The following is a 70089-nucleotide window of genomic DNA, read 5'->3' on the forward strand; positions in this document are numbered from 1 at the left end:
TGGGTTCCGGCTTGGGAGAGTGGGGTCTCCGGGGAGGCGGGGGCGTCTGGGGCAGCAGGAGCCAGGCAGGGGGTGCGTCTGAGGCGGGAGGGAGGATACAGGGTGGGGGTGTCTGGGGCAGCAGGACCGGGCAGGGGGTGTCTCTGAGATGGGGGTCGTGGGGGGTGAATACCGATTTTATACTCACTGATGCCAGGTTTCCCTGTTCCCAGGGCAGATCCCCGGGGGTGGTGCAGAGAGGGTCCCAGGCCGGCCGTTGGGATCCCTGCCCAGGGGGGAAGGGCAGGGGCAGGGGCAGGCAGATGCTCTGAGACCATTGGGTTGCCTCTCAGTGGGTGCCTGTATGCTGGTCCCAGGGACAGATCTCTGCCTGTGCCTGGCACAGTTTCCTAGGGCCAGTTTCTAACCATTGGGAGCCTATTAATGAGACTCAACGGGGGTGCTCAGGACAGAGTGCCACCTGGCATGGGAGAACCACCCGGGCATCTGATCTGATAGGGAGTGGGGCGCAGGGCCCATCACCTGCAGCACTAGGCATGAGGCACAGCAGGACCTGCCACCACCAGGTCACTGCTTCAAATCTGCCCTTGTCAGTCATAACCGTTCCTGTCCTGTGGTTTTTGTGGCATGCGGAGGGCATCTCCACCTACCATGCTTCCTGTCTTGGTGGAAACCCCACTGTTCTCCTGGCTTCTAGGTGTCTTTCCCCACTTTCATCTCCTCCCCCCCCCCCAGCATGCCCAGCTGGTGGGTGGGTGTGGGGTAGAGGGTGTGGCTGGCTCTCCTTATCCATATTCTCCCCCCCTCTGCCTTCTTCTGGCATGTTGTGTTGGAGCAGAGGAGGTGTGAGACAGTGCGGGCAAGTTTTCGGAATCACTGCAGTGATCAGGGTGTGTGTGTCTGCAGCTAGCAGCCCTAGACAGAATGAGAGGAGGAAGTTCCCCACTCCAAAGCCACCTTGTTTAAAAGGCAAAATTTCCTTATTTGTAAGCTGAAGTGTGTAATTAAACTAATCGAGAGGTGCTGCCATGCTCCGTGGGGATACTCGCCAGGAGAAAGGTGGCTTGTTTGGTTTAGCGGATGTTGCTTGGGAAGAAGTTTAAACTAACCCAGAAAAATGGTGGAATAAAGCTTGTGCAATAAATATATAGTGGAATAAATATAGTGGAATAAAGCTTGTGCATGGCAGAGGGTGGATGTGGGGGGAGGGGGGATTATACTGATATAACTATAGTGGTTTAACTGGTAAAACTTTCCCATGTAGATAAGGCCTAAGTGCCCACTCAACAGTGGCAGTTTAGCAACATAACCAGCCAGTTGTGGATGCACTTCCTGCGCTTGAGGGCACCTCCACATGCACTTATGAAGGTTAGGAAAATGTACCCCTGAGGCGTTAGCCGTGTATAATAATAAACCAAACAGAAACCAAACCTTGTCAACTTCGCTTACTCCAGGGACCCAGCGTCTGAAATCCAGTGGAACTCATTTCCAGAGATGGGCAGATCCAGCGAGGCAGGTGTTCTATAAAGCTGGAACAGACTTGGGCTCGCTATGCATGGAGATGATTTGGGGCCAGGAGTTTTGCCTCTTGATCCGTTGCAATTTTTGCTCTGTAGGGAAGTGAGTGCAGTCCCAAGGCCTCCCTTGTTAGCAGACAGCCTGACTGGGGCCCTGTTCTGAGCTTCAGTGCTCCTTTCAACCTTCCTGACAAAGGCTCCTACCCAGATGGTTTTGGGAACAGTGGAGGCGGGCTGTCAATAAGGCCCTTCATTCCCATCCAGGGGTGGCAGGTTTGTAGCAATTTTGGTGGTGCCCAGAACCTGCCCCCCCCAACTCTGCCCCCCACCTGCCTAAGGCTCTGGGAGGGAGTTTGGGTGGGGGGAGGAGGTCTGGGGTGCAGGCCCTGGACTGAGGCAGGGGATTGGGGTGCAGGACGGGTGAGAGGTTGGGCTCTGGAAGGGAGTTTGGGTGGGGGAGGGGGTCTGGGGTGCAGGCTCTGGGATGGAGTTTGGGTGCTGGGTGCAGGAGGGGGTGAGGGGTGCAGGCTCTGGGAAGGAGTTTGGTTGCAGGCTCTGGGAGGGAGTGTGGAGGGCTGGGGTGCAGGCTCTGGGAGGGAGTTTGGTGGCAGGAGAGGGTGTGTGGGAAGGGGGAGGGGTGCAGGCTCTGGGACGGACTTTGGGTGGTGGGTGCAGGCTCCAGGCTAGGGCAGGGGGTGGGTGTGCAGGAGGAGGTGAGGGGTGCAGGCTCTGGGACAGAGTTTGAATGCTGGCTCTGAGCTGGGGGTGGGGATACAGGCTCTGGGAGGGAGTTTGAGGGCTAAAGGAGGGGGTGCAGGCTCTGGGAGGGGTGTGTGTGCAGTGCTTATCTGGGACTCCTAGGCAGGGCAGGTGGGCGTCTCCATGTGCTGCTACCCCCAGGCACCGCCCCCGCAGGAGCACTAGGGGCAGGACACAGACCCACCCCACCCAGGGGCTGCAGGAAGGTGTCGGCAGCCACGTGGAGCGAGCAGGCAGGAAACTGCTCAGCTCCACTGTGCTGCTGGTGGTGAGTGGAGGCCCCGGGCTGTTTTAAACGGCCCAGGGGACACATGGCACAGGGGTGCCCGGGGCGGAAGGTGGGGCCGAGGGAGAGACCCAGCCTCAGACATTGCTGGAGCCGGGCCCTGGGCCAGGAATATTCCTGGTGCCCAGGCACCACAGGCCCATAGGACTCGCCGCCCATGTTCCCATCCTAGCTAGATGTAGGCTGAGATGGTAACCAGGCTCACCTTTGATGCTCGGTCCCTGGCTCTGCGGTCCCTGGCTCTGCAGCAGGTGCCTGAGTGAGGGAGAGGGATCTCCCCCCTCCCCAGCCCTTCCTGTCTCCATCTCATGGCAGTGCGGAGGCCGGATGGAGGAGGGGCTGCCCGGTGCTACCTCTTCCAAACAGCTTGGGCTGCCCATGAGAGGTGAGGGGATTCTGGGGAAAGAAGTGTTGTCTACTTGCAGATCCCAACTGGAGTGGGCCCCAGAGCCATGCAGCCTCCAGTCTTTAGGGATCCAAATGTCATAGCTGGTTAAAACCAAGCCAGGCTTCTTCGTTCTGTTCAACATCCAATGTGCCTCAGCCCCCGTGTGTATCCAGGGCAGTGCATGCAGGGTGTATTGGCTTGCCTGGTTTGGGTGAGCCCTCACTGAGGTTACCAGATGCTTGACTGTGCAAGCGACTGGCTGACACGGCAGTGCAGCATCAGGGCAGTATGCTTCAAGACCCATCAATACAAATCCACTTCTTTCCTCCAGTGAATGAGATGGACCAGCGCTTTTCTGGGTCTGTCCAGCTGGGAGGTGCTGTGGACATGCTGGAGAGATCCAGCCATGGGGGGCCTGATCCCCTCTGCACTCTGGGGGAAGACCCAGTGCCTGCCCTGGGGGATGGGGAGGTGGTGTGCTCCCGGTGAGTACTCGAGTGGGATGTGGCATCTCTTCAATGCTGAGACTAACATGCTCTTTCCTGCTGGTATTTCAGCTGTAGTAGGATGGTAGCTCACACTCGATGGATCCCAGACCTGCTCAGAGCTGAGGAGCTCAGGTGACCTTTGGAGTCAAGGATCCTGGAGCGGCGTTTCCTCCCCTAGCATGGGGCTTTCATTCCTGGTTTGCCTCTCCCTGGGGTTCATGCTCACTGGAGTTTCTTTCAGCACTTGGCAGTGCCCACGGATTCCCTATAATGCTACCAGGGACTTCACCGTCAAGTATGAGCTGCCCAGCTTCACCGCGGATGGCCCCATCCAGAACATTGTCACCTACAAGGATCCGAGCGGAGCAGCCGCTCTCTTTGTGGCGGTGCGGAACAAGATCTATGTGGTGACCCAAGCACTAGCAAACTCATCCATCATTGTGACCGGCCCCGTGGGCAGTGCTCAGTGCGAGATCTGTGCCCAGTGCCAGGAGCTGGGAGCCGTCCAGAAGCCTGAAGACACAGATAACGTGGTTCTGGTGCTGGACCCATCTGAGCCGTGGCTATACAGCTGTGGCACTTCCCAGCATGGCCGGTGTTTCCTGCACGAATTGGAAATCCAAGACAGCCTGGTGGTGGTTAGTGCCACCTACTGTTTGTATTCAGCGGACAACAGTCCTGCTGAGTGCCCAGACTGCGTGGCCAGCCCCCTGGGGACGAGGGTCCTGGTGACTGAAACCAGCCATGTTTCTTACTTCTACATTGCCTCTACCATCAATAGCAGTATAGCTGCGAGGTACAGCCCAGAATCTGTGTCTATCCGGAGACCGAAGGCTACCTTGGATGGGTTCTTCCATGTTTCCCGTTCCCTCAACGTGCTGTCAGAGTTCCAGGACTCCTACCCCATTGACTACGTGTATTCCTTCAGTGCCCAGGACTTTGTGTACTTCCTGACTGTCCAAAAGGAGAGCCCCATGTCCGGATCGTACCACACGCGGCTGGCGCGGCTGAGTGCCGAGGAGCATGACATGCATCAGTACCGCGAGCTGGTCCTGGATTGCCGCTTCGAGTCCAAGCGCAGGCGGAGGCAGAGCTTGGACGGGGAGCACAAGCGCGATGTGGCTTTCAATGTGCTTCAGGCAGCCTATGTGGCCAGGCCGGGCCCAAAGCTGGCCCAGGAAATCAGCGTCAACAACACCGACCTGGTCCTGTTCGGTGCGTTCGCTGAGAGTGAGGCGGAGAGTTCCGTGCCGCGCTGGTACTCGGCGGTGTGCGCCTTCCCTGTGCACCAGATCAACCAGGCCATTGAGGATGGGATGTCCAAGTGCTGTGGTGTTGCCCAGCGTGAGCTGCTGCGAGGGCTTAGCTTCTTCCAGGCCGTTGAGTACTGCCCCCACAACGTGAGTCCCCTGCACACGCCAGCTTCCCCCTTGCCAGGGGAGCAGGGGACATGCAGCGCTTTCTGTCCATAGCAGTTTCTCTGGGGTGGGCCAGTTAGGTTGGGATAAAAGGAAAGCGTGGCCCAGCTGCCCCCAGTCCTCTCATTCCACATTGAACCTCAGCTATTGAGGCTCAAAGTTTGTTTAACGTCATCTTGTTCCTCACCCTTACCTGTGCTAGCCGGGCCTTTGTGCTTCCTGGTTTGGGGGGTGTTGAGATGACCTTTAGCAGCTGCACTAGCTGAGATCCATCTGAGGGGAGCCCCATCCTTGCGGAGTGCCCTGGTGGGTGAGGATCTGTGCTTGTATGGTTAGGGCCGGGGGTCGCTGCCCGAGCTGCAGCTCCAGGCTCTTTGCAGTTTGCATATTGCTGACCTTGCTCCGAGCAGAGCTAGTTGTGTCGCATGTCACCTTGAGGGTGGGACTAGTGGGGCTGTAGTTCACGATCAGTTATAGCGGCCTTGTTTTCTGTCCCCCAAACTCTAAAAGCTTCTCTTCCCGCTGCCCCTCCCCCCAGCCAGTGCGGTTTGGTTTAATTGCTTTTCTACCCCATGAATTATATATAAGCCCCGATGACACACATTTATCAGCAGCCTCATTACTTCTTAGCAGCACATGAGTTGATGCAAGTGCCCTGCTCTGTCTTCTGCTTCCGTTCCTTCAAGAGGGTGTGGCCCATGGGCTTAGCAAATAGCACTTCCTCTGCTTAAAGTGCTGTGCAAATATGAATGGAGCCTCACAAAGTCCCAAGGAAACATTTGCTTCCCCTGCGTTTGCCAGATGGGGAAAGTGAGGCAGAGGGAGAGGACGGGGCTGGTCCAGAGTCCTGCAGAAAAACCATGTCAGACCCAGCGTGAGAACTTGGGCCTTCCTGACTCTCAACCCTGTGATCTGCACTTGAGCCCGTGTTTTCTGAGTGGTGGGATACAGACAGACATGGTTATTGGCAGCAAGGGAGGCAGAGAGGGGAAAAAAGGGCTATGCCAACTTTTTGCTACTCACTGGCACTTTGAGCTTCTGCTTGACTCCAAACCTGTGATCTCAGGACTGTAGAAAATGACCATCCACAAAAATTTCTCTGGGCAGCAAGCACTGCTGTGGGCAAAGCTAATTCTGTGCCACCCAGCTGTGTTAGTGGGTGGTACCGCGCTCCTGGCCAGCCTCACACTGCCATAGCTATGGGGTGTCTTACAGTGCCTGGCACCGTGTGGTCGCCCTTAGGCCCTGCCGCAATAGGCATGAGTAATAACAGTGATAACCTGTGGCTAGCAATCTCTGCATAAGGTGAAAATCTGGTCTGATTTGGCCTTCTCCTATTTTTACTAATCGGCTGCTGTTTGCTGTCCTTCCCGTTCCTTGCATTGTGTGGCTGTTTGCTTTTCCCCTTTTCTCTCAGCCTTGTGTTTTTCCTGGAGCAGAACAAGTTGGTGCCCCCTTCCTTGGGGCCCCCAGGAATTGGGAACACGCTGCCTGTTTTGTTTGCAGAGTGTTGAAGGGAGGTGTTTGCAACCTGACTTCTGTGGTGTCCCCGTGGCTCAGAGCCTGGGCAGCGCTCACCCAAGGTGGCCAGCCCCTCCGTGTGGATACGTTCCTTGGCAGCGTCCCGTGAGATGAGGAGCAAGCTCACCTTGGGGTGGTGCGGGGGGGGGGGGGTAGGGTCTTGGTTCCAGGGCAACTTGCAGTTTAACACTGGGCTGTGCCATGCTGACAAATGGCAGGAGAGCCTGGCACCTTGCAGAGAGTGGGTTTGGAAGCGTGGGAGGTTTCTGGTGTGAAATGGGCCCATAGGCCAGTTGGAAACTGATAGCGCGGCCTGTGCAGGAAGCCGACTTAATTTGCACAAGCAAAACAAACAGCGTGTTGGCAGCTGAAGGGATGTTGCTGCCTCTGGAATCCGACGACTGCCTGCTTTGCCGGATTGTGTAATAATCCTGACTCATTCCCCCTCTCTGTCACTACATGATCTCTGGCTGCGGGCAGATTTCTACAGTGGCAGGAAGGGGTGATGAGCAATCCACCTAGGAAAGCCCCTCACTCCGTCTCACAGGCAGCCCATGCATTCCTGGCGGTTAGGAAGAGTAAAGGGCGAGGCCTTGGTAGCAGCTCTGTTTCTGGATCCCAGTTTTGTCCTTCCATCTGGTGGGAACTCGGCTGTGTCCTGAGCGTGTGTCAAGCCCTTGAGGCAGTGCTAGGGAAGTAGCGGCTGTCACTTCTGAATGTGGACTTAGTTACCATTTGAAGCCAGATGCTGTGCCTAGGAGTAGGGGCTGTGGGGGGCGGGGCACCGCAGAGGCTGGGTTTATCTCTCATTCAAGCCCAGCCCAATCCACTCTTAAATAATAGGATGGGACATGGTGGGAGAGACTCAGGCCTGGGCTGGAGGAGTGGGCACAGCATGGCCTGGCTCTAGGCTTGCTCTGTCAGGCTGGAGAGGGTGAGTTCTCCGCCTGCAGTGGGGAAGCCAGCCAAAGGGTGTTACAGGAGTTCCTGGGGAACATGCCGCCCCAGGGCATGCAGGTGGCCAGTTCTGTCCTTGACCTGTGATGGGACCTTCCTTCCTATTCCAGCAGTTTTGCTTTCCCCCTCCTCCCACCGCGCTGCCCTTGGATCTAGATGGCGCTGCCTCAGTGGACAGCACCTGCTGTAAAGAGGAGGCTGGTGCCCATCTGCACTGTGTTATTCGAACGAGGAGTCAGCCTGGGCACCTGGGCTCTGGTCAAATGGGCTCACCTGTGTCCCCTGTGCACTGGCAGCCTCGTCAAAGACCTGCATGTCCAGGGGTCTGCGGGAACAGCCCCATCCTGTGGCTAAGGTGGGCCGTGATGTCTCTCCTCTATGTCTGCATCCCTGCTCAAACCCAGCAGAGCCCTGGTGGGGGTGGTATACCCTGGGCTCAAGGTAAGGGCTTGTTCCTAGCACAGCGCTGTAGGGGGTGCCCCCGGTGCTGTCCCCCATGTTACCCGCCAAAAATCCAGGGCACCTCGCCTATATCCAATCAATTTAGGCACCCCCATCCTTTCCCTTCCGAGGGCTCAGGGTGTAAGGCACCTATTCTTACCCACGGGGCTCAGGAAGAAACTTGGTCAATTTAAGTACCTGCCCTTTCCCTTGATGCTCAGGGCCCTATGGGTCTGCAGGACTTTTTCTCAGTGAGAGAGCCTTATACAACTGTGCTCTGAACATCTATTTCTTAGCAACACACAGAGAATACATATACCAAGCAAATCTCTTATGCTCAACACTCCCACTATACAGACATAATTCACCCGATGGCCAGTCAGGATCCTCTCATCTGGAGGTTCTGGCGACGCCTCTGCAAGTCACGGTCGTGCAGATGGGTCAGAGTTGTAGCAGCTTGATCACAGAATCGTAGAATATCAGGGTTGGAAGGGACCTCAGGAGGTCATCTAGTCCAACCCCCTGCTCAAAGCAGGACCAATCCCCAACTAAATCATCCCAGCCAGGGCTTTGTCAAGCCTGACCTTGAAAACCTCTAAGGCAGGAGATTCCACTACCTCCCTAGGTAACCCATTCCACTGCTTCACCACCCTCCTAGAGAACAAGTTTTTCTTAATATCCAACCTAAACCTTCCCCACTGCAACATGAGACCATTACTTCTTGTTCTGTCATCTGCTACCGCTGAGAACAATCTAGATCCATCCTCTTTGGAACCCCCTTTCAGATAGTTGAAAGCATATATCAAATCCCCCCTCATTCTTCTCTTTTGCAGACTAAATAATCCCAGTTTCCTCAGCCTCTCCTCATAAATCATGCGCTCCAGCCCCCTAACCCTTTTTGTTGCCCTCCACTGGACTCTTTCCAGTTTTTCTACATCCTTCTTGTAGTGTGGGGCCCAGAACTGGACACCGTTCTCCAGATGAGGCCTCACCAATGCCAAATAAAGGGGAACGATCACGTCCCTTGATCTGCTGGCAATGCTCCTACTTATACAGCCCAAAATGCCATTAGCCTTCTTGGCAACAAGGGCACACTGTTGACTCATATCCAGCTTCTCGTCCACTGTAACCCCTAGGTCCTTTTCTGCAGAATTGATGCCTAGCCACTAGGTCCCTGGTCTGTAGTAGTGCATGGGATTCTTCTGTCCTAAGTGCAGGACTCTGCACTTGTCCTTGTTGAACTTCATCAGATTTCTTTTGGCCCAATCCTCTAATTTGTCCAGGTCCCTCTGTATCCTATCCCTGCCCTCCAGCATTTCTACCACTCCTCCCAGTTTATCATCTGTCATCTGCAAACTTGCTGAGGGTGCAATCCACACCATCCTCCAGATCATTCATTAAGATATTGAACAAAACCGGCCCCAGAACCGACCCTTGGGGCACTCCGCTCGATACCCGCTGCCAACTAGACATGGAAGCCATTGATCACTACCTGTTGAGCCCGACGATCTCGACAGCTTTCTATCCACGTTATAGTCCATTCATCCAGCCCATACTACTTTAACTTGCTGGCAAGAATACTGTGGGAGACCATATCAAAAGCTTTGCTAAAGTCAAGGAATAACACGTCCATTGTTATCCCCTCATCCACAGAGCCAGTTATCTCCTCATAGAAGGCAATTAGGTTAGTCAGGCATGACTTTCCCTTGGTGAATCCATGCTGATGGTTCCTGATCACTTTCCTCTCCTCTAAGTGCTTCAAAATTGATTCCTTGAGGACCTGCTCCATGATTTTTCCAGGGACTGAGGTGAGTCTGACTGGCCTTTAGTTCCCTGGATCCTCCTTACCGGATCTTTTTTAAAGATGGGCACTACATTAGCCTTTTTCCAGTCATCTGGGATGTCCCTCGATCGCCATGAGTTTTCAAAGATAATGGCCAATGACTCTGCAATCACATCCGCCAACTCCTTTAGCACCATTGGATGCAGCGCATCCGGCCCCATGGACTTATGCTTATTCAGCTCTTCTAAATAGTCCTGAACCTCTTCTTACTCCACAGAGAGCTGGTCACCTCCTCCCTATGCTGTGCTGCCCAGTGCAGTAGTCTGGGAGCTGACCTTGTTCGTGAAGACAGAGGCAATAAGAACATTGAGTACATTAGCTTTTTCCACATCCTCTGTCGCTAGGTTGCCTCCCACATTCAGTAAGGGTCCCACACTTTCCTTGACCTTCTTCTTGTTTCTAATATACCTGTACAAACCCTTCTTGTTACTCTTAACGTTCCTTGCTAGTTGCAACTCCAAGTGTGATTTGGCCTTCCTGATTTCACTCCTGCATGCCTGAGCAATATTTTTATACTCCTCCCTGGTCATTTGTCCAATCTTCCACTTCTTGTAAGCTTCTTTTTTGTGTTTAATTAGCAAGGATTTCACTGTTAAGCCAAGCTGGTCGCCTGCCATATTTACTATTCTTTCTACACATCAGGATGGTTTGTTCCTGCAACCTCAGTAAGGATTCTTTAAAATACAGCCAGCTCTCCTGGACTCCTTTCCCCGTCATGTTATTCTCCCAGGGGATCCTGCCCATCAGTTCCCTGAGGGAGTCAAAGTCTGGAGTCCAGGGTAAGTATTCTGCTGCTCTCCTTCCTCCACTTTTGCTTCCCCTACTAATTCTTCCCAGTTTGTGAGCAGCAGGTCAAGAAGAGCTCCGCCCCTAGTTGGTTCCTCCAGCACTTGCACAAGGAAATTGTCCCCTACACTTTCCAAAAACTTCCTGGATTTTCTGTGCACTGCTGTATTGCTCTCCCAGCAGATATCAGGGTGATTGAAGAACCATGAGAACCAGGGCCCGTGATCTAGTAATTTCTGTTAGTTGCCGGAAGAAAGCCTCTTCCACCTCATCCCCCTGGTCTGGTGGTCTAGAGCAGACTCCCACCATGACATCACCCTTGTTGCTCACACTTCTAAACTTAATCCAGAGGTTTTTCTGCAGTTTCATACCGGAGCTCTGAGCAGTCATACTGCTGTCTTACATACAGTGCAACTCCCCCACCTTTTCTGCCCTGCCTGTCCTTCCTGAACAGTTTATATCCATCCATCCATGACAGTACTCCAGTCATGTGAGTTATCCCACCAAGTCTTGGTTATTCCAATCACATCGTAATTGCTTGACTGTGCCAGGACTTCCATTTCTCCCTGCTCGTTTCCCAGGCTTCTTGCATTTGTGCATGAGAGATAAAATTTGATGTTAAATTCCTGTCTGGAGATGGTTCCCAAAGAGCATTGTTTTTTGTTACATTATATAGGTAAAACTAGCTACCTCCTTTAACTCAGTACTCCTAGGTAACAAAATTTAACCAATCATGCACTGGCACCTATGTTTTCTCCTCCCTGCTCAACTCTTTATATTTTATCTCTCATGCCCAAATTGTAACTTAAGATCTTCTGTAAAAAGAAAAGGAGTACTTGTGGCACCTTAGAGCTAACAAATTTATTTGAGCATAAGCTTTCGTGAGCTACAGCTCACTTCATCGGATGCATTCAGTGGAAAATACAGTGGGGAGATTTATATACATAGAAAACATAAAACAATGGGTGTTACCATTCACACTGTAACCAGAGTGATCACTTAAGGTGAGCTGTTACCAGCAGGAGAGCGGGGTGGGGGAGTGGGTGGGACCTTTTGTAGTGATAATCAAGGTGGGCCATTTCCAGCAGTTGACAAGAAGGTCTGAGGAACAGTGGGGGGGATGGGGGGGGACAAACATGGGGAAATAGTTTTACTTTGTGTAATGACCCATTCACTCCCAGTCTCTATTCAAGCCTAAGTTAATTGTGTCCAGTTTGCAAATTAATTCCAATTCAGCAGTCTCTCGTTGGAGTCTGTTTCTGAAATTTTTTTTGTTGAAGTATTGCCACTTTTAGATCTATAATCGAGTGACCAGAGAGATTGAAGTGTTCTCCATCTGGTTTTTGAATGTTATAATTCTTGACGTCTGATTTGTGTCCATTTATTCTTTTACGTAGAGACTGTTCAGTTTGACCCATGTACATGGCAGAGGGGCATTGCTGGCACATGATGGCATATACACAACAGAACCACTAAACCAGGAACCTATCCTTGCAACAAAGCCCGTTGCCAACTGTGTCCACATATCTATTCAGGAAACACCATCATAGGGCCTAATCACATCAGCCACACCATCAGAGGCTCGTTCACCTGCACATCTACCAATGTGATATATGCCATCATGTGCCAGCAATGCCCCTCTGCCATGTACGTTGGTCAAATCTCAGACCTACACCCAGCTCTCCTACTCCTTCTCTCTTGGGAGTGCCACCTCAGATGGAATAGTGACTCCAGCCCTTTGGTTGATCTTTGGAGCCCCAGCACTCTCTCAGATCCAGCCATGCTTCAGTGGGCTGCCTGGGTCTCAAACCGAACCCAAGCCCTGTCCCAGGTCGAGGAGTGGGCAGGGCACCATCAGCATTATCCCATCTCTGACCTTGGCTGGGGCAGCAGTGGGGCTGCAGGTCAGGACTGAGCAGTGCCAGCAGAGCTGAGTGCAGGAGGCAGGTGGCTCACGCCATTAGCTTGTCATCATCCTGATCCCTAAATCTCCTCTCTCTCCCTGTTCGGAAACAAGCAGATGACTGAAGAGAGTCAGTGAGTCGTCCAGCTGCCGGGGGGCGGGGCAGAACCTGGCCTCCCAAAGGCTCGGTAGAGAGCTGGGCTGCATGGAGGGGCTGGCGACCAAGGCAAGCCCAGAGTAAGGGGAAAAGCAAGCTCCCCAGAGTAGGACACTCAATTCTCCCCAGCGACTCCAGCAGGGTCAGTTCCCAGCTGGCCCCTCGCTGCATTTCTGGCTTGGCCTGGATCTTCACACTCCCAGCTGGGATCTTCGGTTCAGCCTTTGCTATGGCCTGAGGGGAAAATCGATTCCCTAGTGGGGGTGTAGGGAGGTGTCTGGGCCTGTGGCTCAGAGAGAGAAGCTGTCTCCTGTCCAGTGCAGGATGAACGAGAATGGCTAGGGCTCTGCCAGACATGCCCAAGGAGGCTGTACCATGGGGGAAGGTAACAAGTGCTGGCGTGTGGCCAGGGGCCTCAGCACTGCCACAGTGGCTAGGACGGGGAGGGGGCAGTGCAAATGGTGGCTCCCTACCCATGTAATGCCTCTCTGGCCTGACTGCACTTGCACTTCTTGGTGGTACTGCCTGGCATCACCATGCTCTGTTGCTGCAGCACTGGGGGCATCGGCACCATCCTTGCAGACTGGTGGCAGTGTCCTAAGCCACTCGGAGAGTGAGCTGCGGGATATGAAAACCCAGGATCGAGCCAGTGCTGAGCTCCAGGGAGCAGGGACAGAGCAGGCATGGAGAGAGGCCGGTTGCCTGCAACTCACCCCGTGCAGACGCAGACAGGGTGTGTAGCCTGCTGCATGTTTGCTGTCTCTGATTAGCTCTCACCGCTGCACCTGGGAACTGCCCCATCTGGATGTTCCTACCGCAGGCCTCTCAGCAGGTGCACCGGGCGACACTTGGCACAGTTAGTCACGGGGGATTTGTAACCTTGTGTTTGGTGCATTGGCCTTGTTAAGTCAGGGACAACAGTGCCAGGTCTGGGGCTCTCCTAGCTGTAGGCTGAGCGCACACAGGTGCGAGAGGTGCTTCTGATTTAGGGTTCCGCTTGCGGCTGCTAATTGCCCTGTAATCTGACCCACTCCTCTGGATCCTCAGAGAGCTCAAATACCCCCATGTTCTGCCCGCCGCAAGGCCATATCGCTGCTGGGTGCAGCATAATCACATTCTGCAATCAGGGCCTCAGAGATCTTCTGTCTGCGGGGTTTCAGGCAGCAGGGGAATTGGGGCTGCAAGGAGGGTTGGGGAGGGGAGCACCCTGGAGATTGTGTTTGTAGGTACAGAAATACGAGGGGAATTAGTGCCAGCTTTTCTAGGGAGATACAGCCAGGGAGGGCGAGCCCTGAGTTTCACCCTGCTGTGCCCCAGCCCTGCGGGCGTGTCTCAGACAGCCCACATCAGTGCTCTCCTGGAGCTGTGGTTAGGGATCTGGCCTGTGCTAGCATTCAGCTAACTGGCTGCAGCTTGCTTACATTCCCTGCCTAGAGTTCCAGGTTGGGTGGGCGTGTCCCATGCTCCATTCCTAGCCCAGCTGCTCCTAAGCAATGGAAGGAACGACTCCCCAGGGGCTGGTTAATGTTAATATTTAATAGGAGAGCTGAGAGAGCTGCCCAGCGCTGGTCCCTGTGGATGTGACCCCAGAGCATTAAACATGCCCTAAGCCACACCGCACTGGGGTGAGGCCTGGGGATGGGAAGTCTCTGGGCTCGCCTTGGTGGGCTGGGAGGCTATTTTCAGTTCTGTTCATTGGCAGTAAAAAGCTTCCACGTTTTGGGTTGTGTTGGCAGGTGTGGATTTTGTGTTGGGTCTGGGATGCTCCACCCTGTGGTCTGCCAGCATTGCAACCTCTTTACCCCTGTTGCCTCTGGCCCTTCCCAGCTCTGTCTCAGAGATGGTGCAGAGGTCAGTTTGCAGGCTGTGTCCCACTGCCCCCATGCCCGGGTACTGACTGACCCTGACTTTGGAGCTGGGAGTAGCGTGTGGCGTGGAACCTGCAGGCCCCTCCTTGTGAGAGTGGCTGAGTGCAGGCCCCCAGGGTGAAGGTGCCTTGTGGCTATGTTCTCCTCCCTTGGTAGCTGCTACCCTCACTGGGTAGCATGTCGCAGCAATCCCATCTCTGTGCTGCAGATCTGGGGCGCCCGGAGCTGCTGATGGGGAAGGGCCGAGAGCATGGAACACATCCCCTGACTGCAGTGATGGTGCCGTGCAGGGGTCTTGACTTGGAGCTCAGCCCGGGACCCTGCCATGTGCATTCAGCATTCTGTGGCCAGGACAACTCTCACTAGCCATCCCATGGCACTGCTGTATGGGGAGACCACCCCTGGGGCTGCTGCGATGGAGCTAGACAGTGGAACTTGTGTGACACAAATGCAGCTGAGCCCAACCCTTTGAAACCTTAGGATCTTCTCCGGAGGGCGGCATGTTGTCGTCTGAGTGCACTGGGCAGCAAGTGCCTTGTACAAGTCCAGGGCCCAATTCAATGGGGTTTCAGCCCATCTGGGTTTCCTGGCAGTCTGACAGAAACAGAATGTGCCATCTGCTGAAACCTGATTAATTCTCACACTGAGGGTGTCTCTATGCTGGGGCTGGAGGTGAGATTTCCAATCCCAGGAGACAGACCCATGCTGGCTCTGATTGCGCTAGTGGGCTAAAAACAGCAGTGTAGTTGCTGCAGCATGGACAGTGGGACAGGCCACCCTTTCGAGTATGTTCTTAGGGTCTTGGATGAGATCGTACTGGGGTGCCCGGCCCAATGCTCACACTGCTGTGACGATGCTGCTGTTTCTAGCATGCTTCGCTCGACTACACGCCAGGGCTGGTGGTGAGCAGCTGGCACGATGCTTCCCGGCTGCAGAGCCAGGGCGTGGCTTATTTCTGACCCACCTGGAGGGGAAATTTTTGCAAGGAGTCAGGTTCTGGGGAATGAGTGCCCCCCAGAGGAGGCTGCCCCAGCATCGCCTCTGACTATGTCCAGTACGGTGGTTCTCCTGGGGTGACACCTGCATGCTGACAACATAGGCCAGTTCTGATTTCATGTGCGCGCATACAGCGGACACTCTGCTTTGGCAGGATCCAGGCCAGCTCCCCCTTTCCTGTTCCCTGGTGCCAGGCGCTTCTTGGCACCCTTTCTCTCCCCTGCAGAATTCCTAACCCTCTCCAGGTTCCTCCCTAGGCAGTGTGCTGCTCTTCTCCCTCACCCGGAGCTGATACCCATGTCTGGCGTGGTGCTGGGGCAGCTCGGGGAGATCAGTCTATCCATAGCGCTCCGGCTTGCACAGGTGCTAAGTGTCGGGAGGCTGTTTCAGAGCCACGGGGCTATGGCAGTGAGAATGGCTTTGTTCTCCTTGGAGCCCCAGGAGGAAATGTTCGGTGGTGTCAGGTGACCTTGGGCTTGGGAAGGGTGCGCACGTGTGCGTGCGTGTGTGTGCGTGCGCAAGCTAGTCTCCTGGATTCCAGGCCAAGCCCCATCATGGATTCGCTTCCAGGGCCCCAGGCAGTGGAGAGGCTTCCGTGTGGGTGTGGGACACTGCCAGGGGGTTTGTGCACATTCCTCAGGCTTGCCAGAGAAGAAAGGTGAGGCCTAAGTCACCCCACAGCTGACTGCGCCAGATTTAAAAACACAGGGTCCTGATCGAAGCTGTGGAGCTGCCGGGTCAGGAGCTGTGTGGTGCTGTCGGTCCCATACGCTGAGCAGCTCGAGACGGGTCGTCTTGGTTGGTCTTTAGCTCAGGGCTGGGCGGTGTCTCCATGGAAGCTGGTATGGTGCAGCCCCAGGGGTTGTGTGGTGTGGCTGATCTGGAGGGTTGCTGTGGTCTCCATGTGCGTTCCTGGGACTGATCCTTGTCATGCTTGGGAGCTGGTCTGGGGGCAGGCAGCATGGGATGGACGTGGCTCTGCAACCAGTGCTCAGAGCCAGGGCTGGCAGCAGGGGAGGGACGTTGTTCTGCGACCCCAGTGCTCAGAGCCGGGGCTGGCAGTCTGGCCTATTGGGAAGGCTACCCAGCATTTCCTATTATAAGACCCCATTGTCAGTTACTTATAACTTTGCCAAATTTTAACCGTTTGGGCTTAATTTTCCATGCCCTGTGTCTTCCGCAGCCTGAATTTTGTTGGGAATTTCCAGCCAAAATGATCAAGCTGTTTCCAAGAACGAGGCTGGGGAAATACATGCTGTGTTGCCCAGGGGCGGCGGAGTGGCATTTAAAGAGGGGGGCCAGGATCTCCCCCCTTCTCCTCCCACGGGAGAAACTGCACTCTCCAGGGCCTCCCCTCTCCTCCCACTGGAGGGACCAGGCCTCTCCCCTCGCTGTCTATTGCCATTGTGCCAGGGGCCTTCCTGCCCCATCCCCCATAGGGCTTGTCTGCACTTCACCATGGAGCAGTTTGTGGGGGTTGTGAATTGTGTATTAACACATCAGGGTCTCCACGGGGCTGTTAGTGCTCTGCAGCTCACCTCCTTCCTCCCTACCCCAGTAGATGGGTCCGCGGTGTGTCTCCCAGAAATCCTAGGCAGCTGCCTAGTTTGCTTGTAGCTGGAGCAGCCCCTGTTTCTATGTGGTCAGGTTGAAGTTTTGCATGCGACCTTTTGCATGGCCAGCTCTCGTGGCCCCATGCTTTGGAGCAGGGACGTGACACAGGGTCGCGCCTTTTGTTGTCCCCAGGAAAATCCTCCCACACTTGGCTAAGTTCAAAGAGTTTTAACATTACAGTTCACACATGCTCAGTGAAGACTTCCGCAGTGGTGGCCAGAGAATCTCCCTCACTGAGCATGCTCCATCGCCCCAGAGCTCCCAGTCTGCGCAGCCACCTTCCTACTGAGCATCTGATGCTCCAGCCCAGGCTACAGGGGGTGGGCAGAGCTGTTCCTGGCCCCAGCCGGGCACAGGGATCGAGGGCAGGAGCTGGGCTCTCGGGCGCTCTCAGAGCCCCTGTGCCGGCAACCAGGTCCTGGGGAGCAGGAAGCTGAGACGAATGCAGAGAGGCAAGAGCCAGTCCTGGGAAGCAGAGGAAGGAGTAACCTGGGACCAGGAGTATGAGACTAGCATGGGGAGACTGGGCCTGGAATGCGTGTGGGGGAGACTGGGGCTGGGAGCTGGGGTGGGGAGACTAAGACTGCTTGGGCAAGGAGATGAGTACTGAGAGCCACTGAGGGAAGCATTCGGGTCACATGAGGGTCTGGAGGATTCGGGCTGGTTGGACAAGGAGAATGGAGGGTGGGATAGAGACAGATCTGACAAGGAGCTAGGTACAAGAGGAGAACTGGGACTGGCTAGGCCAAGAGACTGGGCCATGGGGCTGGCGAGGGGATTCATTGGAGACAGGTTAGCTGAGGAGCCTGGGAAGGGATCTAGGGCACCAGCCCTGGGGATAGGAGAGAGACAGATTGGACAAATAGCTGGAGGAGGGACTGGGACTGGCTGGACAAGGAGACAGGGACTGGGATGAGAAGCCTGAGGACTGGAGACAGCCTGGGTAGGCAAGGAGCCGGGGTGGGGAAGAGACAGGACTGGGACAGGTTGGAGCGGATGGGACAGCTTGGGAAAAATGTCACAAATGTCTGGGCTCCCTTCCGAGCCCAGGAATGGAAGGAGAGATCCCTGCATCTCACCATTCCTCTACCACCAGCAGCTAACTGGGAGCCCCCAGCAAAGCGTGCGTCTCATCTTCCTGACCCGGGAGAGGATGACAACGTACTACTGATGTGGGTAGCTCCAGGGGCAGAGGTCTATGCAGTGCGTCTCTCAGTCCCAACCCTGCTGGTGACCCATCTGAAAGCCTTTGGCTCCTTGTGAACATGCGTTAGGGCACAGCCGTGACATGCTCACCTGTGGGGAAGCCGGACGGTGGTCCTGTAATTAAAGACTGCACCGTAATGCAGTCACCCCAGGGGCCGAATTCAAGGTCCACGGGCGCCCTTTAATGTCCTCTTTCCTAATGTCTGAGGGCCGGGCTGTGTAACCTCCCTGGTGTTCCTGTGCCATGGTTTGTCGTGTGCTGCGCTGTGAAGATGGGAAGTGCTGGCGACTGGAGTCCTGTCGGGAGCCCCTCCTGCAGCCGTGCTCTTACTGCTCCCCCCAGTGGGACTCTGCTACCGGCAGACACAGAGCACAGCTAGATTTTGTCTAGTCAGGTGCAGATGTGCAGGGGGAAGCTCCCCGTGCCGGAAGAATCAGAGGCGGTGAACTTCAGCCCCTGGAGGCTGTGAAATGCCGCGGGTGGCTGGGGTGTGGAGGGGGGTGATGAGGTGAGGTGGAGGCTGTCTGGGATAGGGCGCAGCAGGGCAGCCCTTTGCCCCGTGACTGGGTAGAGGAGAGGGGTGGGCCGGAATGTGTCTGCAGCCGCACAGCTACAGTGCTGCGGCTGTGCCCCGGTAGAGCTGCAGCCTAGACACTTCCTATGCCAGCTAAGGGGTTTTCCCATGGCTGGAGTGAATCCAGCTCTCCGAGAGGTGGTAACTAGGTAAAGGGAGAATTCTGTTGGCCTAGTTGTGTCTGCACTGGGGGTTAGGCCAGCAAAACTACAGTGCTTGGGGTGACGTTTTCCCAGCCAAGTGCCGTCGCTGGGACAATCGGATTTTTAAGAGTAGCCCTGCCTGAGGCTGTGTACTGAGCTCTGATCTCAGCTGGATTCCTTGCCCTTCCCCGGTTTCATCTCCTGGGAGTTCTGCCCTGGAGGGAATGGGAACCCACCACGTTTCCTGGGAGTGTGACGGAAAATCCTCCCTCCACAGACACAGAGGCTGCTGTGGCCTTTCGGTCCAGCTTCGTCTCCTTCCTTCCACTATTGTGCATTGCAGGGTCAGGCCAAGCCCTTTGCCTCAAGCCCCTGCTTCGGGAGTGGGAGGACACTGAGTCTGAGCTCTTGCCAGATGTCTCGTCCATTTCCCAAAAGCGCCTGGCATGAGCTCACGCTCTGCTTACAGTCGGCTGCCCTCCTCTTCCGCAGCAGCTGCCTGGAGCTGTGCGAGTCCCAAAGGCAGGGAAATTGGGCTGCCTGCTCCCGCCCGGTCGAGTGCTAATGCGCATGGAGGAAGGGGTGGGTGTTATGACTCCAGGGCAAGACAGCTGAGTCACGCAAGCGAGAGGCAAACAAGCCTAAAGTTAGGAGCTGTCCGAGGACTCTACAGCGGGATAGCAAATGGTACACAGCCAACGCGAGGCAGGACAGAAGCACTGCGTCCTCATCTCCGGGACCTCTGGCTGTAACCAGAGGGGGCTTTGCTTCCTATGACCCCGGTCCTGAATGTCCCTTCACAGGCTTAATGTGCCACCCTGCTCCGATTGTAATCTTCACCAGTGTGTTCTGACCTACCTGCTGAGGTAGTGCTGGGGCCAGCGGTCCCTCCTGCCCCTGGGGTGACTAGCTAGCAGGGCCCTAGCAGTAGTGGCCTCACCCCCAGGGATGGCCAGCATCAGATCCCATGGAGCCTCCCTGTGGGGCCATCCGTGCCAGGCCCATGGATGTGGCTCTGGGCCAGGCGATGGAGACGGGTTTCCAAGGGCGCTGCTATGTGACCCGGAACGTTGAGGACATTTGTCCTACTCCTGGGAAACTCTGGGATCAAGGCAGGGAGTTTGCCTGTTATCCCAAGAGAGACTTCCCTGCAGGGGAAACGGCTCTAAAATTGCCCAGCAGCCGCCGCCGCAACGTTCATCCAAATGCCCAGCAGCTGCTGCTTCCCCTGCAGCTGCCAGCAGTATCTGTTCCCTTGCAGGATCTCTTGTCCTCAGCTTAACAGCTGGACCTGTGGCCAGGTCTCCCTAGCTGCTGGTGATCCCCAGCTGGCCCAGGCTTCTGCAGAAATGGAGGCTGGAGATCAGGGGAATCCCCTGCTCTTCGCCCAGCCAGTGCCAAGCCCAAAGGCTACCCACACCCGCAGGTGCCAAGTTCTGTGTAGCTCCATGGGGGATGTTCTGGGCCAATCAGTTACTTAGTTCATTTTGTATTTGTCGATTGTATCAACTTCAGCTCCTGGGCAATGCACCCCGTAGTGGAAGGTGGGATGTATAGGGGTGAGGATGGAGGTTAGGGGGTGTATGGATGGGTGCTGTGGAGTTGGGGGATGTATAGATGTGTACTGGAGGACTGGGTGGTGCAGGGGGTGCACGGGAGTGTATGGAGGGGTTGAGTGGTACTGGGGAGTTGGGGGTATATGGGTGGTACTAGGATGTTGGGGGATTGGTGTGTATGGGTGGGTGCTGGGGGGCTGGGTGGTACTGGGGTTCAGGGGGTGTATGGGTGGGTGCTGGGGGGTTGGGGGTGTATAGGTGGTATTGGGGGGCTGGGTGGTACCTGGGGGTTGGGGTGTATGGGTGGGAATCTGGAGCTGACTACTGGTGGTGGTGGGAGGAAGCCGGGCAGGGGGTAGCTGGAAGAGGCTGGGACCAGCAGTGGGTTCCCTGTCCGCTTTGTCCCCTTTCCCCCCAGCTGCTCCCTCCTCATGGGTGGCTGGCAGAGGGAGCAGCGAGTGGCAGGACGGGGGCAGTGGCCCCAGATGCAGTGGGAGCACTGGCAGGTCCATGTGTGACACCGGGCAGCCGTGGGGGGAGGGAGATGGGGGGGCGGGGGAGGTGCTGCAGGGAGCTAATACTGTGTGATGTCCCAGGTGAACCTCTCGTCTCCGGTGGTGGATACCAGTTGCTGGAACAAGCCCACCCTGGTCACCACGGCCCCCTACAAGGTGGATCTGTTCAATGGGCACATGGTCGGAGTTCTGCTCACCTCCATCTTCGTGGAGGCCCAGGGCAATGTGACGGTCGCCCACCTGGGCACGGCGGAGGGGCGCATCATGCAGGTAGACTTGGCTCCGCAGCTGTGCCGTCTCCATTCCCAGGGGGGCTGCAATGCCAGCCCCTCCAGCAGGGGGCGACGCGCCCTGGGTTGCTCCAACGGTTTCCAAAGCCCACACAGGGCGTCCGTCCTGTGGTACTGACATGGGCTGGACGAAATGGGGTGAATCGTGCCTGGACTTGGGGCTCTGTGGCTGACTGCCAGTTACAATGACCCGTGAGGCTGACTGGACTGTGCCCAATCCAAAGCACCTCCATTCCTTGCCCTGGTGCTATTGCTGCCACTACTGTAGCCTATCCGTGCCACTGGCTGGGCCTGGAGGAGGCAGCTGCCTCCATCCAGCCGTGTGGTCAGGCCACTGGCTGGGCCTGGGCAGCACTGGAGGACCGTGCGGACACCGTAGACCCCCACTTCCCTGGGATTGCAGAGGGCCGGAGCACGGTCCCCACCAAGGGCAGTGCTGCTCTCCTCCTGCGGGGGTCGGCTGGGCCATGCCCCCGGCTTTCCCTGGAGTTGCTAGCTCTCTGAATGCGGTCACTGTCCCCCCTCAGGTGGTGCTTCAGCGATCCAGCTCCTACACTGTCACCTTGGCTAATTTCTCCCTGGGCAAGGAGCTGCCGGTGCTGCGGGAGGTTGGTCGGCTGGAGGACTCTCTGTTCTTCGCCACTGGAAACAAGGTGAGACAGGCGAGTGTTTACCCCAACCTCGCTGGGCTGGGGTCTCCCCCTTTGCCTGGGTCGGGAAGCCACTCTCTGCCCTGGCCCCAAATGGGATCGGAGCCCTGGGCCACCAGCTGGTCTGTCTTGGGGAGATGTGCTGGGTGGGCCACAGGGTTCATTTCTGCCCCTCACCTGTGGCTGGGAGGCAGCAATGGCTGTGCCCAAGGGCATGCCAACTGCAGGAAGGCTGTGTCCTGCCCTCCTGGTGCTGAGGGGTGTGTGGGGGTCCCCGTTCGCGGGTGCTTTGCGGCTGCCCCGAGTTCTCCGTGAGCCTCAGCCCTGTGCACTGACGTTCTCCCTTTCTCCTGAAGGTGTCTCAAGTTTCCCTCACTGGCCCGGGCTGCCGCCACTTTCTGACATGCCAGCGCTGCCTGCGGGCGGAGCGCCTCATGCAGTGCGGCTGGTGCGGGGGCACGTGCACTCGGCAGAAGGACTGCGCGGCACTATGGACCGAGAAGAGCTGCCCTCCTGTCCTCACTGATGTAGGCCCGTGAACCACCCCCTGCTCTGTCCTTCCTGTTCCTCCTTGGACGCTGTGCTGGCTCCTGCCCTGCCATGGGGCCCTCGCTTTGCACTTCGTTTTTTCCGGTGCAGCTTGATACATCCCCGTGCTACATGCAGCCCCTAGGGCCCCGGACCCAAAACCCACCTGCTGCCGACCCTGCCTTGGAGGGAGTGGTATCTCCTGGCTGCTGCGCTGATCCAGCCATTCCTTTGTGCTCACCCCCGATCCACTTTCCTAGCTCTGCAGTAACCTGGGCATTTCCCTCCCCCCAGAGGGGCTGGCAGGGGACAAGCTGCTCTTGGCTGGGACTGGCTTTGTGCCAGGCTGGGGGGAGAGGGCAGGGTTTGTCGCCTATCAGAGGAAAATGGGCATTGCCAGACTGGGTCAGAGTGGAGATCCGTCCGGCCCAGCCTCCCAGGGGCCAGCGCTGAGGTTTCAGACGTGTCAGCCCTCCACAGGCAGGTCTCCTCTTGGTCTCTAATAGGTTGGTTTAAGCTCTGAGGCAGAAGGTTCAATATCCTGCCAGATTTGTTATTAATTATGACAGCTCTGGCTATTCTCGTTGTCCGTGCCCACGTCCAATCCCTTTTTGCATTGTGTCGAGTTCCTGGCCTCTGCAGCTTCTGGTGGCAGTGAGTTCCACAGTCTGCCCACATGTGGTGTGTAGAAGTATTGCCTTTTATTGGTTTGAATGTCCCATTTTTTAATGTCATTGTTTGTCCTCTGCCCTTGTGCTATGAGACAGGGAGAACAGATGCCCCCGTCCTCCCTTCCCTAGATCAGGCGATATTTTATTGCCATTTCTCATGTGCCCTCTCATTCGGGTCTAAGGTAACTGACCTATGTCACAAACTCTCAGGACATGTGCTCTTTCTCAGCTCCATACAGTCCCTGGAAGGAACCGCCTTCAGTGCAACAGCCCTTCTCAGGGGTCTGCTCTCTCTTGGGGGGTAAGCCATAGGCCCCCCGGAACCGCACCTCTCTGACCGCACCTCTCTGAGTAGGCAAGAGGGGGCCTACTCTTGCCATGGGCCCCCTCAGGGAGTCCACTTGCTCTGGACCCCCAGAGGGAATGATGCAACCTGATCTCTAGACTGGAGTGACTCTCAGCCAGCGTAAAACAGGAGGGTTTATTGAGCATCTGAACACAGCACAGGAAACTCTCTAGGCCCTCAGGCCTAGCAACCCTCAGCACCGTACATCTAGGTCTCTCCTGCATCCAGGTGGGCTCTGGTTGCTCTCTCTCCCCAGTCCAGAAGCCCCCTCCTTCCAGCCGATCATCCTATATCATCTTTCACAACAGCTCCTCCCCTGTCCTTTGTCTTCCCTCCCAGGTAAACAGGTGCCTGGGGCTCCTATCTTCCATCCTTTGTTGCCCACTGGCCTAAACTGGTGGGTCAGGTCACCGGGGTCCTCTCTCCTCAGCTCTTTGTCCTCCCACTGCCCAGAACCGGCTGACTGCCAAGCTGGGCTTGGCCTCCTGGTCACCAGGTCACTGGTCGCTAGGGTCCCCCATCTCCAGGCAGTTTTCCGGGGTCCCCACTGCTAGGCGAGGCCACACGTGGTCCTCTGCAACAACAAACTTCCTCTCCCACCACCTCCCTCCTGCAGAGACTCAGACAGGGCAGAGGAGCTGGTAAGCACGCTCAGAAGCAGCTGCTAATACGTCAGAATTGTTTTTCCAATCGCCATAGCCTTATTAGTTCAGCTTCCCCTCAAACCTTGCCAAAGGCCAGCTCCCCAGCAAGGGCTGGTTACACCGAGGGCTCAGTATTGCTGCAGAATGTGAGGATAAGGGCTCCATTGTGCTTGGCACTGTACACACCCAGGGTAACAGATAGCTGTCCTGATCAGCTCACAGTCAAAACAGAGCAGAGAGACGCAGGGAGGGAAAGGCCTCAAACTCACCAGCAGAGTGACCCATGGGATGGCAGCAAGTGGTTTAAAAACATCTCTCTGTTAACATGGGGAAATGCCTCCTTTCCCCCTCATCTGAGCCCCTGGATGGCTGGTCATAGAATATCAGGGTTGGAAGGGACCTCAGGAGGTCATCTAGTCCAACCCCCTGCTCAAAGCAGGACCAATCCCCAACTTAATCATCCCAGCCAGGGCTTTGTCAAGCCTGACCTTAAAAACTTCTAAGGAAGGAGATTCCACCACCTCCCTAGGTAACCCATTCCAGTGTTTCACCACCCTCCTAGTGAAAAAGTTTTTCCTAATATGCAACCTAAACCTCCCCCACTGCAACTTGAGACCATTACTCCTTGTTCTGTCATCTGCTATCACTGACAACAGTCTAGATCCATCCCCTTTGGAACCCCCTTTCAGGTAGTTGAAAGCAGCTATCAAATCCCCCCTCATTCTTCTCTTCTGCAGACTAAACAACCCCAGTTCCCTCAGCCTCTCCTCATAAGTCATGTGTTCCAGTCCCCTAATCATTTTTGTTGCCCTCCGCTGGACCTTTTCCAATTTTTCCACATCCTTGTTGTAGTGTGGGGCCCAAAACTGGACACAGTACTCCAGATGAGGCCTCACCAATGTTGAATAGAGGGGAACAATCACGTCCCTCGATCTGCTGGCAATGCCCCTACTTCTACATCCCAAAATGCCTTTGGCCTTCTTGGCAACAAGGGCACACTGTTGACTCATATCCAGCTTCTCGTCCACTGTAATCCCTAGGTCCTTTTCTGCATAAGTGCTGCCTAGCCATTCGATCCCTAGTCTGTAGCAGTGCATGGGATTCTTCCGTCCTAAGTGCAGGACTCTGCAATTGTCCTTGTTGAATCTCATCAGATTTCTTTTGGCCCAATCCTCTAATTCGTCTAGGTCCCTCTGTATCCTATCCCTACCCTCCAGAGTTTCTACCCCTCCTCCCAGTTTAGTGTCATCTGCAAACTTGCTGAGGGTGCAATCCACACCATCCTTCAGATCATTTATGAAGATATTGAACAAAACCGGCCAGAGGACCGACCCTTGGGGCACTCCACTTGATACCGGCTGCCATCTAGACATGGCGCCATTGATCACTACCCGTTGAGCCCGACAATCTAGCCAACTTCCTATCCACCTTATAGTCCATTCATCCAGCCCATACTTCTTTAACTTACAGGCGAGAATAATGTGGGAGACCGTGTCAAAAGCTTTGCTAAAATCAAGGAACAACTCGTCCACTGCTTTCCCCTCATCCACAGAGCCAGTTATCTCGTCATAGAAGGCAATTAGATTAGTCAGGCATGACTTTCCCTTGGTGAATCCATGCTGACTGTTCCTGATCACTTTCCTCTCCTCTAAGTGCTTCAGAATTGATTCCTTGAGGACCTGCTCCATGATTTTTCCAGGGACTGAGGTGAGGCTGACTGGCCTTTAGTTCCCTGGATCCTCCTTCTTCCCTTTTTTAAAGATGGGCACTACATTAGCCTTTTTTCAGTTGTCTGGGACTTCCCCGATCGCCATGAGTTTTCAAAGATAATGGCCAATGGCTCTGCAATCACATCCGCCATCTCCTTTAGCACTCTTGGATGCAGCGCATCCGGCCCCATGGACTTGTGCTCGTCCAGCTTTTCTAAATAGTCCCGAACCACTTCTTTCTCCACAGAGGGCTGGTCACCTCCTCCCCATGCCCAGTGCAGTAGTCTGGGAGCTGACCTTGTTCGTGAAGACAGAGGCAAAAAAAGCACGGAGTACATTAGCTTTTTCCACATCCTCTGTCACTAGGTTGCCTCCCTCATTCAGTAAGGGGCCCACACTTTCCTTGACTGACTTCTTGTTGCTAACATACCTGAATAAACCCTTCTTGTTACTCTTAACATCTCTTGCTAGCTGAAATTCCAGGTGTGATTTGGCCTTCCTGATTTCACCCCTGCATGTCTGAGCAATATTTTTATACTCTTCTCTGGTCATTTGTCCAATCTTCCACTTCTTGTAAGCTTCTTTTTTGTGCTTAAGATCAGCAAGGATTTCACTGTTAAGCCAAGCTGGTCGCCTGCCATATTTACTATTCTTTCTACACATCGGGATGATTTGTCCCTGTAACCTCAATAAGGATTCTTTAAAATACAGCCAGCTCTCCTGGACTCCTTTCCCCCTCATGTCATTCTCCCAGGGGATCCTGCTTGTCAGTTCCCTGAGGGAGTCAAAGTCTGCTTTTCTGAAGTCCAGGGTCCATATTCTGCTGCTCTCCTTTCTTCCCTGTGTCAGGATCCTGAACTCGACCATCTCATGGTCACTGCCTCCCAGATTCCCATCCACTTTTGCTTCCCCTACTAATTTTTCCGTTTGTGAGCAGCCAGTCAAGAAGAGCTCTGCCCCTAGTTGGTTCCTCCAGCACTTGCACCAGGAAATTGTCCCCTACACTTTCCAAAAACTTCCTGGATTGTCTGTGCACCGCTGTATTGCTCTCCCAGCAGATATCAGGGAGATTGAAGTCTCCCATAGGAACCAGAGCCTGCGATCTAGTAACTTCCGTTAGTTGCCGGAAGAAAGCCTCGTCCACCTCATCCCCCTGGTCTGGTGGTCTATAGCAGACTCCCACCACGACATCACCCTTGTTGCTCACTCTTCTAAACTTCTAAGCTTAATCCAGAGACTCTCAGGTTTTTCTGCAGTTTCATACCGGAGCAGCCATGCTGCTCTCTCACGTATGATGCAACTCCCCCCTCCCCCGCCCTCCTCTGCCCTGCCTGTGCTTCCTGAACAGTTTATATCCATCCATGACAGTACTCCAGTCATGTGAGTTATCCCACCAAGTCTCGGTTATTCCAATCACATCATAATTGCTTGACTGTGCCAGGACTTCCAGTTCTCCCTGCTTGTTTCCCAGGCTTCTTGCATTTGTGTATAGGCACTTGAGATAACTCGCTGATCGTCTCTCTTTCTCCATATGAGGCAGGAGCCCTCCCCTCTTGCACACTTCTGCTCGTGCTTCCTCCCGGTATCCCACTTCCCCACTTACCTCAGGGCTTTGGTCTCCTTCCCCCAGTGAACCTAGTTTAAAGCCCTCCTCACTTGGCCGGAATCCGTGCAGCACTCGCAGACATCTCCTCCTCATGCCCAGCTGCTAAGTTGCATTAGAAAAAGTTATAAACCTCAGTACTGGAAGAGGTTGTTTTCCCAGCATAGCCCTTCCACAGGACTGCTGCCTGCCGGGGAGCTACCATGGGCCCCCTCAGGGCGTCCTGCTGGGTGGGGAGCTGACATGAGTTTCCTTGGGGCCTCCAGCTGGGCAGAGAGCTGTCATGGGTCCCCTTGGGTTGTGCTGCCGGTCGGGGAGCAGTCACGGGCCCCCTCAGGGCGGCCTGCGGGACAGGGAGCTGTTAGAGGCCCCCTAGGGACAGCCCACTGCATGGGGGCCATCACAAGTCCCCTCGGTGCTGGGGAGCTCTTCAGCTTGCGCTGTTGCAGCTCCTGCCTGGGGCTCTGGAGGCTGCTGGTTTGGTCCCTGGGGTGTGAGCCACGCTGGGTCCATCACGTCAGCACTGGCTGCAGTAGCCGCACAGACATCACTTGGGTTTGGACAAGGGGGAGGGTGGGCATGGCAGCCAGTGCCATCCACTGCTGCCCCCCGCCCCCACGAAGGAGTCATGCCCTGTCAGTGCTCTGGGGTCCCCTCAGCCTGCCATTGGATGTGCCTCCTGCCATGGCCCAGGGCTCACCAAGAGGCTTTGTCACAGGGCCAGCCTCCGGCCTGCACCCTCCCTTCCCCACCTGGGCTGCCCACCTGCTGCCCATGGGCTGGGTGGGAGAGCCCTGTGCTGCTGTTGGGGATCCAAGGGCGAAGAGCCGGGATGTCGGGGGGACTGGGGTGGGCTGGGGATGTGACACTGTCTTGTTTCCCCTCAGTTCTACCCCCGAAGTGCCCCCTTGCATGGCCGCACCCGGGTGACACTCTGCGGGATGGGCTTCCAGTCGCGCCCGCACTTCGCCACCGCCGTTGGGTCCCCCGTGGCCAGCAGCACCTACTGGGTGAAGGTGGGGCAGAGGACCTGCACTGTGCTGCCTGAGAAGAGCCTGGACAGGAGGTAGGGGGCGGCGGAGGGGCTCTGTGTCTGCTGTTGGGGCTGCCACTGACCTGGGGATAGAGGTGTCTCCTGCTGGCTTGCCTGGGGATGGGGCCTTCCTTCCTGGCCAGCAGCAGCTCAGAACATGGGTGGGGAGGGGGAAGAGGCACCTTCCCTGTTCAGCATACGGGGTGCTTGGGGCACACACCCCCTACCTCCCCCAGTTTAGGTAGCGGGGGAAGGCAGAATGGGGTGGTTCTTGGGTCAGCTGCCTCTCCCCCTTGCCCGCCACCCCCGGTGGACCTCTCTCTGTAGTATGACCCGGCCCCTGCTCTGTCTGCATTTGAGCCACAGCATCTCCCCAGGTGAGGCCCCTCCATGTACTGGTGCCAGAAGCTGGCAGCTTTCTTGAGTGGAAATGGGCTGGCAGTGCAGGCTGGGCTCAGCTCCTCCAGGCACGCAGCCACTGGCCTTTCCCTATGGTCCGAGTCACCAGTGCTGCCACCCCAGCGAGTTCTGCCCCATGTCATGCAGCCACTGCCCCAAGCAACTGGGCCTTTTAGCAGGGGGCTGGAGTATTATGGGCAGGAGGGGCTGTGGGTTGGGAATGAGGGGCACCAGCTGGTTTGCCATCAGACCTAGAGCACGGGCAGCTGGTGGCACCCACTGGGGTTTGTACGAGAGGTGTTCACCGATTGCCAGGGTGGTTTTGGTGACGGAGTCCAGTGACTTTCCCTCTCGGAGCCGCGGCTCCCCAGCTGGTGCCCCTGCTCTGCGGGTGGGGATAGAAGACGAGAGGTGTGCGGAAGGAGAAGCAGAGGCACCTGGGCCCTGCTGTTGTCCTCTCTGGCTGGGGTGTGGGGTTGGGCCTGCCCCTGTGTCTCAGTGCTCCCTGCTGTGTCCCGCAGGCCCCCTGTGCTGCCCCGCACCAAGGCCGCTGTGGACGTGCTGGTATGTGAGCTGGAGCTGAACAGCACCCAGGCGGTGGCGGTGCCCGTCACGGTTCAGCTCACCATCGAGGAGCAGACGAGGGACCCGCCCTTCTATGTCAGTGGCTCCTCATCCCTCAGTGGCTTCGTCTTCGTGGTACGTCCTTTCCCCTGCCCGCCACCCAGCTGCAGGGACAGCCCCAGAGGAGAGCTGGCCCCAGCAGCCGGAGCCAGGGGTCAGCAATGGAGTCTGCCTGGGAAAGCTGCCCGTCAGTGCCAGCTGGGACCCTGGGGACGGCAGCCCCCAGAGCAGGGTTGGCAGAGTGCCCCGCCTGCTCTCCAGCCAGCGGCTCATTCTTATCATGTGTCGGGCCCGGCTCCTCTGTAAGCAGGGCCAGGTGCCCAGCTGGGACCTCCCCCGCCCCCAGTGTACACAGCGCACCCCTGGGCACTGGGGGGGGCATCAGTGGTGCCAGGCATTGCAGCATCTCATCACCACCCCTCCCTCTCTGGAGGCCGGGCTGAGCCTGCGGCCAGCTTCCTCCCTGATGGAGCTCCTATGGCAGCCGCTGGACAGCCCAAGCATGTGCAATGGAGACAGCTCCACTGCGGCAGCCATGGGCTGCCCTGCCCTGGCATCCCGTTTTGTGTCAGAGGGGCAGGACCCTCCCCAGGAGCTCGCCCTCTCCCTGGGCCGTGCTTTGTGTCCGGCAGGGAGGTGTCTGGCTGGCGGGCTGCATGCTGGAGAGGTTCTCCTCTGGGGATGCTCTGCCCCCCGCTTCCCTTGGTAAAGGCCCCGTACCCTCTGTGGCTCCACAGGTGCCGAACATCACTGCCATCCACCCTGCATATGGCCCGCTGGCCGGCGGGACCCAGCTCTCCATCCGGGGCCGAAACCTGACCGTGGGCAGCAGCTGGAGAGTGACGCTCGCTGGGGTGGAGTGCCCCGTGGCGGGGCAGCAGAGGTACAGCAAGCATGGAGCTCTTAGTGCTGTGTTGGCTTGGGGGGCTGGGCTTGGGCCATTGGCTCTAGGTCAGCGGAGCTAAAGCCTTTGTGTTCGACAGCCAGACGGTGGGCGGCCCAGCTGGGAAGGGTTAGGTCAGAATGGCCTGGGGGCTACTTTGCCTGAATTGGACTCTCAGCTGGTGTTGCTCTGGTTGGCATGGGTCAGCATGGCCACGTGTGGCTGAACGGGCTGGGTTGGCATGGCCGAATGTGGCCGGGCCGGTGCGGCCAGGTCGGCATGTCCGGGTGTGGCTGGGTTGGTGTGGCTGGGTCGGCATGGCTGGATGAAGCTGGATCGGTGTGGCTGGGTCATTGTCACCAGGTGTGGCTGGGTCGCTCTGGTTGGGGGTGGCTGGGTTGCTCTGGCTGGGCCGGCGTGTCTGGGCGTGGCTGGGTTTGCGTGGCTCGGTCGGCGTGGCCAGGTGTGGCGTGGCCGGGTCAGCGTGGCTGAGCAGCTGGGTTAGTGTGGCCGGGTGCTGCCAGCTCCATATGGGTGGGTGTGCTCCATGGAGGTCATGTTTATACATAAACACCCATGTGGGGTCCTTTGGATGGTGTCTGGTGCCACGGACCCTCTGCAGTGTGTTAGAGCACACATCTGTCTGCAGTGCCCGGGGTCCATCTGGGGGGCAGAGCCCTCGCGGGGGAGCTCCTGCCCAGGACTGCCAAGGCCTGTTGGGGCACGGATGGGGCCGGGCCCGCTTCCAGCCACGGGATGGCCAGTGTGGGGGTGTTGGCTGTGCTGGTCCAGGCGGGTCACTGCAGGGAGTGGGGTTGGGCCAGGGTGGGTTGCGGGGCAGCCTGCAGCCCAGCCAGGGGTCTGTTTGTCTCCATGTTGTGCTGTCCTCTGTCCCCAGCCCCACCGAGATCCGCTGCATCAGCCCTGCAGCCAGCAACCTGCACTCTGTCCCCGTGGATGTGTGGATAGATGGGCAGCAGTTCCCTGCCCCGGAGCCATTCCAGTACCGACCAGACCCTGTCCTCCATGACATCTCCCCCACCTGCGCCTACGAGTGAGTCCCCTGACCCCCCCCCTTCCCTGGTCACAGTCCCCCACTCCATCCCTCCGGTCACAGCTACTCCAACCCCCTGGTCACAGCCCCCCTCCTCCTCTCCCTCCAACCCCCCTTCTCCCGATCACAGCCACTCCAACCCCACAGGTCACATCATCCCCACTCCAACCCTTCCCAATCACAGCCCCACTCCAACCCCTCCAGATCACAGCCCCTCTGATCACAGCCCTTCACCTCTAACCCCCCAGGTCACAGTCCCCCGTAACGATGCGGTCTCTGGCGGGACACAACTGAGTATCAGTTCAGGACAAATTGCTTAGAGCAGGGCAGTTATAGCCCAAAGCTGGAGTTCCTTTACTATTAAGGCACGCCAAACCAGCCAAACAGACAGGACTTCTGTCACCCAGAAGCATAGCACAAGTTTGAAATACAGACAGTATAGAGTCAATACTTATAACTTTAAATACAAAAATGATACATGCATACAGATAGCATAATCATAACCAGCAAATCATAGCCTTTTCATAGACACCTCACTCAACAAACTTGTACAATATTTGCTGCAAATATATAACAGTGGTTGCAACAATGATCTATATGGTCACAGTTCATGTCAATAACGTCACCCTCCCCCGCCAACTCTTCTCTCCAACCTCCCCGGATCACAGCCTCCCTCCCCCACGCCCAGCTTGCATGGCCTCCTCCCTGCAGGGAATGGTGAAGAGCCTAGCACTCTGTGCCCAGCAGCCTGGCCCATTTCACCAGGCTGGGGGCCCCCTTCTGAGAGCCAAGGCATCTCCCCTCCAGGCTGGGGATGGGGCAGCCTCAGCCTCCTCCTGCAAGCCCATGACATGTGGGAGTTCATGGCATGGGGGGTTAGGAACAGGGGGCACAGCTCCCCTTGTGGGCTCCAGAGGCTCCAGGCAGCGTGTCTAGCCAGTGTACCCCAGTTGGGATTCCCCCGGCCCCTGGGTCCCCAGCGCATCCCGTATGGGGTTCCCCTGGCCTATGGGTGCCCAGCACATCCCGTACGGGGTTCCCCCAGCCCCATGATCCCCAGCGTGCCCAACACTGGAGGTTGGCTCGGCCCCGGGGTCCCCAGCGCATCCCTTCCAGGGCTCTGCTGGCCCCGGGGTCCCCAACGTGCCCCAGCCAGGGACTCCCCCTAGCTGGTAGGCCCCCAGTGTGCCTTGGCCGGGTCTCCCCCAGCCCCAAGGTCCCAGGCTCAGGGCTGTGCTTCGCGCTCCATGTGGCAGTGACCTATGACCTTCTGTAGGGGTTCGACCCTCACCATCCACGGCACCAGCCTGGACTCCGTGTATTACCCCAGAATCCAGTTTGTGGATGCCAGCGTGGCGACGGAGGCCAAGGTGAGTGTGAGGGGTGGGGCAGGGCCGGCATCGTGGGCCAGGGCCGGCTGAGGCTGGGGAATCACAGTCAGGGAGCTGGGCATGATGTGCTGAAGGGGGAGAGAAAAACGGACTTGAAATGCTGGTCGGGCCTGGTGCAGGCAGGCACTGTAGGAGATTCCACCCAGTCTGCCAGTGCCCCCCAGTCCCACCCCACAAGCCCTGCTAACCCAGCCCTGGGCTCCTCCCCAGCTCTGCTGGTGCCCCTCAATCCTGACCCGCAGCCCCTGCTAGCCCAGCCCTGGGCTTTGTTCAGTGCCGGCCCGCAGGCCCTGCTGTCCCATTCTTGGGCCCAGGCTGTGCCAGTGACAGGGGGTTGTGCATTCACCAGGAGGTGACTGAGAGCTCACACACTCATGTCACTGGTGGCTCTGGTCTCCAGTTGTCCAAGTGGGCGCGTTAACTTGGTGCGGCAGCCCCGGGCTCCCTGCAGACGTAGTATGCATGTAGCGGGGTTGAGGGGATGGTGAGAGGCCTGGGCTGGATCCGTAGCGTGCAGCCGGCAGAGCAAAGGGCGGCGCGGGCCTGGGCCTGACGTGGTGCCTGGGAGCCAGGTCCGGGCCATGTCCGAGGAGGACCGGGTCCCCTCGCCACTGTGAGCTCTGCTCCTGGGCACGCTCCTTCCAACACGCCCTGTCCCCTCAGGTGTGCATGGGGCCACGCTCCCCCGAGCAGCTGGTGTGCCAGAGCCCAGCCTACCCCTTCGCTAACAGGGTGGAGAGCGCCCAGGGCAACCTGACTGTGCTGCTGGATGGCTCCCCCGGACGCAGGGCCTTCCGCATGCATTACTACCCCCCGCCCCAGATCCTGCCCTTCGAGCACGATGACGACACTTACCACCTCAAGTCTGGTGACCACGAGATTGAGATCCATGTACGGAGGGGGCTGGGAGAGGCGGGGAACCCAGGCAGGGGTGGGACTGAGGGAACCAGGCCAGCCCTGCATTGGTGGGCTGGGGGCCAGAACAATGCCAGAGAGAACTGGGGGGCAGAGAGATGAGGGCCCAGGGCATGGGATGATGGCTGGTGGGGATGGGATAGGGGAGGGCCCAGGTCATGGAGGGATGGCCAGTGCAGGAGGGCCTGGGGCCGGGCAATGGCTGGTGCAGGAGGGCCTGGGGCCATGGCCAGTGGACTGAGGACCTGCAGGGGGATGAATGCCTGGCCCTGAAGGACAGGGACACTGGTTAGGGCGAGAGCCCAGGAATGGTAGCCCAGGGGAGAGGCTTGGCAGCTGGAACTGAGGTTGGGATGGTGGGATGCCCTCGGGAGGGGTGGGCCTGGGGGTTCCTGGGGAAGGCGGGGGGGCTCAGGCGGTGTGGTTCCCAGGGGAGGCAGGTCAGCTCAGGCTGGGAAGGCAACCTGGGGGCTGGGGGGCGGCTCAGGTGGCGGGAGGGGTTCCAGGGAGAGGCTGGGGAGTTCCCAGGGGAGGTGGGGCAGCTCAGGCCAGGGGGATCCTGGCGGAGGTGGGGCGGTTCAGGATGGGGAGTTCTCTAGCTAGGGTCGGGGGATCCCCGTGACGGTGGCTGTGTGCGCAGCAAATCGGGCTGGACGTGTTGGTGGACTGCATGAGAATCACTGTGACGGTGGCGGGCCGGGACTGCCATCCCAGTGTGCTGAAGAACGAGGTGACCTGCCAGATCCCCAGGAACCTGAGCCTCCCCCTGGATGGAGCCCCTGTGCAGGTAGAGCCAAGCTTGGGGGAGGGCAGCGCCCGCCCTAAGCTGGGCTCCCAGTGGCTTTGCCCCCCTTCCCCCTGCTGGTGCAGAGCCTAGGGAGATCTGGCCTGGCTCTCGGCTGTGGCAGCACTGCCTAGACTGGCCCTCTGCCCTGTGGCCTCTGGCCTGCAGCCTGCCACCCCCTCTCTCTGCCCTTCTCCTTTGGACAGTGCTCAGGGCTGAACATGCCCTGAGTGCAGCTGCCTGGGGAAGGCTTCCCCGCTCTCTGGAGGGCACCAGGCCTGTGGAGACCGGCTGCCCCTCTGCCAGCCAGCTGCTGGGCTTCACTCCTGGTTCTGCTGCCTGGCACGCAGTGAGGAGGGCACGGGAAGCAGCGTCCAGCCCAGCATGCAGCTACAGGCTGTGCCAGCTGCTTGTTGTCTGCCCTGGGTGCAAAGGGGTGGCCGGGGGGTCCCCGCTGGAGCCGTTATTCCTGCCAGCTGAGCCCATGTGGTGACCCTGTCAGTCTCTTTCCCCTGGCATCTCTGCTCCATGGTATGTGCTGGGGTGGCATCTCTGATGCCCATGTCCTGCCCTACCTGCCCCACCCAGTGCTCACTGCCAAGATGAGTAAGTGCCAGCCTTTGCAGGGGTGCTGCTGGGCAGGGCTGAGAGGGGGCAGAGCGCAGGGGCTGGGGTACCTGACATGCATGCTCGGAGCAGCCCTGTAACAGAGGGGTGTAGCTCCATGGGCCCAGGGATGGGAAATGTCCCCTGGTCCATCAGGCGATGGTGCCTGCCCTGCCAGGGGAGCGTGGGTCGGGGCTGGTCATGTGCCACATGCGCTGCCTGCTCCTGGGGCCTCTGTTGTCCAGCAGCCCTGGGCGCTGCATCCCTGGGTACCCAGGAGACCTGTGTGGAGAGGAGCTCCCTTCATGCCAGCCCCAGCCCTCTGGAGAACCGGGGCAGGAGCACCAGTGCTTCAGGGAGGCAGAGTGGCATGGTGCATAGAGTACTGGGCTGGGACTCAGGAGACCTGGACAAGTCATGGCCATGCCCCGTGCCTCGGTTTCCCCATCTGCAAAACAGGGCTAATGGCACTGACCTTGGCAGAGCACACTGAGATTGCTGGGTGAAAGTACTAGATAAGAGCTGGGGTGGTGGTCAGCGCAGACGGGTACGGGCAAGTCCCCCCAATCCTGCAGATGGCTTAGGGATCCATTCTCTGCCTGCTGGCTGCCGGGACACTGACTGCCTGCCCTCTCCTTCCCCAGATCTGTGTGAATGGTGCCTGTCAGGACCTGGGCTGGGTGGTGGCCACCATCTCCCCGGACCCCCTGACTGGCATCCTCTTGGGCACCATCACCACCTTCATGTTCGGCTGCCTCCTGGCATTCCTGGTGCTGAAATGCAGACGCAGGAGGAAGATGGGTAATTCCCCTCCCTCACACAGGGCATCGCACCCCTGAGCCTGCCATGGCCCCATTCCCACAGGCACTGACCGTTGTGTCACACGCCCTCTGCTCTGGCAACGTCCACTCCTGTTCTGGGCCCCCAGCTGGGTGGCATATGCCTTTCCTGGGTGAATGGGACTGTGCCCCACGACCATGGAGGAGGTGTCTTCTGGCATTATGGGCAATGTGCCCATCACCCTGCTATCTAGGCACCAAGAAACTGCCCCCCGCCCCACATTGTTACTGATTCTGTGCCAGTCCTTAGGGTGCTGGCGCCGAGTGGGCCTGGGCCTCCCGTATTTTCAGTGGGGCAGGGGTCTGAGTGATGCCGGTGGGATAGCTGGTGCCCAGCAGAAGTGGGCCAGGCCATGAGGTCAGCGTTGGCTCTTGAGGCTCTGAACGGCTTTCTTTTCCATGTCTGCAGGGACCGAGAATTTGGAGATGCTGGTGAATCCCAATGGGAATACCTCCAGATTCGCCCTGCTACCCTCCTCCATGGACTACCGGGATGTGCAGGGTAAGGAAATGGCATGCCGGGGGGCACTGCTCACTGTGCCTGCAGCCTGTGGGGCCAGGGTTGAGTCACCGTCTTTGCAGCAGACCCCCTCAACCCCGGCTGGTTGAGGGCCCAGCTTAGGGCAGCCCTGCCCGTGTTAGAGCTTCCCCAGCACATCAGTCTGCTCCCTTCTGTTCCTCCCCAGTGCGCGGGTCTTGGCTGTGGCTATGTGCAGCTCCTGCCCGCTGGCCCTTGCCGGCCGTGGGACTCCCGCCCATAAGCTTCCAGCTCTGCAATGCCTGGGGGCCCTCGCGGGGCTGGTGGGCATTGATTGGAAGACCCTGGGGATTTTCCGAGGGGCAGTTCATCCCTCTCCCCCAGCGGGGAGCAGGTGGCAGGGCACGCAGGCTGATCTGGCAGAGAAGAAGGGTTTTGCCAGGGTCTCACTGTGACTTTCCTCTCTCTGTCTGGTTCCTAGCAGTGCTTCCCCCAGCCGCCACTCCCAGCGGTGGCTTTGCCAGCAGGCGCTTCCGAGATGCCTCCTACACGGGCAGTAGTGACGGCTCTGCCATGCCGCTCGTGAGGATGCCATCCTGCTGCATCGAAAACCTCCGTCCCGAGCTGCTGGAGGAGGTGAAGGATGTCCTGATCCCAGAGGAGCGGCTGCTAACACACCGGGACCGGGTCATTGGCAAAGGTGAGTGTTGGGCCGGGCTGGGCCCACCTGGCACCCGAAGCGTGGTACAGTGAGCTCTGTAGTATGCAAGGTCTTGGAAAAAATTTTGAAGGAGAAAGTAGTTAAGGACGTTGAAGTCAATGGTAAATGGGACAAAATACAACATGGTTTTACAAAAGGTAGATCATGCCAAACCAACCTGATCTCCTTCTTTGAGAAAGTAACAGATTTTTTAGACAAAGGAAACGCAGTGGATCTAATTTACCTAGATTTCAGTAAGGCATTTGATACCGTGCCACCTGGGGAATTATTAGTTAAATTGGAAAAGATGGTGATCAATGTGAACATTGAAAGGTGGATAAGGAATTGGTTAAAGGGGAGACTACAATGGGTCCTACTGAAAGGTGAACTGTCAGGCTGGAGGGAGGTTACCAGTGGAGTTCGTCAAGGATTGGTTTTGGGACCAATTTTATTTAATCTTTTTATTACTGACCTTGGCACAAAAAGTGGGAGTGTGCTAATAAAGTTTGCGGATGATACAAAGCTGGGAGGTATTGCCAATTTAGAGAAGGAGCAGGATATCGTACAGGAGGATCTGGATGACCTTGTAAACTGGAGTAATAGTAATAGGATGAAATTTAATAGTGAGAAGTGTAAGGTCATGCATTTAGGGATTAATAACAAGAATTTTAGTTATAAGCTGGGGACGCATCAATTAGAAGTAATGGAGGAGGAGAAGGACCTTGGTTGATCATAGGATGACTATGAGCCGGCAATGTGATATGGCTGTGAAAAAAGCTAATGCGGTCTTGGGATGCATCAGGAGAGTTATTTCCAGTAGGGATAAGGAGGTTTTAGTACCGTTATACAAGGCACTGGTGAGACCTCATCTGGAATACTGTGTGCAGCTTTGGTCTCCCATGTTTAAAAAGGATGAATTCAAACTGGAACAGGTACAGAGAAGGTCTACTAGGATGATCTGAGGAATGGAAAACTTGTCTTATGAAAGGAGACTCAAGGAGCTTGGGTTTGTTTAGCCTAACTAAAAGAAGGTTGAGGGGAGATATGATTGCTCTCTATAAATATATCAGAGGGATAAATACCGGAGAGGGAGAGGAATTGTTTAAGCACAGTACCAATGTGGACACAAGAACAAATGGATATAAACTGGCCACCAGGAAGTTTAGATTTGAAATTAGACTAAGGTTTCTAACCATCAGAGGAGTGAAGTTTTGGAATAGCCTTCCAAGGGAAGCAGTGGGAGCAAAAGATCTATCTGGCTTCAAGATTAAACTCGATAAGTTTATGGAGGAGATGGTATGATGGGATAACATGATTTTGGTAACTAATTGATCTTTAAATATTCATGGTAAATAGGCCTAATGGCCTGTGATGGGATGCTAGATGGCGTGGGATCTGAGTTACCCAGGAAAGAATTTTCTGTAGTATCTGGCTGGTGAATCTTGCCCCTGTGCTCAGGGTTTAGCTGATCACCATATTTGGGGTCGGGAAGGAAATTTTCTCCAGGGCAGATTGGAAGAGGCCCTGGAGGTTTTTCGCCTTCCTCTGTAGCATCGGGCACAGGTCACTTGCTGGAGGATTCTCTGCTCCTTGAAGTCTTTAAACCACGATTTGAGGACTTCAATAGCTCAGACATAGGTGAGGTTTTTCAGGAGTGGGTGGGTGAGATTCGGTGGCCTGCGTTGTGCAGGAGGTCAGACTAGATGATCATAATGGTCCCTTCCAACCTTAGTATCTATGAATCTATCAATTGCGGCTGTGTCGGGCCTGCATGGCACCCGCAGCCTGGCACAGTGAGTGCCAAGCCGTAGCTGAGTCGGGCTGGACCTGTGTGGCATGCACTGACTGGCACAAGGAGTGCTGAGCCGTAGCTGGGTTGGGCTGGGCCCATGTAACACATGCAGCCTGGCACAGTGAGTGCTGGGCTGGGCCTGCATGGCACATGCAGACCGGCACAGTGAGTGCTGAGCCTTAGCTGGGTCGGGTTGGGCCTGCATGGCACCAGCAGCATGGCACAGTGAGCGCTGAGCCATAGATGGCTCTGGCTGTGCCTGTGTGGCACGTACAGCCTGGCACAGTGAGCACTGAGCCATAGCTGGGTTGGACTGGGCCTGCCTGGCATTCCCTTTGTGTCAAGGTCCCACCCCAGAGAAGCTCAGTACTAACGAGAGCCCCCATGTGATGGTGATCCAGCACAGATGGCATTCATCCATGGCATGGCATGTGGGGTTGGGCATGGGTGGGGAGTCCATACCCACCGCAGCCTCGCTGCCTGGCCCCTGCTGCTCCCCTGGTCGGAGGGGCCGGTCCCTGCCCAGGGTTTGGGCTGAGCAGCACTGCAGTTTGGCAGCATCAAGCTCAGCCCATTCCCCTTAGTGCCAGGTGCATGCCTGTGGCTGTTGTCCAGCTAAGTCGCCTCTCTGAACCTGATGAGGTTCCCGGCCCAGCGCAGAACAGCCCTGCAGGGGAGCCTGTCGGGCCGGCCTGGAGGCCCCACAATAGGTCAGGGCTATATCTGGTGCCTGTCTGGGCCCTGCAGTGCCAAAATGGCCCATCCACTTGGCCATATCTAGCGTCCATCTAGGCCCTGCGACACCAACATGACCCCATCCCCTTAGCCATACCTGGTGCCTGTCCGGGCCCTGTGGCGCCAACATAGGCCCATCCCATTGGCTGTATTTGGTACCCATCTGGGCACTGTGGCACCAATACGGCTCCGTCCCCTTGGCTGTATCTGGTGTCGGTCTGGGCCTTGCAGCACCAACATGGCCATGTCCCCTTGACTGTATCCAGTATCTATGGGTGCCTCTCAGCAGTAACGCGGTCCCAGCCCCCCTGCTGTATCTGGTGCCCATCCGGGCCCTGCAGCATTGACTCTCCTGCAGCCCCTCTGCCATCTTCCAGCCCATCTCCTTGGACTCTAGGTGTTTGCCCTGCCTGCAGCATGTCGGCTGGGGTCTGGAGCAAAGGGAAGCTCGGGGCATTCCTTGCTGCATGGCGGCTCTGTTCAGGGTGCCTGTGTTTTCCCGGCCAGGGCATTTCGGGAGCGTGTACCATGGCATGTACAGAGATCTGGCAGAGAGGGAGATCCACTGTGCTGTCAAATCCCTGAACCGTGAGTGCCCTTCCCTCTGGCTCCTGGCCTGCTCTCCTGCGGGGGTTGCTTCTGCCATGCTCTAGGGGTTCCCTAATCCCCATCCCCTTTAGGGTGCCTCTGAGCCCTGCCTGCTTCCTGCGCTGGCCCTTCACTCGTGCCAGGCTGTTGGCCAAGGAGCAGGAGGTGAATGGAACGGGCACCCCACCTATCTGGGCTATGCCTGACTCTTGGGTGTCTTCGGGCCTTCCTCCTGTGCAGCTGCCAATGCCAGGGGCCAGGAAGCGTGTGTGTGCCCAGCCCCTGCTGTGCCTGGCTGGTGACTGGATGTGGTGTCTCATGGAGTGGGCATAACCAGTGGTGAGCTGGAGCCGGTTTGCACTGCTTTGCTGGAACCGGTTGTTAAATTTAGAAGCCCTTTTAGAACTGGTTGTCCCTCCTGGGGGGGGACAACGAGGGACAACCAGTTCTAAAAGGGCTCCTAAATTTAACAACTGGCCAAAAGTGGCGCCTTAGGGGCCGACACTGTGGATGCTCCGGGGCTGGAGCTCCCACAGGGAAAATTTGGAGTGTGCTACTGGCAGCTCCCTGCCCCACCCCGCGCCAGGCCCCAGCTCACCCCCGCTCCGCTTCCGCCCCTGAGTTACGCTCTGCCCCGCTCTGCTTCTCCGCCCCCCCCCCCCACTTCCCACCAATCAGCTGTTTGCGCGGGAAGCCTGGGAGGGCCGAGAAGCAGGCAGCAGCTTCGCCCTCAGGCCCAGGGTGGCGGAGGTGAGCTGGGACGGGGGGGGGGGCGGCACAAGGAGGGCCACCCGTGCAGCAGCAGGTAACCTGGGGGGGGGGTGGGGGAGGCGCAGGGGAACCGCTCCCCGCCCCAGCTCGCCTCCGCCTCCCTGGGCCTGAGTGCGAAGCCGCCGCCTGCTTCTCAGCCCTCCCAGGCTTCCCGTATGAACAGCTGATTTGTGGGAAGCCGGGGGTGGGGGTGGGCGGAGAAGCAGAGCAGGGCGGCACATTCGGGGTGGAGGCGGAGCGGAGGTGAGCTGGGGCCGGGCGCGGGGCGGGAAGCTGCCAGTGGGTGCTCTGCACTTACCAAATTTTCCCCGTGGGTGCTCCAGCCCTGGAGCACCCAGGGAGTCGGCGCCTAAGGCGCCACTTTTGATGTGATCATTGGGGGGAGCAGCCACTCCCCCCCCCAGTTTTGCTACCCTGCCCCTAGGAGCCAGAGGGACCTGCCGGATGCTTCCTGGGAGCCGCCCCAGGTAAGCACCACCGGGACTCCCCACCTTGCCCCCAGGCAGGTCCCTCTGGCTCTTAGGGGCGGGGTGAGGTGCGGTGGGCGCCCACTACGGTGGCCCACGAGACCCTCCTGCCTGGTTCCGGGGGCAGTCAGGGGACAGAGGAGGGGGGGTGGATGGGGCAGGGGTCCCAAGGGGGGCTGTCAAGGAACGTGGAGGGTTGGATGGGGCAGGGGTCCCGGGGGGCGGGCGTGGGCCATGACCCCCTTGTGGGGTGAGGAGGGAACTGGTTGTTAAGATTTTGGCAGCTCATCACTGGGCTTAACCCCTCTGTGATGTAGCCACTGCTCTCCACCTCTGCTGCTCCTCACTGGGCTCTGACAGCCCAGGTTGCCCCATCCCCTGGGGCCCATCCCTGCACTGTGGCTCCTGGGCTGGTTAGCGCCCCAGTTCCATGGCTGTGCTCCGTCCCAGGGATCACCGATGTGGAGGAGGTGGAGGAATTCCTGAAGGAGGGGATTCTCATGAAGAGCTTCCATCACCCCCACATCCTGTCGCTGGTGGGTGTCTGCCTGCCGTGCCAGGGATTGCCCCTGGTTGTGCTGCCCTACATGAAGCACGGAGACCTCCGGCACTTCATCCGCTCCAACAAACGGGTAAGCGCAGGCCAGCTGCCCTCCCTGCTCAGGGGCTGGGCAAAGGCAGGGTCACCCTGGCTTGGGGCTCCCTGCCTGCAGCCTAGAGGAGAAGGGGTAACCCCTGCTCCCAGAGCCAGACCCCATGCAGCTCCCTGCCTAGCCAGCCTGTGCTCTCTGCACTAGCCCAGGCGCCCTACCCTGGCCGCAGCAGGCAGGGGCCAGCAGATGGGGCCAGGTAGCACCATGGCCATTGGGTTTTCAGGAGCTGCCAGACATGTCAGCTGGGCTGAAGCTGCTGCAGGGGCAGGGGGCGTTCCGGATCCTAGGGCCCAAGTGGGATAGGAGGTGCCTGGGTCTGGGGCGGGGGGTTGTGCTGCCTGTCAAATGGGCAGGAAGGTGAGATGGGGGCTAATGGACGCCCAGGAGAGCCCAGCTGCCCCTCCTGCCAGCCAGCCACCAAGTCTCCCCGGCCCTGAGGAGGCCGGGAGCTGGGGCAGTGAGTCCTGAGGGCACCAGGGTTGAGCCCTGCCCGTGTCCTCACGCTGTTCTCCCCAGGCTCTCTGGCCGGCAGGGCCACTTCGCGCTGGGAAGGCAAGGGGCTCACCTGGCTAGTAGAGGGTGCCCTGCATTCTCCTCCCCTAGCTCTGCCACTGCTCCTTTGTGCTGCCCTCCAGCCCCCCTGTTCTGCCACTGCCCCTCCATGCTGCCCTCCAACCCCCCAGCTATTCCCCTGCAGCTCTACTGCTGCCTATCCACACCATACTCCAGTCTCCCCACCCTCGGCTATTTCCCTCCCCCTCAGCTCTGCCACTGCCCAGCCCCGGGCTCTGCCACTGCCCCTCCACACTGCCCTGCAGCCCCCAGCTATTCCCTTCCTGCGCCCTCTACTCATCTCTGCCCGAGCAGCCCCCAGCCATGGCCAGGGGCAGGTTCAGCAGAGGGCCACGCTCCTGTGACCCATGCCTGTGTCCTGTAGGGGTTGCCGTGGAGACGCTCTGAGCAGCGTTCTAGCGGTGTCTCCCGACAGCTGGCCGTGGGTGCTGCCCTGCCCAGCGCTCTGCCCTGGTCTCCCGGCTCCAGATGCAGGGGGACTGGGGGAGCTGGTGTTTGCAGGGCTCTAGCCGTGGCAGTGCCAGGTAAGGGCTGAGCTGTGGCCAGGCACGAGGGATGGGCTGTACGTCTCCCTGCTCTTGTCTCCCCAGAACCCGACGGTGAAGGACCTGATCGGTTTCGGGCTGCAGGTGGCGCAGGGCATGGACTATCTGGCCCACATGAAGTTTGTGCACAGGGACCTGGCCGCCAGGAATTGCATGTGAGTGTGGCGGGCGGGTGTCCGGGGCCTGCGTGCCCGGCTGGGAGGTGCTGGGGCTGCCTTGCTAGCCTGGAGCACTCCCAAGCGCACTCCTCAGCATCCTCTTCACCGCAAGACGCTTTCCAACAGGATGCTCTGCCCAGGCACACTGGCTTCGGGAGCCGAAGGCACGGCACCCTTTCCTTTGAGTGCAGCTGGCGAGCCCGGGGCTGGCTGCTGGGGATAGAGGGTTATGGGGCCTGGCACTGCCCCCTTGGTGCCAGCTGAGCCCGGGGCTGGTGGGTACCAGAGCCTGGCACTGCTCCCTCTGTGCCAGCTGAGCCGGGGACTGGTGGGTACAGGGACCTGGCATGCCCGCTCGGTGCTGGCTGAGCCTGGGCAGCAGCAGGGCGAGTGTCAATCAAACTGCCTCAGAGGGAACTCTGCTATTAGGAGAATGGGGTTTGTGGCCCAGGAGCAGTCACTTTGCCAGCTGGGAGGGTGGACGCGTTGCCCTGGGGGCTGCTCTGAGACCTGCCAATCTGTGTGCCAGTGGCCCCTGAGTGCCCACCCCATGGATTTGGGCCCAGATGTCTGGGACTGGAGATAAGTGGCTCTGAGCGCCAGGCTTCTGGAGCTGTGCCACCAGCTCAGCTGGCATTCCTTGTTCGTGCCTTGCAGGCTGGACCAGACGTTCACGGTGAAGGTGGCGGATTTCGGCCTGGCCCGGGATGTCTTTGATAAGGAGTATTACAGTATCCGGCAGCACCGCCAGGCCAAGCTGCCCGTCAAGTGGATGGCGCTCGAGAGCCTGCAGATCCAGAAATTCACCACCAAGTCGGATGTGGTGAGTGCGGGGGAGGGGTTGGCTGTGTGGGGGGCTAGTGCATTGGCTGTGCCCATGCCACGCCCACCGGGAGGTGCCCAGGAGCTGGGTGGCTACGGCAAGTGATCACAGAACGGCCCTAACTGGCTCTCAGCTGCTCCAACTCCAGGAAAGAGCTCTGCTCTCCTCTTCATAGAATATCAGGGTTGGAAGGGACCTCAGGAGATCATCTAGTCCAACCCCCTGCTCAAGCAGGACCAATCCCCAACTAAATCATCCCAGCCAGGGCTTTGTCAAGCCTGACCTTAAAAACCTCTAAGGAAGGAGATTCCACCACCTCCCTAGGTAATCCGCCCCCGGCTGGACCCTGCCTCCCACCTACCCCACACCAGACACCCCGGGCGCATGGCTGACGGAACCAGGGTTAGTGGCTGGCCCGCACATGGTGTTACATGCCCACCTTGGCACATGGGGCTTTGGAAGTTTAGACCGTTACATGTGGCTTTCCCTTTCCCAGCAGCCTGCCCCCTGGCTGTGCTGTGCCAGGTGAGCAGAACCCTGCCAGCCAGCGTGACTGGCACAAAGCAGCACTTGCTGAGCACTTGGCCTCCAGCTGAGCTTCCTTGGCTGGACTACGGGGGTCTCGGTGTCTCCTACCACTGTGTGAGGGAGGGGAGAGCCCAGCCTAGGCAGAGCCCGTTCCTAGGCGTCAGAGCCCGGCAGGAGAGAGTGCGGCCCCGGGGGTCAGAGTGTGGCCCAGGGAGAGCGTGGCCCGGGCGTCAGAGCCCGGCAGGGGAGAGCGCAGCCTGAGGGTCAGAGCCCGGTGCCAACAGACACCACTCCTGATGTTGCTGACCCAGGCAGGTCCGTGTCCTCGCTGGCCCATGCTGGGCCTACGTGGGGCCTCAAAACATGGCTCTCCGGCAGGTTGGGTAGCCAGAGTTAAAGAGCTGGGAGAGGAGCGGGGATGAAGCTGTCTCCTTGCTGGTGGAGACCAGACACTTGATGGGGCAGATTCTCCCACACCTGCTGCTGCGGGCACTGCCCAGGCCAGGCTCCCGGGCTGGGTTCCCTCAGGCAGTGCTGACATGTGCGGTGGGAGACTCTGGGGGACTGTGTGGGGTGGCTGTGTGCCACTGGCCTAGAGGATGCCAAGCATTTCCGGCCCTGCCGCATGCATGGTGCTGCTAGAATGACCCCCGTTCTCTCCGGCACAGTGGTCCTTCGGGGTCCTCCTGTGGGAGCTGCTGACACGTGGGGCCTCACCGTACCCTGAGGTGGATCCCTACGACATAACGTCCTACCTGCTGAGCGGCCGGCGCCTGCCGCAGCCCGAGTACTGCCCGGACTTGCTGTGAGTGTCGTGCCCTCCTCCTCCTCACGGGGGGGTGGCCCAGGGCCCCTTGGGAACCTTCTCCCCCCATAACCCCGCTCCCTGCTGCATCCCCCACATCAACCCCACATATCCCAGCTCCCAAACTTCTGCCTGCCAGCCCCTGCAGTGAGCAGTGCCCGGCCCGACGCCCCCCAGAGCCTCCTCATCTCCTCATGCAGGACATCCCCTTTGAGCTCCCCTTCCCTGGTGTGTGGGGATGTGGGGTGCAGGGGGCCCAGCATGGGGTAATTTGGGAGGGTTTGGCATGTGGGGATCAGGTGGGGGAGCAGGAGGTGGTCCAGTGCTGGTGTCCGGCTGAGCTCCCTGCCCCTGGGCCTGTCCCGACTCTAACGGGCTCTCTTGTCGGGGCAGGTATGCAGTGATGCTGAGCTGCTGGGCTCCAAGCCCCGAGGAGCGCCCCACCTTCTTCACCCTGATCGAGGAGGTGGAGTGCATCATGGCCTCCCTGAAGGGCGAGCACTACATCAACCTGAGCGCCACCTACGTCAACCTGGAGCCCGGCCCATCCAGCCCGCCGGTGCCTGACTCCGAGGACGAGCTGGCCTCCAGCGGGGAGGAGGGTGAAGCAGCTGCCACATGTTAGGGGGCGCTCTCCGCCCCGTGGGGCACCAGGAACACAGTCAGAGCTGGCTGGGGAGACCTGGGCTGGGCAGCATGTCAGGGGGCTGTGGCGACGCGATGGGAAGAGGTGCCAGCGCCCGGCTGGGCTCCCATTGGCACTGCCCGGCTGGGGTGTTGGAACGGGGATGTTGACCACTGTTGTTTTTCTACCTGATATTTATTGTGTAGCGAAGAGATACAGGGACTATTTTAATACAAAGGAAACGTCAAAACCAACCAGTTCTGGGGCTTGAATCAGAAAGTTTTGATTTGGGGGAAGCTTTGGAATTTTGGCTCTTTGTCCTGATTCCATGGGGGCTTGTCCAAAGGGGTGGATGGAAATTCGGCTCCCACCTGGCGCAGGGGCAGCTGGGCCTGGCTCTCATGCTGCGTCCTCAGCAGGGCGCAGAAGTGCGGGCAACCCTCCCTCCCAGTGCTACCCACAGGCCACACGGAGCCAGGGCCTAGGAGTATCCTGTGACTGAGTCTGGGGATGTGGGAATTGTTTGTCCTGGTTCTAGGCCTGGTGCCCCACACGGCTACTGGTGCTGTCTGGGCTGAGGGGAGGGCCCAGCGGCTAGGGGTGCGGCCATAGGAGCTGGCACCAGTGGGGCACGCCCTGGTGCTGGAAAGCTCTCTGCCCCCACTAGGAGCCAGGCGTGTGTGGGGCAGGGCCCTGGGGCACAGGGCATGACCTCTCACACACAACCCTGGCAGGAACTGCCTGCCTGCACCCAGCTGGGTTCAGGGCCCTGCCGGCTCAGGGACTGGGCGTCCCTTCCGCTGTCTCATGCCCTGCCCTGGTGGGCACTCTCCGGAGCAGAGGGGAATTCAGTGTCCATGGCCAGTTTGTCCAGCCTGGCCTGGCCCCAGGGCTTTCCCTGAGATCGTGGCAATGGCACCGAGGTGGCAGTGTGAGGGCAGAGGCAACACAATGCTGAGCAAAGCTGGCTGCCAGGACACTGTTGGACCACACACACCCTCCCCTTTCTAGGGCATGTCCCTCAAATGCCAGCAGTATCCCCATGGTGCCCAGAGAGGGGCTGCGGCAGGGGAACTATGTCCCAGAGCTCGAGGTTCTTCGCCCCGATCTCCTCTTGGAGCCAGGGGCAAGCTGGCAGGGGTAACATCCCTAGGGAGTGCCAGGCAGGGACAACCCCTTGCTCAACTCCTTACCAGCCACTACACGGGACCCACCTTTCCACAGCGCTGGGCTGGGGCTGGCTTCGCAGGGGGCAGGGCTCAGGCCCTAGAGAGGGAACTGGCCGGCCCAGACTCTACCTGCACACCTGGCAGCAGCGTGATGTCGTGGCAATGATGCATTGCCCTCCTGCTGCTGGCACCCAGCCCCTTGGGCAGCCCCAGCCTGCTCTGGGTTTGCATTGGCCTGTGGGGCAGGAGGGAGGGGCCCCATCTCCAGAAGTGTGAGACCGCGCTGGCTGTGGGGTGTTGTTATTCCCACAGGCACAGGGGGGTGGACAGTGAGGCCACATGCTCTGCCCTGCAGCCCCTGTCCCAGCAGGGTTGCTCCTCAGCACCGAGCCTCCTCCCTTGCACAGTGCGGGGGGTGCTGGCCTCCTGCCCTGTCCCAGAGGGCCCCCCCCCCCCCCATTGGCCTGCCGGGGTGTGAGGGAGAGAGAACTGGCCTGCAGTACCTGAAGGATTGAAGGGGCAGCCAGCTGTTCAGTGCAGGAGATGGGCTGGCCAGACAGGGCCCAAGGATGCTACCAGTCACACACATGCACACACCCACCCTGGGCTCCTACCCGGTGCTGTGCCAGAGATTGGATTCTCCTCCCCCTCTCCCGGGGCCCAACCCAATCCTGTGCCAGGGACCGGATCTTCACATTCTGGAGCCCTCAGCTGGGGCCACAGGGAAGGGGGCAGGCACTGTCCCCCCACCCTGAGTGCCAGCTCCACTCGCAGCCACTGCAGCACAGGTGGTACCCCACCCTCAGAGCCAGGCCATGCTTGGGGGGAGCCTGTGGCGAAGCAGCAAGTGCCACGCGGTCCGTTGTTTCTCAGACTCTCCTGCAGTCGCGACTCTCGGAGCTGGCACGATGGGGCTGCCCCCAGCCAACACTCCAGTGCTGAGCCCTACAGCTAGCAGCCCCTAGCGCTGGGAATGCCATGCAGTGCCTAGGGTGGCAGATCTGCCCAGCTGGGCCAAATCTGAGCGGTGCAGGGGCAGCCCATGGCCATGCTGTCTAGGGAGGCAGCTTTATCTTGAGCTGCCTCTGCCTGCTGCTCGGGCTCTGGCCCATGGCCCCTCTCGCCACCATGGCCAGGGCTCAGGCCTGCAGAGGGCACTGTTGGGGCAGATGGGAAGGGTGGACAGCAGGGCCCCCACCTGCAGGGGTTTGTGCCCAGGGCAGAGCAACAGTGGTTGCAACAATGATCTGTACAGTCACAGTTTATGTCAATAACGTCACACCCCCAATGCACAATTGATGCAGGAAGGGATGATGCAAACATCACTGACTGCATCCCAAGAGTTCCCCATCCTTGGTTCTGTCTTACTACAGCTAGGATTCGTGTATAACAGAAATGGTTTATTCAAGTTCTGTTCAATAACATGACTGAATCTCTTTACAAACTCAAGGCAAAACTTGGTTAGAACAATAGTGGATTGGATCTGCTCTTGCAGCATGGTTCCTGTATGTTTTGTATGATTTTGCCAAGAGCTAAAGTACATAGCTACTTTATCCATACAAGCTCTGGCAAATGTTTGGAACCCATTTAATATCAAGACAATGTAGATATTAACGTTATTCATAGTATAGGAATCTTTAGCTGTGAAAGCAATATGGTAGTGTGCCTTAGTTTCCCTTTTCATACAGTATATCCGGTCTGGAATGTCTTTTCCCCTGTGAAAAGTTCCAGTGCTGTTTACAGGTATTAACTGTGAAACTTCAGTATAACAAGGCCTTTTAACATAAAGTGTAATCCTTTTAACATGTTCAAGGGTTTTTTCCAAAGATTAGGCACATTGTACATTTTTACAGTTCTTGGTAATAGCAACACATTAGTTACAAAAATTACCATTAGCAATAACAAATTCATTGCAAGTGTCCATTTTTGTCATGCCATGCCTTTGGCTTAATAAAAATTGGGGTTTGGGCCTTTTAGGGTTACCCTGTGTCTTCCCTCTGCAAAATCAAGTTCTTTTTCCCTTCCTTGTCCTGAAGGATCAAACGTTGATCCTTCTTGCTTAACAGAATTAACTGGCTGATTGGCTGTGCTCTCTTTGCTAATAGCTATCAGCAAATCTTTCTTCCCCCAGTCAGTCAGGTAATTTGCATCAACGTAAACACTAGCTTTTAAATTCTCAGCTGCTACCAATTTCAAGGCTGGACACTCATTTTCCCCTTCAGCAGGATTGGGTTCTTCCCCCCGCCACACACACCTTTTTTCTAGAAGGTTGAAAACTGAAACTTCCTGCTTACAGGAATTCCTTTGCTGGCTAGAAGAAAAGGAGTACTTGTGGCACCTTTAGAGACTAACAAATTTATTTGAGCATAAGCTTTCATGAGCTACAGCTCACTTCATCGGATGCATGCTGACTAGGTGTGTTTACCAACTGCAGACCCTCTGTGCTTTGAACATCTACACAGATGATCTTCTGCCTGCTTGCTTGTGACCCCCAGCAACTTAGAGACTGGATTCTGTTTTAAAGCGATACCAAACCAATTCACATTGCACATTGTGTAAAGAGTTGTCACCTTGGATGGGCTATCACCAGCAGGAGAGTGAATTTGTGTGGGGGGGTGGAGGGTGAGAAAACCTGGATTTGTGCTGGAAATGGCCTAACCTGACGATTACTTTAGATAAGCTATTACCAGCAGGACAGTGGGGTGGGAGGAGGTATTGTTTCATATTCTCTGTGTATATATAAAGTCTGCTGCAGTTTCCACGGTATGTATCTGATGAAGTGAGCTGTAGCTCACGAAAGCTCATGCTCAAATAAATTGGTTAGTCTCTAAGGTGCCACAAGTACTCCTTTTCTTTTTGCGAATACAGACTAACACGGCTGTTACTCTGAAACCAAACCAATTCAAAGTACCTAAGGGTGAGAGTTTGCTTGCTTTCCCCTGCATCCTTGAGCATTCAGCCATAAAATGGTTCTGCTCTGAAACACCAGTAACCAAATCTGTCTTCACACCCTGAAGCACAGACTGCTCACTTAAAGAATTAGCATGGAGACCTTCCTGTTCCAACAGCATTGTCTTTCCAACAAACTGGTTAAGCACAGCCACTTGATTATAGGGCTGTCCAAATTTCCTAACAATTTTTATTCCATCTGAAGCCTTCTCAGAGCTATCCACACTGGATCTTTCCAAAGCAAAGTCAATGAATTCCTTCCTAGCAGAAAATTTCTGGCTATCAGGAACTGAAACTTCCTTGATTAAATCACTTCCACGCCCTTTAGCTACAGCAAACTGCTTACAAAGACTACCCTGAAAATTTTTCTCTTCAGGAATCTTTCTAAGCACCCATGTACCTTTACCTTGCTCCACAGAAGCATTGCTCTGCTGAGCCACTACCAGCTTCTGAGATTCACTTACATCCAGAATCACCTCTGGCCCATCAGGTGGATTCTTACACAATCCCCTTTCAGGCAAACTTATAGACTCACTAGATAAAAGGTTAGAAGCATTCTTCTTCCCTTTGCCACACACACATTCAGGAATCTTTTCCTTGCTACAAGTTTCCACACCGTCCGTAAGTAACACAATCAAATCACCTTTATGCTATTTTGCTAGGACACTAACTGGATGCAACCTAGTTAGAGTACCATTCTTTCTAGCAGACACAAAGGTAGGACCATTCCCTTCCTGGGCTTTAGTTGAATCCAGAACCAACTCTGAGACAACTGCACTACCCTCAACCATCACAGGCTGAAAGACACCTTTTGTCTGCTCTACTGACAAAGAAGAGCTGGAGAAACCTTCCCCTTTTACAGACACACAGCTTGGGATCTCATTTTCCTTGTCCCAGCACACAGGGCTGTTCACAGACAACTGCTTGGAGGCCGGGGTAACTCCCTCCATGGGCAAGTCATTACCCCTAACAGACACAGGTACATTTCCTTTACTTTCACAGTTCTCCACACAGGTAACAGGTAAGGTATAGGACACTCATTTTCCACTATCCTCGCCTTCCCAAACGGCTGACTAGATAAAGCCCTCAGCCTAGGCAGCCTTGTGAGATTATCCAAACTTTCCCTGCCTTTCAGAGTAACAGCCGTGTTAGTCTGTATTCGCAAAAAGAAAAGGAGTACTTGTGTTACCTTAGAGACTGACCAATTTAGTTGAGCATAAGCTTTCGTGAGCTACAGCTCACTTCATCGGATGCATACTGTGGAAACTGCAGAAGACGTTATATACACAGAGACCATGAAACAATACCTCCTCCCACCCCACTCTCCTGCTGGTAATAGCTTATCTAAAGTGATCACTCTCCTTACAATGTGTATGATAATCAAGTTGGGCCATTTCCAGCACAAATCCAGGTTTTCTCACCTCCCCCCCCACCCTTTTTTTTTTTTTTTTTTTCCAAAAACCACACACACAAACTCACTCTCCTGCTGGTAATAGCTCATCCAAACTGACCACTCTCCTTACAATGTGTATGATAATCAAGGTGGGCCATTTCCAGCATAAATCCAAGTTTAACCAGAACGTCAGGTGGGGGGGGGGTAGGAAAAAACAAGGGGAAATAGGCTACTTTGCATAATGACTTAGCCACTCCCAGTCTCTATTTAAACCTAAATTAATAGTATCCAATTTGCAAATGAATTCCAATTCAGCAGTTTCTCGCTGGAGTCTGGATTTGAAGTTTTTTTGTTTTAAGATAGCGACCTTCATGTCTGTAATTGCGTGACCAGAGAGATTGAAGTGTTCTCCGACTGGTTTATGAATGTTATAATTCTTGACATCTGATTTGTGTCCATTTATTCTTTTACGTAGAGACTGTCCAGTTTGACCAATGTAAATGGCAGAGGGGCATTGCTGGCACATGATGGCATATATCACATTGGTGGACGTGCAGGTGAACGAGCCTCTGATAGTGTGGCTGATGTTATTAGGCCCTGTGATGGTGTCCCCTGAATAGATGTGTGGGCACAGTTGGCAACGGGCTTTGTTGCAAGGACAGGTTCCTGGGCTAGTGGTTCTGTTGTGTGGTATGTGGTTGTTGGTGAGTATTTGCTTCAGGTTGGGGGGCTGTCTGTAGGCAAGGACTGGCCTGTCTCCCAAGATTTGAGAGAGTGTTGGGTCATCCTTCAGGATAGGTTGTAGATCCTTAATAATGCGTTGGAGGGGTTTTAGTTGGGGGCTGAAGGTGACGGCTAGTGGCGTTCTGTTATTTTCTTTGTTAGGCCTGTCCTGTAGTAGGTGACTTCTGGGAACTCTTCTGGCTCTATCAATCTGTTTCTTCACTTCCGCAGGTGGGTACTGTAGTTGTAAGAATGCTTGATAGAGATCTTGTAGGTGTTTGTCTCTGTCTGAGGGGTTGGAGCAAATGCGGTTGTATCACAGAGCTTGGCTGTAGATGATGGATCGTGTGGTGTGGTCAGGGTGAAAGCTGGAGGCATGTAGGTAGGAATAGTTGTCAGTAGGTTTCCGGTATAGGGTGGTGTTTATGTGACCATTGTTTATTAGCACTGTAGTGTCCAGGAAGTGGATCTCTTGTGTGGACTGGACCAGGCGGAGGTTGATGGTGGGATGGAAATTGTTGAAATCATGGTGGAATTTCTCAAGGGCTTCTTTTCCATAGGTCCAGATGATGAAGATGTCATCAATATAGCGCAAGTAGAGTAAGGGCGTTAGGGGACGAGAGCTGAGGAAGCGTTGTTCTAAATCAGCCATAAAAATGTTGGCATACTGTGGGGCCATGCTGGTACCCATAGCAGTGCCGCTGATCTGAAGGTATACATTGTCCCCAAATGTAAAATAGTTATGGGTAAGGACAAAGTCACAAAGTTCAGCCACCAGGTTAGCCGTGACATTATCGGGGATAGTGTTCTCGACAGCTTGTAATCCATCTTTGTGTGGAATGTTGGTGTAGAGGGCTTCTACATCCATAGTGGCCAGGATGGTGTTATCAGGAAGATCACCGATGGATTGTAGTTTCCTCAGGAAGTCAGTGGTGTCTCGAAGGTAGCTGGGAATGCTGGTAGCGTAGGGCCTGAGGAGGGAGTCTACATAGCCAGACAATCCTGCTGTCAGGGTGCCAATGCCTGAGATGATGGGGCGCCCAGGATTTCCAGGTTTATGGATCTTAGGTAGTAGATAGAATATCCCAGGTCGGGGTTCCAGGAGTGTGTCTGTGCGGATTTGATCTTGTGCTTTTTCAGGAAGTTTCTTGAGCAAATGCTGTAGTTGCTTTTGGTAACTCAGTGGGATCATAGGGTAATGGCTTGTAGAAAGTGTTGTTGGAGAGCTGCCGAGCAGCCTCTTGTTCATATTCCGACCTATTCATGATGACAACAGCACCTCCTTTGTCAGCCTTTTTGATTATGATGACACTACAGTGCTAATAAACAATGGTCACATAAACACCACCCTATACCGGAAACCTACTGACCGCTATTCCTACCTACATGCCTCCAGCTTTCACCCTGACCACACCACACGATCCATCATCTACAGCCAAGCTCTGTGATACAACCGCATTTGCTCCAACCCCTCAGACAGAGACGAACACCTACAAGATCTCTATCAAGCATTCTTACAACTACAATACCCACCTGCGGAAGTGAAGAAACAGATTGATAGAGCCAGAAGAGTTCCCAGAAGTCACCTACTACAGGACAGGCCTAACAAAGAAAATAACAGAACGCCACTAGCCGTCACCTTCAGCCCCCAACTAAAACCCCTCCAACGCATTATTAAGGATCTACAACCTATCCTGAAGGATGACCCAACACTCTCTCAAATCTTGGGAGACAGGCCAGTCCTTGCCTACAGACAGCCCCCCAACCTGAAGCAAATACTCACCAACAACCACATACCACACAACAGAACCACTAACCCAGGAACCTATCCTTGCAACAAAGCCCGTTGCCAACTGTGCCCACATATCTATTCAGGGGACACCATCACAGGGCCTAATAACATCAGCCACACTATCAGAGGCTCGTTCACCTGCACGTCCACCAATGTGATATATGCCATCATGTGCCAGCAATGCCCCTCTGCCATTTACATTGGTCAAACTGGACAGTCTCTACGTAAAAGAATAAATGGACACAAATCAGATGTCAAGAATTATAACATTCATAAACCAGTCGGAGAACACTTCAATCTCTCTGGTCACGCAATTACAGACATGAAGGTCGCTATCTTAAAACAAAAAAACTTCAAATCCAGACTCCAGCGAGAAACTGCTGAATTGGAATTCATTTGCAAATTGGATACTATTAATTTAGGTTTAAATAGAGACTGGGAGTGGCTAAGTCATTATGCAAAGTAGCCTATTTCCCCTTGTTTTTTCCTGCCCCCCCCACCTGACGTTCTGGTTAAACTTGGATTTATGCTGGAAATGGCCCACCTTGATTATCATACACATTGTAAGGAGAGTGGTCACTTTGGATGGGCTATTACCAGCAGGAGAGTGAGTTTGTGTGTGTGGGGGGGGGAGGGGCGGAGGGTGAGAAAACCTGGATTTGTGCTGGAAATGGCCCAACTTGATTATCATACACATTGTAAGGAGAGTGATCACTTTAGATAAGCTATTACCAGCAGGAGAGTGGGGTGGGAGCAGGTATTGTTTCATGGTCTCTGTGTATATAACGTCTTCTGCAGTTTCCACAGTATGCATCCGATGAAGTGAGCTGTAGCTCACGAAAGCTTATGCTCAAATAAATTGGTTAGTCTCTAAGGTGCCACAAGTACTCCTTTTCTTTTTCCCTGCTTTTGTCTCCCTTGTCCCACCACACAGGGCTGGTTACAGACAAATACTGGGATAGTGGGGCAGCTTTTTTACCAGGCACATTGCTATTCCCAAACACAAATTGCTGCTCCTCTCACTACAGTGAGCTACTTCCAGCAAATCTGTGTTACCTTTTTCAGATTCACTTTTACAAGCTGTACTTGCCAATAATCCATCACCCATCAAAAAAATCTACCCTTTCCTTCCTCAGTTAGGGCTTTAACCTGACCATCCACTTTAATCTGCTCCTGAGAAACCTTTTCCTGATCAAGTTTCAGAGTAGCAGCCGTGTTAGTCTGTATTCGCAAAAAGAAAAGGAGGACTTGTGACACCTTAGAGACTAACAAATTTATTTGAGCATAAGCTTTCGTGAGCTTTTCCTGTGCTTGATCTAATTCCAGATTCACTTCTGAGACATTAGAGAGACATTTAGAAACTTCATTCACAGACAAACAGCTCTTTCCCTCAAACATTTGGAGAAACCCGCCCCGGGCAAATCATTGCCCATAATAGACATAATAGGTTTAAGATCATTCCTTTCCTGTGACTGGTTACCTGGACTGAACAAAGCTTTAATATCTTCTCCAATCAAAAGATCCTTAGGCAATAACTTCCTTACACCAGCTATGTACCATTACATCATGCTTAGTACCATTCCATTCAAGGTGGAGTCTGGCTAAAAGCATACTTACAGTTATGACGAAGTGAGGGTTTCCTTGGTTTTTCCTTGTTTTTTTCAATGGTTTGCATGCAGAAGGGGTGGGACTCAGTGTCCATGGGTGTTACTGGTTTAACGAGGTGATGGGAGAGGGAGTTGTTGTTAGGACTGGCAGTGGGACTTGGGACCCCAGCCAATGGCCTAGAGAATGAATACCCCAGCAACTGGTGACTGGGAGGTCCAGCTTGGAAGTCACAGCTGGTTCTGGCCAGTGCAAGGACAATGGGCTGTGAAGAGAGGATCCTGGTGACCTGACCAGTCAATTCCAGCCAGAGGGGGACAGAAGAGAGGAGAGGAGGCCCATGGACAGAGGCGGGACTTGGGGGAGGTGATATCAGATACCCAGCTGGAAAGCACGGAGGGCTCAGAATTGGAGAGAGAGAGCGCAAACAGAGCCCACCTGGATGCAGGAGAGATTTAGACATACTGTGCTGAGGGAGGCCAGGCCTGAGGGCTCTGAGAGTTTCCGATGCTGCATTCAGACGCTCAATAAACCCTCCTCTTTCATGCTGACTGAGAGTTGCTCTGGTCTAGAGATCAGGGTTGCATTATTCCCTCTGGGAGTGGAGGCTCTGGGGGTCCAGAGGGAGTGGACTCCCTGAGGGGGCCCACCGCGAGAGACAGGCATGCTAAAGGCTCTGAGAGGTGCGGTTCCAGGAGGCGGAGGGGCTTAACCCCTGAGAGAGAGTGGACCCCTGAGAAGGTCTGTCACACTGAAGGGGGTTCCCCCCAGGGACTGCATGGGGCCAAGAGTGGGCAAGACTTGTGAGTCGGTGACAACAGTAAATTCATATCAGGTAAGGGCTGCGCTCCTGCCTTCTAATTACTGGCCATTTACAGATCTCTCAGTTCTTGATTTGTAGCTTTCTTTTTAAAGCTTATCGCCTCTTCTGAACACAAATCTTCCAGGGCTTTTTTGTCAAGGCCCTCCTCATATGCTCTTTGCTCACCCATTGTAACTGCTTTTTAACCAACCAAACTCTCAATACCAAAATTCAAATTTGGATAGTGTGGGGTTTTGATCCATAGCTTAATTGACCTGGATCTGTGGATCCAAGCACGACTACACCACTGTAACGATGCTGCCTTTAGTGGGACACAACTGAGAGTACCTATTCAAAACAAATTGCTTATAGCAGGGCAGTTACAGCTCAAGGCTGGGGTTTCTCCACCTTTAAGGCACACCAAACCAACCAGACAGAGAGGACTTTGGTTTACCCCACTGGCTAACCATAAGTCATACAAGCAATTCCCTTGGACACTCCAATTTCCCAGTATCACCACCAGTGCCACTCATGGGGACGAATGGTAATGAAAACCAATACCCTAGTAAAAGAAAAAAGGTTCTCTCGATCCCAAAGGACCAAGTCCCAGACCCAGGTCAATATACAAATCAGATCTTACCCACAAATCACACTGTTGCCAATCCTTTAGAATCTAAAATTTAAAGGTTTATTCATAAAAGGAAAAAGATATAGATGAGAGCTAGAACTGGTTAAATGGAATCAATTACATACAGTAAGGGCAAAGTTCTTAGTTCAGGCTTGTAACAGTGATAGAATAAACTGCAGGTTCAAATCAAGTCTCTGGAGCACATCCACTGCTGGGATTGGTCATTCAGTCGTTGGTTCAGAGCTTCAGTTTGTATCAAATTTCCTCCAGAGGCAAGAAGCAGGATTGAAGACCAAATGGAGGGGTTTCCAGGGCCTTTTATATCCTCTCCATGCGGAAGGACACCCCTCCGTTCTTACTGTGGAAATCACAGCAGCAAGATGGAGCCTGGAGTCACATGGGCAAGTCACATGTCCATGCCTGACTCAGTTCTTTACAGGCTGACTCCATTGTTTATATGTTCCCAGGAAAGCTTAGATGTGGATTGGCATCTCCCAATGTTCAAGTGTTTCTTGACTGGGCACTTACTGAGAATGGTTCTTTCTCAAGAAGCTGACCAAATGCTTTATTGAGGCTACTTAGAATCAAAACACATTGAGATACAAGTACATAGCCAATATTCATAACTTCAACTACAAAAATGGTACATACATACAGATAGCATAATCATAACCAGCAAATCATAACCTTTTCATGGACACCTCACACGACCACCTTTGTACAATATTTGCTGCAATTATATAACAGTGGTTGCAACAATGATCTATATGGTCACAGTTTATATCAATAACGTCACAGAGGTCTAGCCAGAGTGGGGAGGCCAGAGGCCCGGCCAGTGCGGGGTCTGGCCGGAGTGGGGAGGCCAGGGACCCATCCAGTGGGGTCTCTGGCCTGAGTGGGGAGGCCAGGGGCCCAGCTGGGGAGGGGGGGATCTGGCTGGAGTGGGGAGGTCAGGGGTCTGTCTGGCGGTCCTGGCCTACATAAACTCTAAAGTGTCCAGACAGGTGGTGTTACAAGGGGGCATATTGTGTGGCTGAAGGCTGGAGCAGGCGCCCAGAGCACTACGTGGGCTGGGGTATGATCAGCATGGGCAGGGGTGAGCTGGGGTGGAAGGGCCCAGTGTGACAGTGCAGTGGGGTGGGGAATCAGGAGCAGCTGGCAGGGCTCCCCAATACTGGATTGTGCCATTGAAAGAGGGGCAGGTGAGCGAGTCTGCAGGGGCAAGGGAAGGCAGCCCCTGACTGGGCAGGGAGCAGATGGGCTGCCTGGGTATTAGAAGGGCACAGATTGCAGCAGAGCAGTCAATGCTCACAGCTGTCCCTGCAGAGCCTGGCTGGGCAGGGCACTCTGGGAGCTAGAGTCTCTGTGTGCTGCACTCTACCATACTGGCCTTGTGTATTGGATGGCACCACCTACTGGCCAACCCTACACAGATGCTCAGAGCTATTCCACTGCTACCAGCAGAAGGAGCTCTCCTGTAGTTCAGGCCCCTGAGCTGCTGCTTGTCTCTCCTGCATTGGCTGCTCCCTGCCGCACCCATTTCCTAAGGGCTCACTGAGCCGCTTGGGCCGATCCGCAGTGGGCAGTTCCCTGCTGAGGTGCTGAACATTGGTGGGAAGTGCTAAGCGGGGGGGTAGGAGCAAACTGAGGGTGGTGAAACACTGGAATGCGTTACCTAGGGAGGTGGTGGAATCTCCTTCCTTAGAGGTTTTTAAGGCCCGGCTTGACAAAGCCCTGGCTGGGATGATTTAGTTGGGGTTGGTCCTGCTTTGAGCAGGGGGTTGGACTAGATGACCTCCTGAGGTCTCCTCCAACCCTAATAGTCTATAATTCTATGAGGGAGAGACAGGGCTAGAGGGTGAGCATCTGGTGCACAGACACAGGAATAGGTAGGCTTCTGAATGCGCTGTTAGGCTAAGGCTGCGAAACTTGTTCATGCTACAGGAGCCCTGCGGATGCTGCTTCCAGCAAGCTGAGGCTACTGGAATCATCTTGTAAGCGAAGGGAGGCGCTGATGGTTTGCTTGGAGGACGGCTGCGAGGCGAGAGCATGCAGGGGCCTGGAGCCTGTTTTGTCCTGCTAACGGGTTTTATTCTGAGCACTGGTGTTGCGACAGGAAATAAGGACAAACAATGTGATGCAGGGACTCTTCTGTCTGGTGCACAGGAGTCAGACAGGCCCTGTGTGAAAAGGGAGGCCTGCAATCCTGTGCTGCTCCTCGCTAGTGCTAAGTGGGGGCTCTGAAGTGAGCTGTGCTTGGCAGAGCTGGCTGCACGCAGAAGCTCACTCCAGCGAGGGGCACCAAGGTCACTGCTGGCGTGGGGAGAGGGATTGGAACAACACAGTTGGGCGTGGCACTTTGGGGGCAGGGCACGGGCAGCAGCCTGGCACCTACCTCCTGAGAATCCAGGCCGGTCCTTTCCCTCCCTGGGCCTGAATCCAGAGCCCATTCCTGGGGCTCGGGAATCCAGGTCTGGTTCCTCTCCCAGTGCTGCTGAGTGGCAGGACTCTCACTAGCTGCTCTACCAGCCAGGCAGGAAGCTCAGGCTGCAGGGTTGGTTCGCTGGGAACCTGCCCACCTCCATGGTTAGAGCAGGGTACGGCTGAATGCCTTGCTGAGTCACAAGGTGTATCTGCCTTCTCTCAATGGGTCAGTTGTATAGCTGATGGTCCTTAATGGGCCATCAAGCAGCCTAGGCAGAGCTGACGCCACATTGTCTGGGGTGTCACCGAGAAGCATAGCACTAGTTTGAAATACAGACAGGATAGAGCCAATACTTATAACTTTAAATACAAAAATGATACATGAATACAGATAGCATAATCATAACCAGCAAATCATAACCTTTTCATAGACACCTCACACGACAACTTTTGTACAATATTTGCTGCAAATATATAACAGTGGTTGCAACAATGATCTATACGGTCACAACTTATATCAGTAACATCACAGCAGGGTGCGGCTGAAGATGCTAACTCCCCTACTTGGTTGCTTCACCCCTCATCCCTGTTTGTCATTACCGCAAGGGCCTGAGGGTTGAGTGGGGAGGGGGGTGCAGGGCGAGCTCTACAGTCAGATGGCGTGTGGGAACCGCTGACCAGTCTACATTGCTGGGATTTAATGATCTCTGGGCTGCTAAAACCCTCCAGCCCTGTGAACAATACTTTATCTGCTAGGGACAGGGTTGTAACCGGCTCCCTTCGCCAGTGCATCGGCCTAATGCAATGTACTCAGGACAGGAAGCACAAACAACCTCATTAATATAACAAGCCCTGAAGCTTATGGAGGGGCTAATGGCAGTAGTGGCCCTAGCTGTTTCGATGCCCAGGTGGAAAAATGTTTTCAGTGCCCCCACCCTTCTCCGAGCAAAGAGCCACCCAAGCAAACCAAATCCAGCCCTCCTGCTGGCCAGTCAGCAGAGGGGGGAAAAAAAAAGGAAAGCAGTGCAGTGACACGTGCCCCCTGGAAGTTGGCACCCAGCAGCGACGGCCCCCCAAGCGGGCCCTGCCTGAAGGCTGCCCCGTCCAGCACTTCCTCCTAGAAGCAACTGCACATGTATCACAAGGGGGAGAAGGTGCACATGTGGCTCTCAGCTGTGACGAATAGCCCTCTTAGCTGCCCCAGAGGGGCAGCTCCCCAACCAATCAGTTATGGCTTAGAATCATAGAATGTCAGGGTTGGAAGGAACCTCAGGAGGTCATCAAGTCCAACCCCCTGCTCAAAGCAGCACCAATCCCCAACTAAATCATCCCAGCCAGGGCTTTGTCAAGCCTGATCTTAAAAACCACTAAGGAAGGAGGTTCCACCACCTCCCTAGGTAACCCATTCCACTGCTTCACCACCCTCCTAGAGAGCAAGTTTTTCCTAATATCCAACCTAAATCTCCCACAGTGCAACTTGAGACAATTACTCCTTGTTCTGTCATCTGGTACCACTGAGAACAGTCTAGAGCCATCCTCTTTGGAAACCCCTTTCAGGTAGTTGAAAGCAGCTATCAAATCCCCCATCATTCTTCTCTTCTGCAGACTAAACAATACCAGTCCCCTCAGCCTCTCCTCATAAGTCATGTGCTCCAGCCCCCTAATGATTTTTGTTCCCTTCTGCAGGACTCTTTCCAATTTTTCGACATCCTTCTTATAGTGTGGGGCCCAAAACTGGGCACGGTACTCCAGATGAGGCCTCACCAATGCCGAATAGAGGGGAATGATCACGTCCCTCGACCTGCTGGCAATGCCAAAATGCTGTTAACCTTCTTGGCAACAAGGGCACACTGTTGACTCATATCCAGCTTCTCGTCCACTGTCACCCCTAGGTCCTTTTCTGTAGAACTGTTGTCTAACCACTCGGTCCCTAGTCTGTAGCAGTGAATGGGATTCTTCCAGCCTAAGTGCAGGACTCTGCACTTGTCCTTCATAGATTCATAGATATTACGGTCAGAAGGGACCATTATGATCATCTAATCTGACCTCCTGCACAACTCAGGCCACAGAATGTCACCCACCCACTCCTGCGAAAAACTCTCACCTATGTCTGAGCTATTGAAGTCCTCAAATTGTGGTTTAAAGTCTTCAAGGAGCCAAGAATCCTCCAGCAAGTAACCTGTGCCCCATGCTACAGAGGAAGGCGAGAAACCTCCAGGGCCTCTTCCAATCTGCCCTGGAGGAAAATTCCCTCCCGACCCCAAATATGTCGAACCTCATCAGATTTCTTTTGGCCCAATCCTCTAATTTGTCTAGGGCCCTCTGTATCCTATCCCTACCCTCCAGCATATCTACCACTCCTGCCAATTTAGTGTCATCTGCAAACGTGCTGAGGGTGCAATCCACGCCATCCTCCAGATCATTAATGAAGATATTGAACAAAACTGGCCCCAGAACTGACCTTTGGGGCACTCCGCTTGATACCAGCTGCCAACTAGACATGGAGCCATTGATCACTACCCGTTGAGCCCGATGATCTAGACAGCTTTCTCTCAACCTTGTAATCCATTCATCCAGCCCATACTTCTTTAACTTGCTGGCAAGAATAATGTGGGAGACCATATCAAAAGCTTTGCTAAAGTCAAGGAACAACACATCCACTGCTTTCCCCTCATCCACAGAGCCAGTTATCTCATCATAGAAGGCAGTTAGGTTAGTCAGGCATGACTTTCCCTTGGTAAATCCATGCTGACTGTTCCTGATCACTTTCCTCTCCTCCAAGTGCTTCAAAATTGATTCCCTGAGGACCTGCTCCATGATTTTTCCAGGGACTGAGGTGAGGCTGACTGGCCTGTAGTTCCCTGGATCAACCTTCTTCCCTTTTTTAAAGATGGGCACTACATTAGCCTTTTTCCAGTCATCTGGAACCTCCCCCAGTCACCATGAGTTTTCAAAGATAATGGCCAATGGCTCTACAATCACATCCGCCAACTCCTTTAACACCCTCGGATGCAGTGCATCCAGCCCCATGGACTTGTGCTCATCCAGCTTTTCTAAATAGTCCTGAACCACTTCTTTCTCCACAGAGGGCTGGTCACCTCTGTGACGGTTTGGGTCACAGAAAACCCCTCGGGAACTGCCAACGGATGTGCTGAGAGTACTTCTAACCCATTTTCCCTGCCGTCTTGGGGCTCCAGAACCTTGCCAGTTTGAGCCAGACACGCTAGTCTGTTACAAACCCAGACCCACCTCCCAACAGCTGCAGGCTAAACTGAAAACAGCTTAAGAAGTGTTCCTGTCTCTAACGCTCAGATGTCCAGCTCCCAATGGGATCCAAACCCCAAATAAATCTGTTTTACCCTGTATAAAGCTTATACAGGGTAAACTCTTTAATTGTTCTCCCTCTGAACCTCTTTAGCCGTTGCTAAAGAAAACCTAAAAGATGCTTAAAAACAGCAAAAAGCCTGGTATGATAAACATGCCAGAGAGCTTTCCTTCAAAGTAGGGGACCAGGTCATGGTCTTAAAGATGCTCCAGGCCCAGAAAATGGAAGCGTGATGGAAAGGGCCATTCACGGTTCAAGAGCGCCTGGGAGCTGTTAATTATCTCATAGCATTCCCCACCTCAAACCGAAAGCCTAAGGTGTACCATATTAATTCTCTAAAGCCCTTTTATTCCAGAGAATTAATATGGTACAGCCCAGGGAGGAGATGACGTGGAGTGGCCTGAAGGTGTCTGCTACGAAGGGAAAGGTGATAGTGGAATGGAAGAGGTGAACCTCTCCATGACCCTTGGGCATATGCAGCAACAGCAGATCAAGGAGCTGTGCACTAGCTACGCGCCGATGTTCTTGGCCAACCCAGGACTGACTGAATGGGCATACCACTCCATTGACACAGGTAATGCTCACCCAATTAGAGCCCAGCCTTACCGGGTGTCTCCTCAAGCTAAAACTGCTATAGAACGGGAGATCCAGGATATGCTACAGGTGGGTGTAATCCGCCCCTCTGGCAGTGCATGGGCATCTCCAGTCCACAAACCAGATGGGGATATACGTTTTTGCACGGACTACTGTAAGCTAAATGCTGTAACTCGCCCACACAACTATCCAGTGCCACTCACAGAGTAATAATTGGAGAAATTGGGATGGGCCCAGTTCATCTCTACCTTGGAGTTAACCAAGGAGTACTGGCAGGTACCGCTAGATGAATCCACCAAGGAAAGGTCAACCTTCATCACACATGTCAGGCTGTATGAATTTAATGTGCTCCCTTTCAGGCTGCGGAATGCACCCACCACCTTCCAAAAACTTGTAGATGGTGTCCTAGTGGGATTGGGAGAATATGCAGTTGCCTACTTTGACGATGTGGCCATATTTTCTGACTCATGGGCAGAACACCTGGAACATCTATGAAAAGTCTTCAAGCGTATAAGGGAGGCAGGACTAACTGTTACGGCTAAGAAGTGTCAAATAGGCCTAAACAGAGTGACTTACCTTGGACACCAGGTGGGACAAGGAATTATCAGCCCCCTACAGGCCAAAGTGGATGCTATCCAAAAGTGGCCTGTCCCAAAGTCAAAGAAACAGGTCCAATCCTTCTTAGGCTTGGCCGGATATTACAGGCGATTTGTACCGCAATACACCCAAATGGCCGCCATACTGACGGACCTAACCAAAAAGAAACAGCCAAATGCAGTTCAGTGAACTGAAGAGTGTCAGAAGGCCTTTAACCAGCTTAAAGTGACACTCATGTCTGACCCTGTGCTAAGGGCCCCAAACCGTTCCTAGTAACCAAAGATCCATCCGAGCGTGGTGTGGGAGTAGTCTTAATGCAGGAAGGACCAAATCAAGAATTCCATCCTGTCGTGTTTCTCAGCAAGAAGCTGTCTGAGAGGGAAAGCCACTGGTCAATCAGTGAAAAGGAATGTTTCTACGCTTTGGAAAAGCTACGTCCATACATTTTGGGGACGGCATTTCCACCTGCAAACCAACCATGCTGCGCTACAGTGGCTTCATACTGCCAAGGGAAATAACAAAAAACTTCTTTGGTGGAGTTTAGCTCTCCAAGATTTTGATTTCGACATACAACACATTTCAGGAGCTTCTAACGAAGTGGCTGATGCACTCTCCCATGAAAGTTTCCCAGAATCAACTGGTTAAAATCGTCCTTGAGATGTGGAAAATCTTGTTAGTCTTTATACAGTTAGCAGTATATTTAGAGATGCATGTGTCTTATTAACTCTCTTTTCTCCTAGAGCTCCAGGAAGAAATCACAGGCAGTGTTTCACCCTATCTGTGATTTGGGTGGCATGTCATAAATATAAAGGGAAGGGTAACCACCTTTATGTATACAGTGCTATAAAATCCCTCCTGGCCAGAGGCAAAATCCTTTCACCTGTAAAGGATTAAGAAGCTAAGGTAACCTCGCTGGCACTTGACCCAAAATAATTTATGAGGGGACAAGACACTTTCAAATCTGGAGGGGGGGAAAAAGGCTTTTGTTTGTCTGTCTGTGTGATACCTTTGCCGGGAGCAGGTCAAGGATGCAAGCCCTCCAACTCCTGTAGAGTTAGTAAGTAATCTAGCTAGAAAATGTGTTAGGTTTTCTTTGTTTTTTGGCTTGTAAATTTGCTGTGCTGGAGGAAATATTTATTCCTGTTTTTGTGTCTTTTTGTAACTTAAGGTTTTGCCTAGAGGGATTCTCTATGTTTTGAATCTGACTGCCTGTTAGATTATCTTCCATTCTGATCTTACAGAGTTGTTCTCTTATCTTTTTTTGTTCTTCTAATAAAGTTCTGATTTTAAGAATCTGATTGGGTTTTGTGGGTTTTAAAAATCCAAGGGGTTTGTGCTCATCTTGTTTATTCTCAAGCCTCCCTAGAAAAGGGGGTGTAAGGACTTGGGGGGATATTTTGGGGAAATAGGAACTCCAAGTGGTCCTTTCCCTGTTTTGTCTAAAACACTTGGTGGTGGCAGCGTTTTACCTAATCCAAGGGCAAAGAATTTGTGCCTTGTGGAAATTTTAACCTAAGCTGGTAGAAATAAGCTTTGGGGGTCTTTCATGCAGGTCCCCACATTTGTACCCTAGAGTTCAGAGTGGGGAAGGAACCTTGACAGGTGCACATAACAAAATTCATGTGGTGGGGTGGGGCCGAGGGGTTCGGAGTGTGGGAGTGGGCTCAAGGCTGGAGCAGAGGGTTGGGATGCAGGGGGTGATGAGGGTTCCGGCTGGGTGTGCAGGCTCTGGGGTGGGGCCAGGGATAAGGGGCTCAGGGCTGGGCAAAGGGTTGGGGTGTGGGGGAGTGAGGGGTCTGATGTGCAAGCTGTCCTGGGGCTATGGCGGGGAGAGAGGACCTCCCCCCCCCAGCTCTCTCTCCCCGCAGCAGCACCTGGGCTGGGGCTGTAGGATGGGCGTCTCTCCCCCAGCTGTGGCAGGTCCGGGCCGGGGCTGGGTTGGAGCCGGGGAAGGGGTGCCTCTCCCCCAGCTGCAGCAAGTGTGGGGCTGAGCTGGGCTGGGGCCAGCGGGGAGATGCGGCAGGTCCGGGGCTGAGGGAGAGGCTTCTCTCCCCATCGCAGCCTGAGTGCCAGTGTGATGCTTAATAGGCGCTGCATGGTCGCACGGCTTTAAAGGAACTTAGCTACAAAGAGGAGATGGGGAAGCTCATGCTGTGTGGCTCATGTGATGGAAGGATCCTCTTCATAGCACCCTGGGAAGCTGGAAGAGTAGGTGCTGTCTGGGCTGGGACATACCCAGAGCTTGGGCTTTTATCCCTGGGAGCCTTGGTCTGCAGATAAAGGAATTCTGGAAAATGTATTTGTGTGAGGAAATATTTGGTGGTTACAGGGTGTGACAAGCTGCTGTTTCCCACACGGTCATGCAAGCTCAGGGCTCAGCGTGGTCCTGAATTGGGCAGCCATGGTGTGCTGAAGCTGCTGAGCAGGAAATGGCCTCCCATTCCTATCAGCCTCTTCCTTGCTGAGCAGGGGGGATGGAAGAGGCTCTCCCCAGAATCTCTTCTGCTCTAGGCAGTGGAAACTCCCAGAAAGGGTAAGCCATGTCTTTGGGAAGGTCGGGACAGGCCATGGAGCTAGGTAGCAAGCTGGCAGTAGAAGCTGGAGAATGCCCCCAACAGGCTGCCTCTCTGGGGAGCAGAGCAGGACGCTGGCTCTGCTTGGGACATCCCATGCTGGCTGCTCAGCCCTGCTGGCCCAGAGTCCTCGAGATGAACATCTTGGTGAAGTGGCTAAAGAAGAGCTCCTAGGTGCCCGCCCCCCCAATTTTGCTGAGCCACGTGTCCAGTTCAGAGCCTCTCCCTCCCCCACACCACTAGAGCATCCCCAAGAATCCAGAGTTCACAATTAGGGGGAGTCCAGAAAGCCCCATTGTTTGGGGGAAAAGCTGGCGTCCCCACAGGGCTGGCGTCCCCTGTCCAGTAAGATCAGATCATCTGCCATGAGTTGGCCCTGGGCCATCTGCTGGCTCCATGGAGCTGTGGGTGTAGTGGGGGGTCACTCCTCAGAAACGGGACCCCTAGACAAAGCACTGACAGGGAGTGACAACTAGGCAATTGCTGGTGCATGTCAGAGCAGGGGGAGGAAGGTGGCAGAGTTTTTAGTCTGTAGAGAAATCAGCTTGTTGCCACAATGTCAGGGTCTGTGCACTATGACGGGATCCTTGGGGTACAACCTGGAACTGGAGTACTGCTGTGCCCCCTTAACTCACCAGCCTTGGCTGTTTCTCACAAGGCTTTGCCAGTGACAAGCAGCCAACCACTCCAGGTGCTGTTATCACTCAGTCACCAGAATGCAGAGGCAAACACAGCTAAGCTGCCTGAATACACAGGGAAACATCAGCAAATCTCCCAAGTCCACAGCCTTGCATCCCAGGAATATACCATCTTGCACTGCTCAAGCCCTTCTCTTCAGCAGTGCAAGATTATTAACTAGTTCACTACTTCATCAAAGCATAGTGGACATACACCAGCTTTTGTAACCTGAGCAGATTCCCCTAAGCACTTCAGACAAACTCACTGGTTAAGATAAAGCATTAAAATAAGTTTATTAACTACAGAAAGATAGATTTTAAGTGATTATAAGTGATAAGCATAAAAGAAAGTTATCAAAAAATATAAATAAATAAAAAGTAAGTGCCCAGTCTAAATCTTAAACTTTATTAGACCAAGAAGTATTTGGATCAAGCAGTTTTTCTCACCCCACTGGATGTTGCGGGTAGGTTACAGTCCTTAATACACAGACTTTCCATTTAAGCCTGGGACCAGTACCCTCAGTTTCAAGTCTTTGTCTTCCCAGCATCCTTGTTGCCTTCAGCATAGGTGGGGGAGGAGAAAAGTAAAAGCATGATGTCACTGTCTTTTCTGTTATACCCTCTGTTCATGTGCCTGGGAAATACTAACCCAGATGTGTCCTGGTGGGTCTTGCTGATTCACAGAGATGAGCAATCCCCATTGTGTGGTGCTTGGGCAACTTTCTTACAGAACTGTAAATCCTTTGTTTATAACTCCCCTGCTGATTAGTGGTCGTTTAAAGCCTGCCTGGGTGTGGATCACCTCTTTTGTTGTTACAAGCAATGGGAGACTCCTAAACTCACAACATTTCAATAACAACCACACAGCAAAATCTAATAATGTCATACACACTAACAATATACATATTTTGACAGAACAGTGGGTTTCAGGAGATCATGAGCTTTCATATGATACCTTACATGGCATACATTGTATGAAATATCACAACCACATATGAACAATGAATATGCGGGTTACAGGGGACTACTTTGAGGTACAGTGTGTCACACCTGCCCTGAACAGAGAAGCAGAAAGCTCCCAGCCTTCACTCAGAAATGAACGGCTTTACAGCTGACCCAGGAATGGCTTCCACAGTCCCGGAGCCAACTGGTGTGATTTTAGTAGGAGCCTTGTGATAGTTGGTGAGTTTTCAGCTCCTGGAGTCCCGTGGTTGACTGAGAGCCTCACCTTTCCTTTCACACAAAGTACATTTCTACCCTTCTGGCTGCAGAAGAAAACTGGAAAACAGGCTCAAGAGCCAGGCAGCAAATAGCAGACCCCAACACTTAATAAACCCTCACGTGATTTTTCGAGAAACCAGGTGGGTACTGTAATAGCTCTTATTGGCTCAACATTTGTTGGTGAGAGAGATGAGCTTACACAGAGCTGGCCACAGAAAGGCCCTCCCAGCATCCCAGAAAAATGCAAGGCAGAACAGATCATTTAGCATACGTCGTTAGCTACTTTTAAGCAGCTCTTACAGTTTTCAGGCCCGAGCTGTGATTTCTGAATGGATGGGATCGGCAGCACTGTTGTAGGGCTGGTTGGTCAGGCACGCTCCTTTGCCCCTCTCCTCACCTCCTCCGATGCCACCTGGGTTGACTCCCTGCTCTGGGCAGCCCAGGTGTTTGCTTGTCATTCTCTTCTTGCCCAGCCATTGTGATGATGGGCCTTTTAGCAATGGCATGGACACCTCAAGGGCTGCTGGTTTGTACAGTGTTGTTAATGTCCCAAGCAAGCCTTCAGCTTTATCGCTCCAATTCTAAGCAGTGCAGTCCAGGGGGCCCTATGCCACCTTTGTGCCCCCCACATTGTGGGCTGATCCAGAGCAGGGCATGGCCCAGGCATGGCTCTAATTCACAGCAGATTCGGCAGCCTGGGAATTGGATTGCAGGGGGCTCCGGTCACATCCTTCCCTGTGTCCTACAGGTCTGCAGTGGGGGAGAGCTATGCCAGCAGTGGGCTCTTCTGCACTAGGGGAGCCCTGATATGTTGCCTTTGGCTCCCAGTCTGCAAACGGGGCTGGTGTTGCCAATTTGCAGACATGCTGGCTGTCGAACGCAGAGAGCCTGCCGGGGATTGTGTGTTGGCATGCTGCGGCTGGCAAGAACTGTCTCCAGCTACCCAGCCCGTGGGGTTCGCTGCTTTTTGTTCCTCTGTGTTTCCAAAATTCTGTGTCGACATTCAAGCTGCAGCAGCAAATGGCATCTGCGAGAAGCATCGGCAGGGCTAGAGGGCTGAGTCAGCCACTTGAATTCCTGCAGAAATAGCATGGTCACCGATAACCGGATCTGTGCTATGCCCCAGCCTGTAACGAGACCCTTGGGAGGGCCTGTCAGTGCACCAGATCCCCAGGGATCCCCCTCTTCATTCAGGGTAGGCCATGCGGCCTCAAAGCCTCTGAGACTGAGCCTCTGGGCTCCAGCCGTCCTCCGCCGGGAGCTCTGTCCGGTGTGTTTCAGTTGCCTCTGCAGCCAGGTGTGAATTGTCAGTCAATGGAGTTTCCAGTGACTCTTACGGATCCTCCGTTCAGATTCGGAGGCTCTGTTGGGCTTGTTAATAATTCTGGTCTCCAGTCAGGCAGACTGGAGCCAAGCACCTCATCCCTTCCCTTTACACTCAGTGCATCACAGTACAAAGCACAGAGGGAA

At 55.1% G+C, this 70089-nt stretch overlaps 1 protein-coding gene across 1 annotated transcript; it reads left to right on the forward strand.

Moving 5' to 3' along the window:
- Positions 1 to 3617: 3617 nt before the first annotated feature.
- MST1R (macrophage stimulating 1 receptor) lies at positions 3618 to 46354 on the forward strand. The gene is made up of 20 exons (XM_077821663.1): positions 3618 to 4838; positions 21019 to 21207; positions 21755 to 21880; positions 22234 to 22404; positions 28266 to 28444; positions 29332 to 29509; positions 30172 to 30317; positions 31216 to 31371; positions 32648 to 32741; positions 33426 to 33653; positions 34318 to 34464; positions 35712 to 35868; positions 36316 to 36408; positions 36866 to 37084; positions 40119 to 40199; positions 41888 to 42069; positions 43254 to 43363; positions 44024 to 44189; positions 45386 to 45522; positions 45916 to 46354. The coding sequence occupies exons 1-20, from the start codon at positions 3618 to 3620 to the stop codon at positions 46145 to 46147; spliced, it is 4212 nt and encodes a 1403-aa protein (XP_077677789.1). The 3' UTR covers positions 46148 to 46354.
- Positions 46355 to 70089: the final 23735 nt, after the last annotated feature.

This window comes from Eretmochelys imbricata, chromosome 7, assembly GCF_965152235.1.
Source record: "Eretmochelys imbricata isolate rEreImb1 chromosome 7, rEreImb1.hap1, whole genome shotgun sequence".
NCBI lineage: Eukaryota > Metazoa > Chordata > Testudines > Cheloniidae > Eretmochelys > Eretmochelys imbricata.

Bases quoted from the DNA above. Each gene is read 5' to 3' on its own strand.
- MST1R (XM_077821663.1), top strand. From the start codon at position 3,618: ATGGGGCTTTCATTCCTGGTTTGCCTCTCCCTGGGGTTCATGCTCACT. The intron at 4,839-21,018 runs GTGAGTCCCCTG...GTGATGTCCCAG, and splicing joins TTGAGTACTGCCCCCACAAC to GTGAACCTCTCGTCTCCGGT. The intron at 30,318-31,215 runs GTACAGCAAGCA...CTCTGTCCCCAG, and splicing joins CCCGTGGCGGGGCAGCAGAG to CCCCACCGAGATCCGCTGCA.